This window comes from Cucurbita pepo, chromosome LG03 (assembly GCF_002806865.2).
Source record: "Cucurbita pepo subsp. pepo cultivar mu-cu-16 chromosome LG03, ASM280686v2, whole genome shotgun sequence".
Classification (NCBI taxonomy): Eukaryota; Viridiplantae; Streptophyta; class Magnoliopsida; order Cucurbitales; family Cucurbitaceae; genus Cucurbita; species Cucurbita pepo.
The window spans coordinates 1,898,125-1,966,500 of NC_036640.1; the positions used below are offsets into that span (position 1 = coordinate 1,898,125).

The 68,376-nt window shown below is 35.8% G+C and overlaps 11 protein-coding genes across 15 annotated transcripts in view; 3 read left to right on the forward strand and 8 right to left on the reverse strand.

Annotated features, from left to right (window-relative positions):
• Positions 1-4,960: 4,960 nt before the first annotated feature.
• On the reverse strand, positions 4,961-14,350 carry LOC111790855. Of its 3 annotated transcripts, none has more exons than XM_023671959.1 (15): positions 14,114-14,350; positions 13,801-13,870; positions 12,049-12,150; positions 11,545-11,686; positions 11,195-11,456; positions 10,840-11,099; positions 9,399-9,552; positions 9,043-9,152; positions 8,842-8,929; positions 8,245-8,571; positions 8,079-8,144; positions 6,593-7,164; positions 6,136-6,244; positions 5,850-6,029; positions 4,961-5,642 (listed from the first exon to the last, which is right to left on the reverse strand). In XM_023671959.1, the coding sequence occupies exons 5-15, from the start codon at positions 11,360-11,362 to the stop codon at positions 5,466-5,468; spliced, it is 2,211 nt and encodes a 736-aa protein (XP_023527727.1). In that variant the 5' UTR covers positions 11,363-11,456; positions 11,545-11,686; positions 12,049-12,150; positions 13,801-13,870; positions 14,114-14,350; the 3' UTR covers positions 4,961-5,465. The 3 variants fall into 3 exon arrangements, with proteins under 3 accessions (XP_023527727.1, XP_023527726.1, XP_023527725.1); XM_023671958.1 differs by having other exon boundaries at positions 8,070-8,144; positions 11,548-11,686; positions 14,114-14,349; XM_023671957.1 differs by having other exon boundaries at positions 8,070-8,144; positions 14,114-14,349.
• Positions 14,351-16,722: 2,372 nt separating this feature from the next.
• LOC111790857 (calcium load-activated calcium channel) lies at positions 16,723-17,703 on the reverse strand. Its single transcript, XM_023671960.1, has one exon. It carries the CDS (start codon positions 17,543-17,545, stop codon positions 16,964-16,966), a length of 582 nt encoding a protein of 193 aa, XP_023527728.1. The 5' UTR covers positions 17,546-17,703; the 3' UTR covers positions 16,723-16,963.
• A 514-nt stretch (positions 17,704-18,217) lies between these two features.
• LOC111790858 (probable protein kinase At2g41970) lies at positions 18,218-21,744 on the reverse strand. 2 transcript variants are annotated; one of them, XM_023671961.1, is made up of 8 exons: positions 21,594-21,742; positions 21,249-21,369; positions 20,767-21,023; positions 20,557-20,683; positions 20,220-20,493; positions 19,826-19,958; positions 19,661-19,747; positions 18,218-18,685 (listed from the first exon to the last, which is right to left on the reverse strand). In XM_023671961.1, the coding sequence occupies exons 2-8, from the start codon at positions 21,334-21,336 to the stop codon at positions 18,551-18,553; spliced, it is 1,101 nt and encodes a 366-aa protein (XP_023527729.1). In that variant the 5' UTR covers positions 21,337-21,369; positions 21,594-21,742; the 3' UTR covers positions 18,218-18,550. The 2 variants fall into 2 exon arrangements, with proteins under 2 accessions (XP_023527729.1, XP_023527730.1); XM_023671962.1 differs by lacking the exon at positions 18,218-18,685 and adding an exon at positions 18,707-18,905 and having other exon boundaries at positions 21,594-21,744.
• Positions 21,745-22,707: 963 nt separating this feature from the next.
• On the reverse strand, positions 22,708-26,090 carry LOC111790859 (DNA-3-methyladenine glycosylase). Its single transcript, XM_023671964.1, has 6 exons — positions 25,672-26,090; positions 25,319-25,390; positions 25,095-25,218; positions 23,923-23,993; positions 23,071-23,128; positions 22,708-22,991 (listed from the first exon to the last, which is right to left on the reverse strand). Exons 1-6 carry the CDS (start codon positions 26,068-26,070, stop codon positions 22,828-22,830), a joined length of 888 nt encoding a protein of 295 aa, XP_023527732.1. The 5' UTR covers positions 26,071-26,090; the 3' UTR covers positions 22,708-22,827.
• A 191-nt stretch (positions 26,091-26,281) lies between these two features.
• Positions 26,282-28,262, forward strand: LOC111790860 (activator of 90 kDa heat shock protein ATPase homolog 1). Its single transcript, XM_023671965.1, has 3 exons — positions 26,282-27,359; positions 27,756-27,835; positions 27,943-28,262. Exons 1-3 carry the CDS (start codon positions 26,478-26,480, stop codon positions 28,034-28,036), a joined length of 1,056 nt encoding a protein of 351 aa, XP_023527733.1. The 5' UTR covers positions 26,282-26,477; the 3' UTR covers positions 28,037-28,262.
• A 740-nt stretch (positions 28,263-29,002) lies between these two features.
• LOC111790861 (probable L-type lectin-domain containing receptor kinase S.5) lies at positions 29,003-31,423 on the reverse strand. Its single transcript, XM_023671966.1, has one exon. It carries the CDS (start codon positions 31,237-31,239, stop codon positions 29,200-29,202), a length of 2,040 nt encoding a protein of 679 aa, XP_023527734.1. The 5' UTR covers positions 31,240-31,423; the 3' UTR covers positions 29,003-29,199.
• Positions 31,424-35,029: 3,606 nt separating this feature from the next.
• LOC111790862 (protein trichome birefringence) lies at positions 35,030-37,890 on the forward strand. Its single transcript, XM_023671967.1, has 5 exons — positions 35,030-36,132; positions 36,450-36,642; positions 36,737-36,930; positions 37,005-37,163; positions 37,244-37,890. The coding sequence occupies exons 1-5, from the start codon at positions 35,234-35,236 to the stop codon at positions 37,578-37,580; spliced, it is 1,782 nt and encodes a 593-aa protein (XP_023527735.1). The 5' UTR covers positions 35,030-35,233; the 3' UTR covers positions 37,581-37,890.
• Positions 37,891-41,181: 3,291 nt separating this feature from the next.
• On the reverse strand, positions 41,182-43,116 carry LOC111791220 (homeobox-leucine zipper protein HOX11-like). Its single transcript, XM_023672481.1, has 4 exons — positions 42,780-43,116; positions 42,415-42,689; positions 42,259-42,338; positions 41,182-41,735 (listed from the first exon to the last, which is right to left on the reverse strand). The coding sequence occupies exons 1-4, from the start codon at positions 43,096-43,098 to the stop codon at positions 41,411-41,413; spliced, it is 999 nt and encodes a 332-aa protein (XP_023528249.1). The 5' UTR covers positions 43,099-43,116; the 3' UTR covers positions 41,182-41,410.
• Positions 43,117-54,424: 11,308 nt separating this feature from the next.
• Positions 54,425-56,902, reverse strand: LOC111790817. Its single transcript, XM_023671885.1, has 2 exons — positions 56,789-56,902; positions 54,425-56,613 (listed from the first exon to the last, which is right to left on the reverse strand). Exon 2 carries the CDS (start codon positions 56,031-56,033, stop codon positions 54,753-54,755), a length of 1,281 nt encoding a protein of 426 aa, XP_023527653.1. The 5' UTR covers positions 56,034-56,613; positions 56,789-56,902; the 3' UTR covers positions 54,425-54,752.
• Positions 56,903-58,905: 2,003 nt separating this feature from the next.
• LOC111789724 lies at positions 58,906-60,891 on the forward strand. Its single transcript, XM_023670396.1, has 4 exons — positions 58,906-59,321; positions 59,458-59,492; positions 59,812-59,879; positions 60,173-60,891. Exons 1-4 carry the CDS (start codon positions 59,139-59,141, stop codon positions 60,787-60,789), a joined length of 903 nt encoding a protein of 300 aa, XP_023526164.1. The 5' UTR covers positions 58,906-59,138; the 3' UTR covers positions 60,790-60,891.
• A 2,451-nt stretch (positions 60,892-63,342) lies between these two features.
• Positions 63,343-68,376, reverse strand: part of LOC111789712 (metal tolerance protein C2) — a 5,165-nt gene continuing 131 nt past the window's right edge. The window contains exons 1-10 of one of the 2 annotated variants that reach the window (XM_023670380.1): positions 67,799-68,376; positions 67,583-67,691; positions 67,034-67,073; positions 66,433-66,509; positions 65,552-65,640; positions 64,795-64,864; positions 64,607-64,645; positions 64,366-64,516; positions 64,091-64,180; positions 63,343-63,697 (exon numbers count right to left, since the gene is read on the reverse strand). The exon at positions 67,799-68,376 is cut by the window's right edge and continues 131 nt beyond it. In XM_023670380.1, coding sequence (XP_023526148.1) covers positions 63,596-63,697; positions 64,091-64,180; positions 64,366-64,516; positions 64,607-64,645; positions 64,795-64,864; positions 65,552-65,640; positions 66,433-66,509; positions 67,034-67,073; positions 67,583-67,691; positions 67,799-68,207 — 1,176 coding nt within the window. In that variant the 5' untranslated portion in view covers positions 68,208-68,376 and the 3' untranslated portion in view covers positions 63,343-63,595. The remainder of the gene's footprint in view (positions 63,698-64,090; positions 64,181-64,365; positions 64,517-64,606; positions 64,646-64,794; positions 64,865-65,551; positions 65,641-66,432; positions 66,510-67,033; positions 67,074-67,582; positions 67,692-67,798) is intronic. The other variant, XM_023670381.1, reaches the window with a different exon arrangement.

Genomic DNA, 68,376 nt, shown 5'->3' on the forward strand with positions numbered 1-68,376 from the left:
TTGATTGATGGAATGAAACAATTATTTTGTCCATCCAAAACAATATCACAATCAATGGTTGGAATGATTTGCCATTGTCATTTTCAAATCTTATACAAGAATCAATATGAACAGCGACGAATCAAACACTTGTATATGGTCGATAATTACGAAATGAACGTTAAACTATCGAGTTTTGGAATGGTAATTGTTGTCGATTTTGAGTTTAAAAAAAAGGGTGGTAAAATAATTGAAGAAGAAGAAGAAGGGTGTAAATGTGTGTGGTTGTTTTCATGACATAAAATAATAATGAAAGGTTGAAAAAGGTAAGAAAGAAGAGAGAATCATTCACACAAATCCATGTCCTTTATGTTTTGACAGTAAAGTGAGAGCTGAAACGAACAGCCAATATCGTATCTGAATTTGGTAGTTGTTATGTTTACAAGCTTCACATGAATAATGTTCCCTCCATTTACTTCATTTCCTGCAATCTTTGGTCCACATCTTTAATTCAAGATGTTGACTTCACATCTCTTTTTTCAAATTTCAAATCTCTCCGTTTCTCTTCGAATGAGAACGATCCCGAGGATATAACAATTACAAAAAAGGCAATTCTGGGTGAGATCCCACGTTGGTTGGAGAGGAGAATCGTGAGATTGACGGTGATACATAACGGGTCAAAACAGACAATATCTACCAGCGGTGGGTTTGGACTGTTATAAATGGTATCAAAGCCAAATACTGGGAAGTGTGCAAGCAAGGACACTGGTCCCGAGAGAGAGTGGATTCTGAGTATGGGAGAGGAATGAAGCATTCCTTACAAGGGTGTGAAAACTTCCACTAATAGACGCGTTTTAAAAACTACAAAAAAAAAATACAAATAAAAATAATAATAATAATAATTTTGGGTGAGATCCCACATTGGTTGGAGAGGGGAATCGTAAGATTGACGGTGATACATAACGGGTCAAAATAAACAATATCTACTAACATTGGTTGGATAGGAGAATCGTGAGATTGACGGTGATACATAACGGGTCAAAGTAGACAACATCTACTAGCGGTGGGTTTGGACTGTTACAAATGGTATCAAAGCCAAATACTGGGAACTGTGCAAGCAAGGACACTGGTCCCGAGAGAGAGTGAATTTTGAGTATGGGAGAGGAATGAAGCATTCCTTACAAGGGTGTGAAAATCTCTCCCTAATAGACGCGTTTTAAAAACTACAAAAAAAAGCAATTTTGGGTGAGATCCCACATTCGTTGGAGAGGGGAATCGTGAGATTGATGGTGATACATAACGGGAGTGGATTGTGAGTGGGAGAGAGGAATGAAACATTGCTTATAAAGGTGTGAAAACCTCAACATTGCTTATAAAGGTGTGAAAACCTCTCCCTAGTAGACACGTTTTAAAAACTATGAGACTAACAACGATATGTACTAAAACAGACAATATCTACTATTGGTGGGCTTGAATTATTACGTGATCTCTTGTATGGACCTGTGTTGATTCTTGGAGATAAACATTCGAAATGTAAGAACTATCATGGGTCGAATTTAGATATCAAATCCTGAGCATAATTCGTTACAGTAAGAAACCCAACAAATGAAAACAACATTACAAGGGTTCGAACACAAAACATCCTACTCTTATATCATATCATATCATCTCATACACGTTTAAGTTAACGAGTTACGGTAAAAACCACCCGACCCCAACACAGCTTTAACCATGCCTGCTACACTCTGTGAGGCAGTCATTAGATAGTGCAGTCAACTTGTAAGCATCTGAGAGGAAGCAAAAGAAGAAGAAGAAGAAGAAGAAGAAGATAGTTCTCAAAGTTCGGTATTTACTTTCCTTTGAATCCTTTGACAGACAAAAACATGAACTTTTTTGACATTTTGTTGCAACTTGCCTGAGTTCCTGTGGTACTTCACGCAGAAACCCTAAAGAAAGAGAGAGAGAGAGAGATAAAAATAAAAAATAAAAAAAGTTGGGTTTTTTTTGTGTTAATTGATGAAGTTGTAAGCCTCACCTCAGCAATTCCCAGCGTTCTAAAAGTGGTCCTAAACTAATACTCAATAGTACTTTTCTATCTTTTTAACACTGCTTCACACCCCAAAATTTGTACTTTGGAGGGACCTTACCTTTTAATCTTTCTTTCTTTTCTTTTCCTTTCATGCTTCCACAGTGTGCAGTGTAGGGCCCATGAAAGGGCTTTCAAGGGCCTTTCAAAACCCACTAAAACATGAACACAAACACCCATAAACCAAAGTACAATGCCTTAATTAGTAATGTTGTTGAAAACCCAGCTCAAAATTATGAGGCTTTTGTTCATAAAAAGTGCCTAAATTTTGGTTACATGTCTCTAGCCTTAGCTTAGCTTTGTTTATGCCTTCAAAAAGGTTGGAATGATTGCTTTAGTATTGGTGGATATTGTAGGAGTTGTAATTTAGCTTTAGTAAAAGGGAAAAAGAATCCTTATTTGAGCTGAAAAGGGTTTCCACTCATTTGTTGTTTTTAGCTTTTTCTATAATTGAATGAAGGGTCCTCTCAGCTACATAACCTAAGACAACTCTCCCTCTTTGTTATACACAACCCTATTACTACACAAAATATTAAAATATCATGTGGGTCTTACGTGGATTGAAGATTTGAATCTCTGATCTTTTGATCGAACATATAAACCTATAGCAATTGAACTAAGTTTAGATTGGGTTGTATACTTGAATTTTTTAACGTTTAGTTTGTATGATTTTATTTGAGTCATTTATACATGTGAGATCCCATGTGGGCTAGAGAGGAGAAGGAAGCGTTTCTTATAAGAGGTGGAAATCTCTCTCTAATAGATGTGTTTTAAAATCGTGAGGCTGATGACGATACGTAACAGGCTAAAGTAGACAATATCTGCTAGCAGTGAGCTTAGGCTATTATAAATGGTATCAGAGCCAGACATCGAGCAGTGTGCTAACGAGAATGTTGGCTCGTAAGGGGGATAGATTGTGAGATCCCACGTCGGTTCGAGAGGAGAATGAAGCATTAAAACAGTGAAGTTGACGGTGATACATAATAGGCCAAAACGGACAATATCTGTTAGCGGTGGGCTTGAGCTGTTACAGTTACAAATGGTATCAGAGTCAGACAACAAGGACGCTAGGCCTCCAAGAAAGGTGGATTGTGAGATGGCACACATCGATTGGAGAGAGGAACAAAATATTTCTTATAGGGGGAAACCTCTCTCTAACAGACTGACAACATTACGTAACGGGCTAAAGTGGACAATGTCTGCTAGTGGTGGGCTTGGGCAGTTACAAATGGGATCAAAGTCAGACACCGAGCGACAGCATTACGTAACGGGCTAAAGTGGACAATGTCTACTAGCAGTGGGCTTGGGCTGTTACAAATGGGATCAGAGCCAGACACCGAGCGGTGTGCTAGCGAGGACGCTAGCCCCAAAAGGGGTGGATTGTGAGATCCTACATCGGTTGAAGAGGAGAACGAAGCATTCCTTATAAATATATGAAAACCCCTCCCTAACAAACGCGTTTTAAAATCATGAGGCTAACGACGATACATAACGGGCTAAAGCTGAAAATATCTGCTAGGAATGAGCTTGAGAAAACCGAAAGAGAAAGGTTCCGAACAGGGAAAGTCGAACCAATTTCATCCATACAGCCCCACAACAGTAATAAGCTGCAACCCTGTGATGTGTACTGCCTATCAAATTTAGGTAAAAACTAAAAAAAGGTGGGGAAAATGTATTTATGAGAAGAAGTTGAAAGTGGAATTGGCAGAGCTTCACAGCTGGAGATGTAAACCAGTTATGGGTATAAGATTTATTGTGAAGTTAAAGCAATCTGAAGCTCTATGGATTCTTCAATAATTGAATCTGTTTCCTTTTACATTTTGTGAGCCAATCATTTATTGATCAAACCCTTTGATTCTTCAACTCTTTTCTTCCTTTATTTCTTTTCGAAAATGACATCTTTCTCCTGCCTTCTCTATTATTTTTACAACGCGTCGGTTCGTTTTCCTCTCTAATCGATGTGGGATCTCATAATCTACCCTCTTAGTGGCCTAGCGTCCTTGCTGACACACACACGGTGTCTAACTCAACAGCTCAAACCCACTACTAACAGATATTGTCCACTTTGACTTGTTACGTATCGTCTATAGCCTCACAATTTTAAAATAAGGAAACATAGACAAGCTATGGAGGCCCAAAGGAGTAGGTTTAGCTTATAAACATTAGAACAGTTAAAGCATTTAGTTGATGTTTGTGAGTAGATGTTTTTTTGTTTTTGTAGTGTGGTCCGAGCTGATGATGAAAAATAATATAACAAGATTTCATTAAAGTGAATGTTGTGGGGTTTGTTTTTTGGTTGGCCCTCACACTTCAAATCTAAAAAAAAAAAATCTCATTTCAAAGATCTTCCCTTCTTGGAAGCTGATTATTGATGAACTATTTGTATTCATGATGATAAATGTTTGAAACCCGCTCTGAATAGGACAGGTCTATTTAGACAAATAGAGAACAATGAGAGATTTATTCCGGTTAGATTGGAGACGGGAGACCGAAATTATACTTCCCATCCCGACCTGATCTGCTTCAGTTTATATAGAGGTTACTTTTAAAATATATATAAAAAAAATGTTAGATTGTTCGATCAAAGGTCATCTAAATTCACACTGCACCTAAAGTTTTACTTTAAAAAAAGTTTTCAAATGAATAAAAAATAATATATTTTCAAAATAATGAGTATTATATATATATATGCATATAACTTAGACCATTTTAGAATGGTCATTTTGAATTGATAGATCAAGTTAACTTTATACATAAATGATGTTCACTTTACACTTCAGGAGTCATCGACTCATTTAGTGGTCCATATCTACACCCACTTGAAATTACTCCCTATTTTATTTTTTAAGTTTTGACTTTGATGTTTATGGGTCATAAATACCCGACACAAGCAAGAAGACGTTGAATTTATCAGTTCATCTATTATACCAATAAAAAAAAATTACAATATGAACCATAAACACGTAAAGTTTGATGAGTGTGATTCAATATGAAAAGGTCATCAGACTCACCCTTAACTTGAAAAAGAAGGAAAGAGGGGAAAGATAGCATATCACCAGAACGAGGCAAGGTTTGAAATCCTACGGGAAGGGATACCTTGCGAGCCAGGCGAGATGAAGGTGACGAAGGCAACCTACTTTAAATCATAGTCGACTTAATTATTTTCGTCCCTTTCTTGTGGGGGAGGGGGTGCCCATTATCTATCTCAATACTCCTATCTATACTCTCCCTTTTCCACCATCTTCACTACTTCACCTATTTTCTTCCTTGGTTTCTAGGGAGGGTGTGGCCATCTATCTCAGGTTGTTGATACCAACATCAGACATTTCCATCTCAAAAAGGCCTACAGCTTCCTCGACATTCGCTGCTCGATCCCTATGACGACTAGTTCTCGAAAATCTCAAGCAGAAGCACCAGAGCTCATTTCAGTGAGAATGTGATGGTACCTACTGTAATCTGAGGTGTTTTTGAAACCAGGAGTTAAATCTGACAGGAATCTCAAAACTGCTGCCAAATGTTGCGTGTCATTGGTCGCAAAAGCGGCTTGAAGAAACAATGAAGGCCGGACAGTGTCAACCTGCATCACATTTTCGGAAAGTCATTCCAAAACCAATATATAGACTAAATCGCCAACATGAACATAACTCTACGGTAGTTGACATATACTTCTTTTCTTAAGACGGAAGGTTCAAATCTCTATAGACACTCTACATTTAAATGGACCAAATCCCACTGCACAAGCATAACGAAGGCTCGGCATTTTTTGAGATATCGAAGAAATTACCTTAAACTTACGAGCATAACGCAATGCTTCAAGGTAATATCCATCCTGCACGAGCAGAGACACATAATCATGATGTAGAGAAAGCTGCCTGAGCATATCTAGACCCAGTTTCCTTGTCTGAAGATTATGGCGACCAGACTCCAGCAATTGCAAAGCAACCTCTTTAGAAGGTTCTAGAATCTGTTAAAAGAAAAAAATACCTCTAACTAATAGATTCATTTGTGGCACTCTCACTTCTAGGGCCACAATTTCATTAAGGAAGACCATGTAAGAAAAGATTCAATACCTTTTGCTGCACAAATAATCCAATTTCTGTGTATCGTTCATTGCGAGCCAAAATTTGGATAGTCAAAACATAGATGTTTGGGTTTACTTTGATCTTTTCCATATTAATCCTACAAATGGGAGAAAGAGTGAAACCAAATGAACATAGCTTATGGTTGACGCAAGAATATAAAGCAGTGATCAAGGCTATATTTCTTGAAACCTATAATTAGAACTTCTCCATGCATAGGCTATATTTCTCTATCACAGCAAGTATCAACAAAGAGTTAAACGAAGAAATGATCAAGCTGCTAGCACTACTTTAAAAAGAATGCAGAATGAAGATAAACTTTTGAACGCACAATCATATCATATTGAACGCGTGTGAGAAACTGGCATGCTGCAATCAGAATGCAGCCCATTTAGCTGATTCTACTAGCGAGTTCAAATCACTTTTAAATTGAAAGAATATAGCATACCGGCGGAGGAACTCGATAATTATGGCCAGCAAGTAAGAAGGATCTCCGACTATCTCTTCCTCAATGGGAGCGAACACAAAGCTGTACATCTCATCAGGTGAGATAGCTGGTGACAAAACCAGAGACCCTTCATCAGATACATCGTCATTCAACCGGTTACATCCTGGTCCAAGATGTTGGTATTGTGAAGATGATGCCTGAATGTCCGTAGAACTTATTGTGCCTCTCCATCTTTCCTGGTCAACTATAGAATGATGGTTTCCTGTATATAGTTGATCAACATCAGCATTCCCCTCGGAATCTGAAGACGGAAATATTGAAGTTCTGTGAGGAGCTTCACTTTCCATTCCAGCAGTTGAATCACGGGTATTACCACCAGGTACAGGGCCAGAACCACTAACTTGAGGCACAACTGACTGCGACCTGTCAGTTTTTGATTCTTTGACGCTGGGATCTACTTTGCTTGAGAGGGTATATGATGAGACTAGAACATCTATAGCCTTAGCAACAGTGGCCACCGGCCTGTGCTCCAGAATCATAGTTCTTGTCAAGGTCAAGCACAGCTGTTTAGCCTGAAGATCAGCAGGAATTATTTAATCGATCAAGCAAAGAAATACTAGTTACATGCACCAAAAAAACTTGAGAGCCACAGCATACTAATAGCCAGCACACCATATGAAACCTACGTTAGGAGAAAAAAACAGTAAAGGGAAGGCAGTGTCTGCTCAGGGTATGGGTAGATGAAAGAGAGAAATGGTTTGTGTTAAGTCTTATTCTTAAGAGGGAGTTGCTCAGTTGTGAATATAAGTACTTAACAACCAAATAAATGAGAAGGAAATCATCTTGAAATTATTTGGGGTTTTGGGAGAGCTTTCAGACCTCTTGAATGTCTGAAGTGAGATGTGATACCTTTTTATATTATCAATAAAGGTTACTATTGGTGTTTGTGATATTTACATTATTACCATTTATCAACCAAGAGCATAATTTTTTTATGAGAGATTTTATTCAGTCTGGTGGTTCCTATAAGCCTGTAAATAATCTAGTGAATTGGGACTGATCCTCTCTTCCCACTCAGCTTGGAGGTTTGAGGGAGAAGAACTCGACCCGTTTTTGATAAAGTGGCTATGGAGATACGCTTGAGAGGAAGACCATCTATGAAGGAAAACCATAGAAGCTACCTAACTGTGGTCTAAGGGAGTCCAGCTTGTTACCAAAGGCAACTAATGAATCGGCCAAAGGAAGGCCTCGGGTGGATATTGCTAAAAAGCCCTAAACCCTAAACCCTAAACCCATAAATACCGACTAGAGAGCTGTTTTGATGCTAAAAAGCCCGTTAGGCTGTTCTCTCTTCTATTTGTTTATAGAAGTTTTGAAGTTTCTTATGGGGGAAAAAAGGGAAACAATTCAGAACAAAAAGGAACTCTTGTATTTGAAGCACAAATCCGCAGACCCAATCATGAAATTAAAGCTCTACCTTGCTAACCTCCAATTTCCGTCGCTGCAAGAATTCTAGAAGTGATGACACTTCTGAGCTACTGGAAGCGATTGCCTGCCACAAAAAAAGAACTTCAGTGCCTAAAATTTTTTAGAAAAGGGGAGAAAAAATAATAAATAATAAATAATAAATAATAAAATAAATTCAACCCAACCTCTAAGTCAATATGTATCTTCCACACTAATTTGTTGACGTGATCACAAATCAGGTCAGGGACAAGAAATTTCCAACCATCCCCATAGACAATTGCTTCATCAGGTTGATCAGCTTCTAAACTGGCATTATCTTGCTTACTACTTTGGACATCAATATTGGGTCGAGGAAAACCCCTTAGCAACAAAGGAAGTGGGGCAGATATGGGCGCCCTCGAATCAGCAAAAATGTCATAAAGAATTACTACTTTTGCATCTACTTGATGGACAAGCAACACATTGTCAACCACGCTCACAGCAATCCAGCTCGAGTAGATTGGTAAAGAACCCTGCAGAAAACAGTGACTACAAAGTATAACAAATCCTCGGTCGAAAATTGATGCCAAAGTGGTAACTTAGAAATCTAGAGTAGATATGAAGCCTGATTATTGTACAGCAGAGCTTGATCCCGTTTGAACCACAACACCTATAGAGAACTAGAACTTGAATTGAAACCTGACAGACATCATAATAAGACTTCTGACAGACTACTGCATGGTAAAGCCTATTCACGGATAAAAAAAAATCAATCTACATGCATAATTTTTTTAAACATATACCTGTTGCACAACAGCATCACGATAGAACCGGTAGGTATGAAGTAGCATTGAAATTCTATCCACTTGCAAGCAATATATTCTTCCATAGCTGACAAAGGTTAAGAAAATATGCATATATGAGTTTTAAATTTGATTAGAAATAAAATAAATTTCTCAAAAAATGTAAAAAGATAAAAGGAGCAAATTGACAGAGTCCCCTACACAGTGATAATAAAGATGTCCTCTACAGCTAGGACAGGCTTGCTGTTAGCATCAGATTTTGCCATCGCCATCTCAAACTTAGGCAAGCGAACAATCCCTGCTGCTGAAAGCTAAACAAGAAAAGGGCATCCAAGTCAGACAATGAGCATATATTCAAGTTTGGTAATTGAAAATCTAGCATAATTTACATAAAATAGCAACAAGATAAACACAGAATATAACAAAAATTAGAACATGTATATATCAATTATTACATTTAATTTAATCAATATGTAGGCTGTAAGAGAACAGTGATTATAGTAATTACAAACTTGAACACTCTTTGGGGAGTTTATCCTCGTATTCAAAATTTGCACCTGAAATCCATGGAAAGTTTTGCACTGCATCCCAGAAGCCATAAGCACCAATCGACTTTCATGCGTGTAGGCATACCAGCTCACATTCAATTTCTTTGACTCCACCAAGTGGAGGGACTTTGAATCAGACTTATAAGCAAACAAATCCAGTCCGCTGCAAGAAAACTTCATCTTAGCCAAAAAAAAAATATCTACATGCAAAAATTACTGACAGCACCCTCTAAATCCTCGATAATAAAAAAAAGAAAGCAGCAAAATAACAAGTGGATCAAATGATACTGCATTTTGAAAGCTATGTCAAACTCCAATCATAATACAAAAATGAATAAAGGGCACTGACATGCCCAAGTTTTTTTTTGTTTGCTAAGCGTAGGGGTAAAGGGGCAAGTAGCGTTGTAACAACCCAAGCCCACCACCTAGCAGATATTGTCCTCTTTGAGCTTTTCCTTCAAGGACTTCCCCCTCAAGGTTTTTAAAACGCATCTGCTAGGGAGAGGTTTCCACACCTTTATAAGAAATGCTTCATTCCCCTCTCCAACCATTGTGGGATCTCACAATCCACCCCCCTTGGGGGCCAGCGTCCTCGCTAGCACACTGTCCAGTGTCTAGCTCGATACCATTTGTGACAGCACAAGCCCACCACTAGTAGATATTATCTTCTTTAGGTTTTTCCTTCAAAGGGTCCCCTCAAGATTTTTAAAATGTGTTTGTTAGGGAGAGGTTTCCACATTCTTATAAATAATGTTTCGTTCCCCTCTCCAATCGACATGGGATCTCACAAGCGTCCAATGCTACAAAAAAAGACTCCTTGTGTCTAAGACTCCAATGCTTATCTTCAAAAAACCGTTTTGTTTCGTTCTCTCCGAAGTTTCCAAATCAACACATGAGCATAACCCAAGTTAAAAATAACCATCAACCTCATCCTTAGTAGGATAATTCTCTTAGATTGACAATTCAACCAAGGTATCCTTGAAGTTTTATAATTTTCTACTTTAGCTTTTCAAACCATGAAGGAAAAGTTTTGTTTCTTCGATTAAAAAAATAAAAAAAGAACAAAGGTATCCTAGAGAAACTAGATGTGGCAAGATCAAGAGACTAGGGAAGAACTAGTTTTTATTTATAATGTTTTTGGAGCCAAAAAAACTATGGACGTCCAACCATTAACCTCCAAAATCAGATCATACAAATTCCTTCATGCCCATTTTGTATGCCCTTTTTAGTTTAACAACCATGGTCTATTTATTAGAAACCTTTAGATACCTCACCTATCCCATTGCCTATTCCTCCAAAAATTGTTCGCTTTCTAACCTTTCCAAAATCTCCCACACAATCACAAAGATAAAGTTTGTCTAATGATATTAGGTTTCCCCTGCAAATTATGTCTTGAAGTGATTCCAATTTTCACTCATAAACTTGAAACGGCCTTAAAATCTGCTCTTACCTGGTTTTCACAAATACTATATTGCACAAGGGACAATCAGTCCAAAAAAATCCCAGAATGCTCTCTGACTCTGGTCTACAACTCTGACTAAAAGTTTCGCCTGTTTCTCTGACTAAAAACTGTATCTCGTGACTTGATCTTTGTATTGCAATAATCTTTAAGTCCAAGGAATACCGAATAGATAAAATCGGCCCTTCCATAACAGCATCAGCAGTATAAGTGACAGCAGGATTAAACGGAACAGTTTTCCATGAGAAGATCTATATGAAAAACAAAAGAAACATTGTCAAAACAGGTTTATAAGCGCCAGATGTACTTTCAGAACAAGTGCATAAAGCAGCTCAAGATCTATTACCTGATCCACGGTTGGGCAGATCAGTAACTTATTTCCATCATCAAAAAACAATCCCCCTGGTCCAGGAACGCTACATCTTAAGGGCGGATATTGTATATAAGCATGTGAAAGAGCACTGGATTTGCTTAGACCAGCATTGGGTTGTAATCTCGACGGTCTTCCAGACATTTTATCAAGTCACCTCTTAACCTTGAAGAAAGCTTTTGAAAGTGGAACCAAGCAACTTATGCAACCCAAATTAAGCTTATTCACTCAAACCTCACTAAAAAAGGAAAAAAAAAATTAATGACATTAGGAAAGCAGAAAACATGTGCAAATGTTCCAGTAGATCTTTATAAGAAGGTTAATACCACATTTGCTTCAATGTCGTGAATGTAGAAAATTTCTCCGATTGCTATACTCCCAAGGTAAAGCCAAGGACAAAGGAAAATTTCTCCCATCATTTTAATATTTTCTTCAATGAAGCAATGATGCTTATGATTTCCCCCGAAGCTGAATCCAACAACCATTTGATTAGAAATTATGCTTATAGAAACGATGCACAACTATGTTCTTTTATTTATTTATTTTCACTTGTATATAAAACACTCTTGTGATCTTGGCCAAATTATTTCTAGTTTTTAAATTTGACTACGGTTTCAAAAACAATTTTGAAATTAGATTAGAAAACAAATAAAAATATGGTAAATAGCACAATTTTAAAAAACAGAAAACCAAAACCAAAACTCTTACCAATCGGGCGTTACAGTTATTTGATTCCTCATACATATTCCTTTTTTCTTTTTCTTCTTTTTTTTATAAGAAACTTTGTTTCCTCATATTTGTTAAAAAAGGAATTGAATATTGATAAATACCGTATTTTGCATGCAAGATTTTAGTGCAATAAATTCTTTCAAACACATATCACGTTCAACTTTTGGAACCTTCGCAGCAACACAACCCCCATATTGTTTTGCCTACACAAACAAAAAAATAAATAAATAAATCAATTTTAATTTTAATTTTTTTAATAATAAATAAATAAATAATAAAGCATACATGGGACCTCAATAATAAATGGCCCCTGGTCCATGTTCTCTTACTTTCCTAAATCATCTAAATCACAATTCGAAAAATAAAAATTGTTTTTTTTTTTGAAGTTTTTAACAGTTCCATAAACACAAAGCCACCAAATAGTATCAACCATATGTTGCAGATATTGGAACTTAAAACTTTCAAGAAGCAAACTACCATGGGTTGGCCAAAGCGATCAGAAGAGTAAAAACTATAAACCCAAGTCCTTTAGAGCTTATGAGCTTGTGGGTTTAAATAGTGATGACCACTATTTAAGAGATTGTCTCACGAGTCGGTGAAGCTATACATAGTCTAACCTGAACATGAGAAAATAACAAACAAAACAAGACTTTCTAGAAGCAGCAAGCATGCAGGTTGAAAACAATCAGATTGCAGTACAACATGTTAGCTACTAATCAACACTTCAAATTCATGAAATGTATTTCCTTAATATAAGAAACAAAGATATTAAATAGGGGAAAAAACACCTTGCCTAACAAGGGGATTAAACAAAAATGCCCCTAACAAAGGGATTGTGTGTCCATCATTCATAAGTCCTTCTGTTCCTGCCCTTTCGAGATAAGGGGCAGTTATTGTGGAGGGGTACTTTCTTTAAAATCCTTTAGGGCGTTTGATTGAACAGAATAACAGGACCTCTAGGAGGTAGAGATATCGAGTGAGGAGGTTTGATCCTACTGAGGCTTGAAATGTCTTTTTGGGCTCCCGTAGTCAAAGAGGTTCGTAACAATGTGCTAGGTTTTATTCTTTTGGATTGGAATCCTTTTTCGTATAGCTAGTCATTGAGCCACCCTTTCTCAGGCTGTTTTTTTTTTTTTTTTTTTTTTTTTTTTTTTTTTTTTTTTTTTTTTTTNTCCTCTTGTTTTCTTTCATATTTCGCAAAGAATGTGGAATTCCTTATTAAAAAAATGGTGTAACTACAAAAGTGTGTGCCTAAAGAACTTCAACTAGTGGTTTTACAAAGCATGTCAACTAGGGAAAAGGCATAACCTGGAATTCCATCTTTGAACCCTGTTATGAGTTGCAGTTTTGGTCTCAAATGGAAATCATACATGCCTATACAAATTTCCCAACTTCAATTTCCCTTTTTCTTTTGGGAGGGAGTAAATAAGTGAATCTACCAAGCCCAAAGGCAAAGAGATTATATATATATATATATATATATATATATATATATATATATATAAACACACATGGCTATACCAATGTATGTATATATGCATATATAAGCTGTTCAATTAGTGCACACACAATAAAAATTGAAAATAAATAAATAAATAAATGAACCTCCCCAACGAATTTTTGGCAATTGTAGATAAAATAACCAATAGTCAAGACCCCAAATTTTTGCTATTAAACATAGATTCATACTTCTTTCTTATATGAACCAAATGCATCGTCAAAAATAGGTATACCTAGGCTAAGGGGCAAGAAGCCGATCCTCAACCAAGGTTATGATTCTAACAAAAAAAAATGGCACTCCAACGACCATATCTCATTGAATTTATAGAATTGCCTATAAAAGAATCACATACCTGAGACGCACAAGTAACTAGAACACGCTTGAGCAAGGAAGCCGTTGCTTTGTCCTTGCGGTCCATAGCACTGTGAAAATTCGTGTACAAATATTATATTCAAGCACATATGATCCATAAAGCTTCGTAGTGTAATCTAACAAAGCATGATTTCTTTAAGCGATAACAACCCACAATTCAAATTGTGCCCTAGAATCTCACTCCTCAGAAATTCAGACGTCTTGGGGATACATTTTAGAAGAAATTGGTGGGAAATTGACACAATAAAACTTCAAAACAAATTAGGAAAAAGGAAAAAAGACAGGAGATTTACCGAATCGGGCAACACCCATACGAAAGAAATCGCAACGAAGCTGGGGATTCTGTGAGGAGAGATTGATAGATAGATAGATAGATAGATAAATAGAGACCGCGGGTGTGAAATTGTAGTTGAGAGACTGGGAAAGATCAAATTTTCTTCTGGAATTCCTTCAGGCGGCAGCGTTGTTCCGAGTTTTGAGACGGATAGCGGGTTTACCAGTATCTGCTATTTAACACAAAAGTTACAGTCAAGGGGTTTGCTTCCTACCGTTTACCTCGCAAATTTTTATAAATTAATAAATACTCCCTCGACTTCGCATTAATTTTGTTTTTTACCTAAATTATTTAATTTTTACACTTTTAGCCCATCATATATTTCTACTTTGTCCTTCAATTTTTAAAATTAACAATTTTGACCCAATCTTTAAAAAATAATTACTCAACGTCCTCCACGTGAATTGACTGATTGGAAATATGATTTAAATTAGTTAAATTAATAAAAAAAAATACTTTATTTCAAAAATACATTTAAACTTTTAAATTTTCAATAATATTTTTAAAAGTAAAAAAAAAAAGTTTAAACTTTCAAAATAAAACAATTTCATCAAATTGCAATTTGAATTCCAATTTTTATTGTTCAAAGAAAAATGAGTTTTTGAAAAGAAAAAAAAAAAGAATTTTGTTTTTTTTTAATATTTTTAATTACTTATAATTTAAAAAACGACAAGATGACTATCAAATGAGAGGCCTTTGTATATAATTTTTGTTTTTCACTCTCAAAGTGTCAGAATTAGGGGTGCAAGTCGAACTCAAAAACAAAATAATTTAAATTTTTTCACGTTGAACAACACGTCTTGAATTTGAATTCACAATACATAAAATTAAAATTTCGATTTTGAACTTTTATGTTCGCATCTAATAAGACCTTGAACTTTAAAAAAATATTAAATAAATCTCCGAGCGTTTAAACTTGTGCTTAATAGGTTCATGAATTTTAAAATGTCAAATAAGTCAATGTCCTATTAGATCCAGAATTGAAAGTTTAAAAATCTATTAAAAACGTTTTAAAGTTCATATACCTATTCCACATAAACCTGAAAGAGATCGAACTTGGTAATTTAACCGAATATCAACCGTTATATTGGTTTAGTTTGCTCGACCAGTTATAAATACAGAATTGAACCCATAAATTATCAGAAATGATCACTTCAACAATGAATATGCTAGCAGTAATGACATTAGAAACAACACAGAAAAGAAGCTGTAGATGCAGCAGATAGAAAACTTCTACACAATATTGTAGAACAGTTGCAAGTTTCCCTTTGAATGTCAATCATTTCCCTCACACCCATCACCCTAAAACCTTTCTAGAGACGCTAAAATCTTTCTAAAGACGTTTTGGATTGGATTGTGTAACAGTCCAAGCTCGCCACTAGCAGATATTGTCATCTTTAGGTTTTCTCTGCCGGACTTACCCTCCAGGTTTTAAAATGTGTCTGCTACGGAGAGGTTTCTACGTTCTTAGAAGAAATATTTCGTTCTTCTCTCCAACCGAGGTGGGATCTCATAAATTGGTTGTGCTTATTACTCGTAGATCTCCCTTTCGAGCAACACAGAAAGGTTCGTTCTACAATTTGGTCCATTTGAAGTGAAAGGAACCCAAGAATCTTTGAACAAGGATGGATCTTTGTTTCTTGGCTATCTATTGGTGTAAACAATTATAACTCTCTTATATCAGCTGGAGAAGTTCCTTTGTAATCTCTATTTGATGGATTCTCCCCTTTGAACATTTCATGTAATCGACCAAATTGTTTCCTTTCAAAAAAAAAAAATAACTCTCTAACCTCTTGGTCGATCTAGATGAACTATGCTAAAGTTGGCCTACTATACCCAAGACCGTTAGCTAATCAAAGTCGGCAATGAACTATACTAAAGTTGGCCTATTATACTCAAAACCGTTAGCTAATCAAAGTCGGCCATGAACTATGCTAAAGTTGGTCTACTATGCTCAAAACCATTAACTAATCAAGGTCAACTATGCTAAAGTTAGCCTACTATACTCAAAACCGTTAGCTAATCAAAGTCGGTGATGAACTATGCTAAAGTTAGCTAATCAAAGTCGGCAGTACCATCCACAAGTTCCACCCAAAAAACAATATTTTGATTTAACCTCTTCAACTCAATCAATTGTCCTTAAAGCTATTACATAGTCACGATTCTTAGTTCTACAACACGTGGAGTGATTCAAATCTCTGACTTCTTGGTCGAAGGCATATGACTCATCTATCATTAAACGGTAGCTGGTTATACCAGCGTTATAGAAGACACTAAAGCTTTGAAACTCTTACATTTCTTATGAGAATGATGGATGGTGCAAGGATAATGTTCTATGGGTGCAGAAGAGGAGGAATTACATGCTAAATGAAGAAACCTTAAGGCCATCTAGTTTATGAAATGGAAAAATGTTTGGTATAGTAAGAAGCTCAAACAGAAAAGTAATGCAATAGATCATTGAACGAAATCAAAGCTTTCAAAAATGGTAGCGTAGCTAAGAACATTTTGATGAACAGCCAGCAAAACACACAGTTCAATCTCACTGTCATGACCAAGGCAATAGAATCATTGAACAAAATTTAAAAGATCAGAAGCTTATATTGATCCAAAAGAAGATAGTATTATTTCCAAATCTAATCAAGAATGCAAGTGGAGATTAGAATCAAAGCTATACTAAGTCCGGAACTCACTAATTAACAGATAGAACCCTAGTAAAAGTAAGCCTAACCAGATCAAATCAAGTTTTTATCAGAATTCATAATCGAAATGGGGGAAAAGGTGAAATAATTTGATCCAAGCCTGACCTAAATCAGTTCGTCTTAGGATCTGGCATCGGGAACAAGCCGGCGGCGGCACCGGCGCCTCTCGGTGGCGAGAATCCCAAGAACTTCTGGAGATTGGTCCGAATGCTAATCGAACAGAGGAAGTACAAGAACGCCATGGCGCAATCGGTAGGATCGTCACCGAGTAACCCTCGGTGACTCATTTTCATCACAAGCCCAAAAGGCTTGAACGGCAATTTGGCAACAACCTTGCCCTCGAAGAGCGAATTGAGCAATCCAAAGACGACGAACAGAACAAGAGCAACAACGGCGCCGGATTTAAACTTGAAAAGCGAGAGGTCGCGGCTCGATTCCTTAAGACTGGTCTCGACGCGATCGATCTTCTTGGTCTTCGATTTCTTGACGTTGATTTTGGAGGTGTCGGTCTTCATGGTCTCGAGCTTTTTGGCGGCCTTGTCGATGGAGGATCGAAGGGTTTTGTAGGAGTTGGTGCGGTAGATGAGAATCCATGAGATGGCCTCGCAGATGACGGCAGTGCAGACAGAGATTCCGACCACCGTGAGGCTGTCGGAATATCGGAAGGAGGAAAAGAGGGGGATTGTGGCCATCGCCGGAGTTGGAAGAGAAAATGAGGGAATCCGAGGGAAAGTGCGATGAATTTGTGTGGAGAACTGGATTTGGATCCAAAGTAGTAACTGGGCTGAATCTGAATGATGTTCCTCCGAATAAAAATATCAAATTTGACTGATTTATTATCAAATTTGTTCGTCTTCTTGTTGAAATTGAAATTGAGATTGTACTTTTAGTTTCTTAAGTATAATCTATACTTAAGATTATACTTAAGAGTATCTCAAGCTGTTACAAATGATATCAGAGTCAGACACCAAGTGTGCAATAGACATTGGACTCCAAAGAAGTGGATTGTGAGATCCAACATCGGAACACCAAGTGTGCAATAGACATTGGACTCCAAAGAAGTGGATTGTGAGATCCAACATCGGAACAGGTGTGGAAACCTCTGTTACAAATGGTATCAGAGTCAGACACCAGGCGGTGTGCAATGGGACGTTGGACCCCAAGAAAGTGGATTGTGAGATCCAACATCGATTGGAGAAGGGAAACAAAGCATTCCATATAAACCTCTCCTTAGTAGACGTGTTTGAAAACTGTGAGACTAACGACAATCCATAACGGGCAAAGTGATACAAATTCCACCTGCAACTGCAAGATTAAGCCTTGATATATACATATATTTCATGTCTAATTTGTGCAGCAAAATGTTTGGAAATTGGATAAACAAAATTTGGTTGTTTTATCATTGATCATCACAAGAATATTATGGGAAGGTGATGCAAATGATAAAGTTGATAATCTCTGATCCATGTTGGTTGCTTAAACTTGCATCCAACAAGATTGATACAAATACATTACTATTTAATCTTAATCAGATCAAATTCCTAAGTTGTTTGGGTGAAAAAAGGATGATAACTAGATGAGCAAGATTTGGGCATCTTGACAACTTCCTTTCAACGGTGCTTTTAAGATTACAAATTACAGGAGAGATTACTGCGCCTGCGCCTGCGCCTGCATGTTAACCAAACGTGTATATAAGCTCATGGACGTGGTTGAGACTCGGGTCCTGGTGGTTTTGTAGAATTCATGAGTGGTTGTAGAGCCTTAACCACAATTGTCATATTTGGCCTGAAGTCCGCTTCGTACTGAACACACAGTGCTGCTACTGCTGCCAACTGACAGAGATTCACACCAAACAATACTGGAATAAGAATCCATTCTCAAACATATATAAACATGAAATCCACTCAAGAAAATGTATGGGGTGCACTGCTACTGCTGCCAACTGACAGAGATTCACACCAAACAATACTGGAATAAGAATCCATTCTCAAACATATATAAACATGAAATCCACTCAAGAAAATGTATGGGGTGCACTGCTACTGCTGCCAACTGACAGAGATTCACACCAAACAATACTGGAATAAGAATCCATTCTCAAACATATATAAACATGAAATCCACTCAAGAAAATGTATGGGGCTGCTTTTCACCTTCCTACCCAAGAGAAACTATCATGTTTCAGAGTAATAGATGATTATCATGGCTTCTTAGACCCATTTACTAGTGTTCTAGCACGAAATCTGTAATAGCTCAAGCTCACCGTTAACAATTATTGTTTATTTTGGCCCGTTGCGTATCACCGTCAGCCTCAAAGTTTTAGAATGCATCTAGTAGGGAGAGATCTCCACATCCTTAAAAAAATGTTTCGTTCCCCTCTCTAACCAATATAGGATCTCACAATCTACACCCCTCTAATACCATTTGTTACCGCCAAAGCCCACTGTCCACAGATATTGACTGCTTTGGCCTTGTTACGTATCGTCACTCACGATTTTAAACATATCTACCGGGGAGAGATTTCCACATCCTTATAAGGAATGAGGATTCATTTCTCACCGACCAATGTCGGATATCAGAAAATGACGGGAGTGTTTTATAAGCAAACACTTTAGCTCAAGCATTAATGCACTTATATGAGCATAGAACAAAACAACACAAATGGATTGCTACTAAGCAATAATCAAAGTTCTTGCTAAGGTACTTATATTGAAAGCATATCAAAAAACATCTTTTTACGTACAAAGTTGAATGATCGCAATCCAACTTTGAAAATTGCACTTATGTGATTACACAGTAGAAGATACCTTTGCTATCGCTTTCGGTGGGTAATCGTTGTTTAGCTTGGGATCTACACACTGTTTCACCTTGTCCTCACTTAATCTCGGTGTTGCCTGCAGAATAATATGAATGGCTAATTAGGACCGAGTACACTGCAGGCTCTAAGAAGAATGTAGTAAGGGAAACCTTACCCAAGTAACAAGACTTTGTTGTCCCTTAGGCATCGTGTGATCTACTGGCTTTCGTCCTGTCAAAAGTTCGAGAAGAACTACACCGAAACTATAAACGTCACTCTTCTGAGTTATCTGTCCTGTCATAGCATACCTAAAAAAAGCAAGACATAAGATGGTAAGTTTTAAGTTGAATCGTGTAACGGTCCAAACCCACCGCTAGTAGATATTGTCCTCTTTGGGTTTTCCCTTTCGGGCTCCTCTCGTTTGCTAGGGAGAGGTTTCCACACCCTTATAAAGAATGTTTTTTCTCCCCTCAACCGATGCAGGATCTCACAATCCACCCCGTTAAATCTAAACATTTGGACACCAAAATGGAATTTAAAATACACAAGTAGACACACAAAGGGCTTACTCTGGAGCATGGTATCCAAATGTTCCTAAGACCCTAGTTGAATGAAGTCGTGCCGCTGTGTCAGAAGACTGATTCGTCAAGTTGAAATCAGCAATCTTTGCAAGGAAGTCGTCGAAGAGAAGAACGTTACTCGACCGGATATCACGATGAACTATGGAAGGCTGAACCTTCTCATGTAAATATTCAAGGCCTTTTGCTGCACCATAGGCAATTTTGACTCTCTGATTCCAAGTAAGAACAGGACCAGGCTCAGCCCCTTGTACTCCTTTTCTTCCTGCACAAGAAAAATGATCAGAACAACAAAAACAAGAAACTCTCTTAACTTAAATCGACATACCATGTAATATATCGTGCAGAGAACCCATTTTTGCAAACTGATATATCAATATTCGATTATTTGCCTCCAAACAATACCCAATTAACTCCATAAAGTTCTCTTGCTGAAGTCTAGAAACAATGGATAGCTGCAACACCATGACAACACATAAATACAATAGCATTACAATGAAGATACTAACATCTCATTCATACTTGTTCAATATCAAACCTGAGCGGCAAAATCAGTATCAGGCTCTGGTGAAGAACTAGTATCTAGTTTCTTTATTGCAGCAGCCTGACCGCTCTTTAACGTCGCATAATAAACCCGGCCGTAGGAACCTTCACCAATAAACGATTTCGTACCGAAGTTACCCGTCAACCTATTTAGCTCATCCAATGGAATGACTGGTGTTTCAATAGGCAACACTTGCTGGGGAGGTCCACCTCTGACGGCATTGGAACTCCTGGGCTCTCCTCTCTCGCTGCCTACAAACCATAAATCAACATACATAATCCCGATCTCAACAAACCACATCACATCATCCATAGCCACAAAAAGGCAAATCCCACATTTGAATCCACAGAGCCAACCAATATGCCTAAGAATAAAGACTAAAAAACAACAAAATTCAACAGAATTCTGCGCTTCCCAACAAACAAATTGCGTGCAAGAACAGAACAAGGAAAGAATCATCAGGAAGGACCATTTACCACCATATGTGTTTCCCCTCGGTGGGGCTGTGTATTGACTCGAAGGCGCGCCAAAATTGTCCTCCTCCACACCTCCGCAGCAGAACATCGCTTCTCGTCAATTCGTGGTAACCTAAAAAACCTACAGACACGGGAAAATTCATCAAATGCATATAAAACAAGACGATCGAAATCAGAAAAGGGCATCTTCAAAATCGAAGATATAAACAAAGACTTAAATTAAAAACCCATCGGAATTTCGTCGAGGAAATGGAGACCCATTTGCGGATCGCGATGATGGAGGAAAGAAAAGAAAATGAAGCGATCATTGTAATGAAAGATGAAGAAAAAGGAAGGAAAATTGACCTGGGATGCGATTAAAAATGGAAGCGAGGGACAGAAGAAAGAGATTGAAAGCGAAAGGAGAAAGGAGGGGAGGGGGAGGAGGAGGAGGAGGAGACTGCCAGCAATGGGTTCCTGAAATGGCGATGGGAGGAAGGTGCACTTTGTTCTATTTAGCGGGAAACTCGGTTGCGACTTGTATAACCGCTAAAACCAAACCCCTCAGACGTGCCTTCCACGTTGCACGTTCATTCTACCTTTGCCTCTCTTTTCAATATTTTTATTTCTTAAATTAATTTTTTTTTCATTCTTATTTATTATACACGTCAATAATTTTACAACAAAATACATTTGTGTGAGCTCTAAAAAAATCTATTATTATTTTAAAATCTTCGGGTGGGGTGGGTGTTAAGGATATTTAGTAATAAATTATAGTTTATCATATATATTATATTTGATATTTTATTATAAGACAAATATCTAATATTTGTCTTATTACCATAAAAAAATAAATTACAAGTATGAAAATAGTAATAAATGAAAATAACAATAAATGGAAAGATACCCATGCCAATAAGGCAAATATCTAAAATTTACCTTGTAATAAAATATTAAATATAATATATATGGTAAACTATAATTTATTACTAAATATCCTTAACAATACCATTTAAGTTATTTAATGGTTTAGATATATTTATTTATTTTTCGGGGTCGTAAAGTCTCATCCTCTCACCATGTCATATTATTTTGCATTTGTCACGTTATATATTCAAAATTTATAAAAAAAAAAAAATAAAATAATGAAAAGACATTAACTTAAAAACAACGTTAATAATAAAACTTTTGAGAGAGAGAGACGTTTGAGTTGTTACAAAAGATATCAAAGCCAGATAGAAGATGTGTCATCGAGGACGATGGCACGGTAAGGGGTGGATTGTAAGATCCTGCATTTGGAGAGGGGAATGAAGCATTTCTAGGAGTGTGAAGTGACAGACGTGTAATAGGGAAACCTAAAAGAAAAACTCAAAAACATTGAAGGGAAGCCTAAAAATGATAGTATTTGGATGAGTACCGATTCTGTTGCGTAACACTGAAAAACGCGTTTTAAAATCGTAAGGCTGACGACGATACGTAGTGAGCTAGAGTGGACAATATCTACTATTAAAAGTCGTATACAACGTTAAGAACATTGCCAAATCCAATTTCAGTGATACAAAATAATTCTAAACACAACAGATTGCTCCATCTACTGCTATCAGGATGGCCTGAGAGTGTTCTTAGGAGCACTTATCCATGGAGTTCCTGCAATGGCAAATCTCCACAAAGCATTCACGTGCTCTGGCAACGCATACTCGATACCAACACGAGGACCTACCAGGATGTTCTCTGGCTCGGGAGCGTCGAGGAGTTCTAAGCCACCTAAAACACATTCATACATACATCATATGACTGAGTTCTTCGAGGGGCATACAGGTAGAAGCATTATAATGACAGTTACCGGGAGCGTAAAACGGGTGGTTAGACCATTCTGTCGATAACCCGAGCGCTTGGCCAACCTTTGAGAAAAGTAAGACATAAATTTGGTAAGTAGTGATATCAGATGTAAAATAACTTATTAACAGAGCAATCTCAACCATTTTCAACTCTGATGGTTTTTTCTTTTACAATATTTCACTGCCAAAAGAAGAGAAACAAACAAATCTTCTATGAGTTCTACAATGCACATGTTCATCAATACATGTTATGTAACCGCCTAAGCCCACTCCTAATAGATATGGTCTGTTTTGACCCATATTGATTGGAGAGGGGAATGAAGTATTTCTTATAAGGGTGTGAAAACCTCAGCCTAGTAGACGTATTTTAAAACCGTGAGGCTGACGGCGATACGTAACGGGTCAAAGCGGACAATATTTGCTAGTGGTGAGCTTGGGTTGTTACAAATGATATCAGAGTCAAACATTGAGTAGTGTGCCGGCGAGGACGCTGGACCCTCAAGGGAAGTGGATTGTGAGATCCACACCGTTGGAGAGGGGAACGAAGCATTCCTTATAACGGTGTGATGTGTTTTAAAATCTTGAGGCTGATAGCGATACGCAATGGGTCAAAACAGACAATATCTACAAGTAGTGGGTCTGGGCTGTTATATTATGCTAACTGCTTCAAATTCACCCAAATCCCTAAGGAAATGCACGGAGTTTACGGGTTCATCTGTGAGATGAAGTCATCTTTTGGTGGTCACTTCTGACCAGGGAAAGTTCATTAGTTTCATCTTTAAGACGAAATAAGCTGTTTCTATAAATAAAAGGCATGGAGAAGGATTTAGGAGGGGGCGTCGAACATAATTCCTTACCTTCCCGGGCCCAGTAAGAAGAACAGGCTTGTCTGTGATCTGACCTCTCCGTTTCTGAATCGTCTCCAAGCCTGTATATTGGTTACATTAATCTAACAATGCAATTAAGAAAGCCTAAAGTGAAAAGTTACATCCTTCATAGAGTTGCAATGAATATGACACATTCCAGTTGAATTTCAATCAAGAACGATGGATGCTCTGATACCACTTGTAACAACCCAAGTCTACCACTAGCAGATATTGTCCGCTTTGGTTTATTACGCATCGCCGTCAACCTCACGGTTTTAATACGCGTCTGCTAGGGAGAGGTTTCCACACCCTTATAAGGGATGTTTTGTTCCCTTCTCCAACCGAGGCGGGGTCTCACAATTTACTGAAAACTATTGTAAAGAAAGGATAAGAAAACAAGCATAATTTTCAAACGGGTCTTAACAATTCACATATTCTCTCACTATGACATACCGAAAAACAATACATTTATTCTAGATGAACATCGTTTACAGGCGGCTCCAAGAAGCAGAAATGGACCTTACGAAACAATTCTAACCAACAATAGAAAACAATTTCATTGGGTGCCGACTAAACAATGGGCTCCGGACTACGAGGGAAAGCATCTAGAGGTGGTTGTGTAACAGCTCAAGCCCACCACAAAGGATGTTTCGTTCCAAGCTTTCCTTTCCAGGTATTGTCCACCACAAAGGGAAAGCATCTAGAGCAGATATTGTCCTCTTTGGACTTTCCTTTTCAAGCTTCTCCTCAAAGTTTTAAAACGAGTCCGCTAAAGAGAGGTTTCCACACCCTTATAAAGGATGTTTCGTTCTCCTCTCCAACTGATGTAGGATCTCACAGGTTGGCTCATGGGTTAGGTTTGTGTAAGCTTGAATTAAGAACTTTACCTCTATTTGATAGCTCGGTTAACTCATTCCGAGCTACCGGATCTTTAATCTCACAGGTTGGCCATGTGAAAGGAAGTCATGTTTTAAACTTACTTTTGTACAATATACTAACTTCAACAAATGATAAAACCACAAACTAAAGATAAATCACATGAGCTCAGGTTTGTATAACCTACTCTTAAACAATACAAACACACATTATACGAATCCAGGCTTCGAAAAACTGTGTCAAACATTCGATCAAAGAACTTAGGTACAAGCAGGCTAGAAAGTTACCACTGACAGGAGCACAAGATCTGACTAACACAGCAGCACCAATTCCGACCTCATCGGCAACAACATTCAGCATCATATGGAGACCGTAGCAAAGATAAACATACGCATGCCCGCCCGGTCCAAACTACAAATCCATACAACTTGGTTATGAAAACATCTACAAGAAGTACACATCCCATTCTTCATTTTCCCATCAGCAATCAGTTCAGCTAAAAAGTACTTACTACTGGAGCCGTTCTAGCTGTGACACCAAACCGACCATGACAAGCAGAATCATTTGGTCTGTAAGCTTCTACCTATCAGAATCATTTCAATGGTCGGGTCTCAATAAGCCAATACAACTTTTTCACAAAGCCAAGATATCATCACAATATCAACATGAAAATTCCAACTCCCATTAGTAGAAAAACAGATTTCAGTAACTTGGGATTTAAACAGACAAACAATCAAACAGGTTGTGTGCATTTATCTCATTGGACAGATTCCCGTTCATTATAATCCAAATCAAATCGCAATAAACAAAAAAAATGGATACGCGCAGGCTTTACAAATACAAGAAAGAACGCGGAGCGGATACCTCAGTAATCCGAAGAACAACGTCGTCTCTCCTGAGGAGTTTTCCGAGCAAGCGTGGGGCGAGGTCCAAAGCGTCAACGAGGAAGAACTCTTTGGGGAGGATCGTGAATCCCTCGGAAGAGGAAGAGGGTGAGGATTCAGCGATTTGGGTTTGTGGGTCGGTCGCGGGCTTCGATTTGGCACGAATAGTCACCGATTTGGTGCGATGCCCTGATTTTCTCTTCTTCCTCGTTTGAAGTTCACGGCGGAGCTCGGTTGAAGAAATGGGGGTTTTGGGGTCGGCGACTTTCTTGAATCGATGAGGTTTGATCATTTTGCAGGAGAAGGAGAAAGCGAAAAACTGAAATGGGGATTGAGGAATCAAGAGAGAGCATGGGGGCCTGGTCAGAGCTGTAGACATTCGGCGGAAGTCTGACCTTTTTCGCGGGTTTTGACTTTCTCGAACTGTCAACGGCTTCTTAATATATACAAATTTAATTTAAAATAAAATAATTAGAAAATAAAATTTAAATTTTTTGTCCAATATTTTTAAATATTAAAATTATGCCCCAATTATGGTAAAAATTAATAACGTGACCGAAATTAAATATTATTTCCATGAATAGGAACCCTATTTTTTTTGATCCGAACGACGATGTGCCGCCATAGTTCTAGAGACTTCTACGCCGAGAACCTTCCGAACTCTACGGGTTCCCTTTATTGCTTCCTCCATCCTTACTTCTCGTTCGCTTAGATCTCTCTGAACCCGCTTGAAATTCTCTCTTTCTCAGCTCTCCGACGTAATTTTCCCTCTCCCAAGCTCCGGTAATGGCCAAGTTCGGCGAGGGCGACAAGCGGTGGATCGTCGAAGAACGTCAGGACGGCACCAATGTCCATAACTGGCACTGGGCTGAGACGGATTGTCTCGAATGGTCCCGCAATTTCATGTCTAAGCTTTTCTCTAACCTCCCCCTTCTCGACGGCGAGGGCGGCCTTTTCATCAAAACCAAGAAGGTCGACAAGGTCGATGGAGAAGCATATGTCAATATTCGGAAGGGGAAGATCATTCCTGGTTATGAACTTAGTGTCACTCTCTCTTGGGTAGGCGAGGCCAAGGATTCCGCCGGTAAATCTGTGCAGAAGGTCGATGGGCTTGTGGAGATTCCGTACATTTCTGATGAGAACGCCGATGAGGATCCTGAAGTTAGGGTTTCTGTCCAGGACGAAGGGCCGATTGGGAAGAGAATGAAGGATGCTATGTTGGCTAAGGGGAAGCCGATTGTGTTGGAGAAGGTGAGATTGTATGTTCAGAGTATGGCTAAGGGTGGGCCTGCGAAGGATGATTTGGAGGCCAAAAAGGTGGCGCCGAAGAGTAATCAATCTGCGGCGGCGGCAGCTGTCCCTGCAACCCCTGTGGCGCCAAAGCCGGCAGTGGCGGCAGAGAAGAAGAAGAAAGCTAAGGAAGGGTTTAAGACAATAACTCTGACCGAGAAGTTTAGTTGTAGGGCAAACATTCTGTTTGAAATTCTCATGGACGACAATAGATGGAAAGGATTCACTCAGAGCAATGCTAAAATAAGCAAGGAAGTCGGTGGAGAGATCAGTATATTTGATGGGTCTGTCACCGGGAAGAACTTGGAGTTGGAAGAGGGGAAGTTGATTGTGCAACAATGGAGATTCGGAAGCTGGCCTGACGGCATTCATTCCACGGTGAGCTTTCAATTTTGTTCCACTCTTCTTTACCCATCTCCTTCTCAATGCTCTGTTTTCTGGTATACCTTAGGGAACATTTACTGGTAAAATTTGACGATCTTTTGTTTGAAAGGGCTGATAATTTGGATGGTTGAATATGCGGATACAACTCATAATCATTTCATTTCTACAACTTTCAATTTTACTTTGCCCTTTGTTAACACTATAGTTTGTCATATGTTGATCAAATTTATGAAATTGTTGTAGCTAAAGCCAATCACTTATGGCATTATATCAGTAGAGAAATGCCTACAATTCAAGGGTGTTTCTTGCTAGTATGGATTCGTTTAATGGGTTCTGGTGATTAATCCAACATATCATCAAAGCTAAATTGGTTCTGAAAATGGTATGCAGGTGAAGTTGACATTCGATGAGCCCGAGCCGGGGGTTACCATTGTGAAGTTGGTACATTCCGACGTGCCTGAGGAGGACAGGTTGGTTTTTCTGATCAAATGGTTGACATCTTTTTTACTTTTACAAGTTTCAATCTCAGTTTCTGTGGTTCTGTTAGCTAATTTGTTCATCTCTTGGTTTGAAATAGATATGGGAACGCAACTGTAGTGGAGAACACAGAGAGGGGCTGGCGGGATCTTATTTTCCATAAGATTAGAGCAGTTTTTGGATTTGGAATGTGATGGGGTACTGTCTTACAATAGAGTCCAGTCCTTTGACTTATGAAGAAGCTTATCATTTGCATATCTTCATGAATTAAAATTACTTGAAATGCTTCATTTTTCAATTGTCAGATGATGGTGTTGTGCTCATAGTATGTGCTGTCTTCCATCCATATTTGAGAATGAAAATTCATTGTTGGATTCTGAGTTTTGACATAAATGAGATACAATTGTCATCTCTTCATCACATTCTGTCTTGTTCTCTGTAACTCTCATAATCTGTCTTGTTAATCTCATCCATGTTTTTGTGGCCAAAGGAATGCATTCTTTTCCCTTTAATAGCTTTAGTTGAATTAATGCTGCAAGCATGTGGTTTTTCATTAAATGACTGTGAGACTTTCAGAAGCTTCCAATAGAGGCCCAAGTCTACTAAGAAGAGGTGTTAGGATCACATGATAGGTTTATATGGTTGGAAAGATTGCAGCGTTGAATTTATATTTGGGTTGTGAATTTATTACTTACATTCTTGTGTAAGAGCTCAAGCCGGCTACCGCCGGTAGATATTAAGAAGTTTTCATGTTTTTCATGTCTTTAATAAAGAATGCTTCCTTCTCCCTTTTCTAATTAATGTGGTATCTCTCAATCCACCCCATTTAGAGTTTCAGGGTAGTTCTGATGTCATTTATGGTTCTGATATCATTTATGACAGTTTAAGCCTATCAATAGTAGATGTTGTACTCTTTGGATTTACTCTTTTAGGTTTTCTCTCAAAGTTTTAAAACTCGTTTATTAGTAATGATCAAAAGTGCCAAACCCTTTTCGTAAGTACTCATTTGGTCTTATTGGAGGCCCTTTTTGTAAGTACTCATTTGGTCGTTACCTCATGTTCCATAGGTGGCCATCTTTGGCTCTTTGGCTGTTTAGGTTCTGATTTGAAGGTTGAGTATGTCATTAAATAGAACAGAATCATGAATGAAAGAGTGTGTGTTAGTTTCCTTTCTAAGGCTTGTTCGAACATTGATTGAAACATACCCAAATTCAGAAATATTTGAACACAACAAACAAGAGATCTATACCTCAAAATTATACATAATCTCTCTGTCCATAAACTCCCACACCAAGTGTATGAAAGAAGTTTAGGAACAAGAAGGCTACGAAGAAGGGGGGATTCTTCCATGTTTAAATCATCTCCCAACAAGCTCTGTCAATTGATCGGCGAATTGGGTTTCTCTCACAGAGCTGTCTGTATCATCTCTGGACGACGGCGCCATTGCCGGCCACATGAACGTAGGCTTTTCATGAGGCAGTGTCGGTGGATTCATTTCCCCTGTAAGCACTTGCAGAACGTTTTTCATCGTCGGCCGTTGATGCGGATTCGGATGGCAACAACCCAATCCCAAAACCAAAATCCTCTCCATTTCTTCCTTCTCATATTGCCCTGCCATCCTTTCATCCGCAGCTTTGACTATTTCCCCTCTCTCTTGAAACTCCCACACCCAATGCGTAATATCGCCGTCGTAGTTCCCGCCTATCTCCGACGGGTTCGCTGCCTTTCTCCCGCATGCCACTTCCAGAACTAGAACTCCAAATGCATACACGTCTGTCTCCACCGTCGCCCTGCTCGTCAGGAAAATCTCCGGCGCCATGTACCCTCGTGTCCCGGCTATCTCTCTCGTCGAATGATGCGTCTGTTCTGTTCGACGAATTGTCCGAGCCAACCCGAAATCTCCCAGTTTTGGTTCGAATTTCGAATCCAACATTATGTTTGAAGACTTCACGTCTCTGTGTAGGACTGTCTTCTCGCACCCATTGTGAAGATAATCCAGAGCTTCAGCCACCCCATAAATTATGCTCAGTCTAATTTCCCAATTGGGTCCGGTGGAGAACCTGTTATCGACGTAGCCACTGTCGCCGCCGCCGCCGCCGAAAATCAACTTGTCCAAGCTGCCGTTTGGCATGTATTCATATACAAGTAAAAAATCCCTCTTCTCGTAGCACCACCCAATTAGCTTTACGAGGTTCTTGTGATGGAGGCCACCGATTGTTGCCACTTCTGTTATGAATTCTTGCTTCCCTTGACGAGAATCCTCCGAGATTCTCTTCACGGCGACCTCTCTGTTCGTCAAATTCCCTTTGTAAACCGTTCCAAATCCGCCTCTCCCGAGCCTGTTCTTGGGGTCGAAATTATCCGTTGCCTTCTTCAATTCTCTAAATCTGAACTTTTGAACTCGTGGGGCTATGGAGAAATCTTGAAGCTGATCTTCAATTCCGTCATTGGCTTCTTCCAAATCCCTTCTTCGTTTCTTCATGATCCAAAACCAGAGAAATCCAACCCCAAGTAATAGAACAACTCCACTGACACCAACGCCGACGCCGATACTGACCCATCGACGATGGTTGTTGGATTCCACGTCGCCGACATCATCGCCGGAGAATTGCCATGATTTTATCCAATTTAGCTGTGAACTGTAATCGAATTTTGAAGCAGAGAAGCCAACATAAACCTCATCAGGAAGAAACGAGAGATTCAGGGGATGAAAAATCACTCTGCTTTTCAATTGATCTTCCAATCTAGACGAATAAGACACAAACACCGATATATTTTCGCCATCAAAATCAACTCTGACGAAAACATCCGCCGTACCCGAAAGATTAACTCCAATCCCCGACAGTGGCACCTGCAAAACAGATTCAACGCCGTTCAAATCCAACCCCACGTGGTTCCCATCAACATCCCCTGGAAAATTCTTCTTTGTATCAAATTCAATCGCAAATATTCTAGCTTCCGCCATCCCATTCGTCTTCGAGTTAGCAATCCCCAGCCACTGTCCCTCGCTTCCGGCCGGAGGAGCAAGCTCCGGCGTGAGAATAAAGGCGACCCCTTCATTTCCAGCCGGTGAAGAATTCGCCTCCGATCCCAAATTAAGCACAAAATTAGCTATAAACGTAGCCGCTTTATCTCTGTTTCTGAGCAGAAACGTCTCATTGTAAACAACTCGAACAGAGGCATTCGGGATGGACTGAACTTCCGATGGGAGTGGGGGCCGCACGTTCTGGCCATGGAAGACGCTGGTATCGTAGGTCCAGATGAGAGTGGCGAGCTGATCGTAATTAGTGGCAAGGGGGAAGTCGATGAAGAAGGTGAAAACTTGAGTTATGAGAGTTGCAGAAATGGCAGAAAAAAGAAGAAGAAGAAGAAGAGTAGGGGGATTGTTGGACGCCATGGCGAAGTGAAAGCTTCAAAACCCACTAAAAATTTCCCATATTTAGGCTTTGATGATGGAGAATTATGAGACGATACAGGTCTTAGATTTGGTGTGAACGTTGTACATATTCCATTGACCATAGGATCATGTGGTCATGGTGCTCGTGGTCGTGTTCTTGCTTTCAATCTTTTCTTTTCCATTGAAAAACATAAGAAAATTCGTAATTAATCCATTTTTATATCCGACATTCGAGCTCGAATTAGATTTTTTATTTCACCCATTGAACTAAAGCATATGTGATCAGATGTTTACATCTTCTGTTCCTATTGATCTCTAAATTTTATAATATTCAAAAAAGTTATTTTATGAAATTATTTGTAAAACTATGATAGCTTCTGCGCACGTGAGAAGAATTAGTTTAAATATAAAAACTTACCTTGCACTTAAAAATATATGGCGGCCATTGTTTATAGAATAAAAAATATACAAGTGGTAATAAATAAATAAATAATTATAAAAATATTAAAAAAAAAAAAAAAAAAAAAAAAAAAAAAAAAAAAAAAAAAAANTGGGAGTTAGCCGGGGCCGCTTTGATTGACCTCATCGTTGCAGCCGTCTGCCCACTGAAAATTCTTTTGGAGACCAATTTTCAAATTCTAAAAATAAATAAATAAATAAATTCCAAATCCCTATTTATTAAATAACACATATTAAAAATTAGTTAAATTAGGTTTCTCTTTACTATTTTTTACCGTTTAAATTGGTAAGTAATTTCTTAATCTTGATTAACCGCTTTAGCATAAATTTAATTTTTTTTTTTTTTATCAAATGTTTTTTAATGATTAATATATTCACTAGTACTAGCCGCTTTAATTTATCAACATTTTCTTAAAATATTTTTATATAATTACCGATTCAACTTGCACAACAAACACTATATAATTGACTATACACAAGTTGCATACTTTTGTGTGAATTTCAAACATCTTATCATTGTCTTTGTCGACAATTTACTTTTATATTGAAAAGAAATGTAAAATTTTATATATATATATGTGTGTATCTATCTATATGTGATGTCCCATATTGGTCGGGGAGGAGAACAAACTACCCTTCTCCTAGTAGATGCGTTTTAAAGCCTCAAGCCCGAAAATGAAAGCCTAAAAAGGACAATATCTGCTAGCAGGGGATCTGGGTCGTTACAAATGGTATCAGAGCCAGACACTGGACGATGTGCCAGCCTTCTTGCTGTTCTCTGAAGGGAGTAGACACGAGGTGGTGCCAGTAAAGACGATGGGCCCCAAAGGGGGGTGGATTTGAGGGCGGTCCCACATCGATTAGAAGAAGGAAAGAGTGCCAACGAGGATGCTGGCCCCGAATGGGGGTGAATTGTGATGTCCCACATTGGTTGGGAAGGAGAACAAACCACCATTTATAAGGGTGTGGAAACGACAATATCTGCTAGAGATTAAAGAAAAGCCTAAAGAATACAATATCTACTAGCGGTGGATCTAGATTGTTACATTATAAATACATATATAATACATATATGTATATACACCCATGATACATTATTATAACTTTTTTTTTCATAAAATATTATCTTTCTTGCATGGTTGGCAAATATATGTCATGATTGGCATTCTATTATGGTACCATAATATAAAATATATCAAACAAGTCATTCGACCAATCATACCAGGTACGACAACAAGTTCAATTCCCATAATAGTTGTAAATCATCATTAACTCTTTCCTAAAACTATTTGGAGCTCAATGTAATACTCTATTACTCATAATTCCTACTAAGATATGCTTAAAGAACCCTCGACTTTTAAACTTCATATAAATGTTCGAAACTGTTTAAAATTGAAGGGAAACAAACCTGAACCGATAAGAAAAGTGTAAAAATAATTGAAACTTGAGTTGAACTAGTCATATTTTGAGTTGAACTGGTTGGATTAGGACTAAACCCATTGAAAATTATGTTGAATCGATCCAGAAGCAACAAACTGGATTGAGTTAGCCCTAAATTGTTGGCATCAAGACTAAACCAGCCATGCATGTCGAATAAGTCGTCTCTATCGTTGTGAACTAGTTGCATGGTGTTCTTTCTTCTCTGACAGCCTCTTGCATGCGACGGTTGCGAGGCCAAACATGAGTGTTTGACGAAAATCGAACAAACGACGAAAAACGATAGATCGATCAAGGAGCCAAGAGCTCCAAACCCGAATTCGATTGTGAGAGTATTTATAAGGTTTGGAATGAATTTATAAGTATTATTAAAATCTTATTAGGATTTAATAATTCATAAATTGAACACCGACAAACAAAATCGTAACAACATTAAATGCAACGAATCCAACAATATTGTATTAGCGACCAACGCGTAAACCGCTTTTCCCAAAAATTTCCATTTTCACCGTACGGATGCTCTTGGTGGTCCCCACCTATTTTTCTTTTAATTAATTATCTCATTCAATTTTAATAATAAAGCAATTATATTTCCAAAAATAAATAAAATTAATTCAACTAATATTAATTCACTCCCTAAAATTAGGAATAAAAAAAAAATAGACTTCATCTAATTTAATCAAGAAAAAAAAAAGAATTTTAGTAAAATTATCTTTGTTTTTTTTTGCAAAATTATTGTTATTTTTTTATAAATGTTTCAAAAGTTAAAAATAATATTATATAAAAAATTTTAAAGTTGTAATTCTTTTATAATTTAGCCAATTATTTAATACAAGGACACCTGTACTGTTGTGAGATTCCCAATACGAAGCACAAAAATAGACTCTTGGTTAATCTAGCTGTACCCTACTGTCACGCAACAACATGTGACCGTCCAACACGTCGACATAGATGGACGGCGCTTCAAATCAATCTCCACCGTTCATTTCGAAAAAATAAAAATAAACAACAGTTCGATCTACTTCGTACGCGTGGCACAATATGTACGGAATAAAAAAACCGCGAGTTTAATTAATTATTGATTTTAAAAGGCAGTTATTTTGCAAGTGGTAAGTAAGTAAAAAATATGGAAGGTGAATTTTATTCAATGTTACAAACGGTAAATTCAAAGGGATAAGTCAATAATTTTTTTTAATTAAAATGTTTTATTTCAAAATTATAATTACAATATTGTAATTTTCTCGTGAAAGTTTCTTCTCGTCTCATTTATCACTTAATTCAAATATAATAATTAGACATTTGATTGTATGATTTTAAAATTTAAATATAATTAATTTTAAAATTTTAAATATATTTGATAATTTATTAATCTCAATGGTCCACGTCATTAATTAAAGTTATTAATGATATGGATCATTGATCTGTCATCATTACATTATAGGCTTATTTATAGCGAAAGCCAACAATAATTTCACACATTAATAACACGCCATATATACATTTGTAGTATACTTTTAAAAAATATTTATTTTATTTTGTTTAAATACATTTATGATTTATTATTAAAAAAATTAAAATTGAATCAAAATTATTTAAAAATCATAACCGAGATTCCCGGGAGGGAAAATTTGGAATTATTCGATAATTTTGGGGTTTATTTTAGTTTTAGATTTCAATTTTTTTAAATATAAAATCTTTATTATCCAAAAATATAAGGAAACGACACGTGTCCTTCCGTGTACGAGCAGGATCACTTTACAAACATGACTCAACGGTGTAACGAATTTGAGGGAGTGGCAATACAGTAATTAAACGCCAGATTATGGACAGTTATAAATGATATTAATTTAAGCATTTTGGGAAAATAATTTAGAAAAATTTAATTGGATTTAGATTTGGTGAATTTGACGAGTTTCCTCTTTCAAATCCGTTTGAAACAATCGTCTTCCTCCCAATTGATCGACTCGAGGACTGTGATTTTCAGTCACGGATTTAACTTCTCTCTCTAAAACACCCACTCTACTGTTTCTCTCTCTAAAAAACTTGTTCGTCGGAGTTGCAGAAAAACTGGGTGGTTCTGTTTCTTCGATCTGCCGCCATGGCTGAAGTGACGAAGTACCAGCTCATCAATGGCGGAAATCTGGTATCAGACGTGAAGAGTCTCTTCTCCATTCTTAAAACCAGGAGAACTATGGCTTTTGTTTATGGATTCATGTTGGCCTTCGTTGTTTTCACGGCCTTTTTGGCTTTTAACTCTTCTTCTACTTCTTCCTATTTGCCTTCCTTCTCTAATATTTTCAGTGGGAGGAACTTTGTGGGGTCTAATTCCTCTAATGGAGGTTCTGGATTTCTTTCTTACCTTTTTCCTAACGGTTCGGTCCAGCAGAGTAATCCGGCGATCCCTCCTGTGGCGCCGGAGGGTGATTTGCCTAGATCTAGTAATGTGACGGCTCCGCCTCGGCCGTCGACTGTTGAGAAAGAGCCGCCGCGTGTGAAGAACCGTACGGAAGAATCCGTACCGGTAAACAGTCCACCGCCTAGGAATCAGACGCTGGATTCTGCAGTTTCGCCTCCGCCTCGAACTCAACAGCCGAGGGGAACAGTGAAGAATGACACTCAATCTACACCGGTTCCTGATGTTACGAACTCGAATCGAACTGAATCGCCAAAATCCCCTCCGGTGGTGGATGATCAGGTTAATGGTTCGGTGCTGAAATCGAATCCATTGAAGAACGGAAGTTCTAGTGCGGTGGAGAAGAATGTACCGACGAATTCGGATTCAGATTCTGGGGAATCGGTGAACCAGAATGATTGGTTTGAGTCTTTGAAGAATTGTGATTTTTTCGATGGAGAATGGGTGCCAGATGATTCTTATCCACTTTATAAACCTGGTTCTTGTTTGCTGATTGATGAACAATTCAATTGCTATTTGAATGGCAGGCCTGATAAGAATTATCAGAAACTTAGATGGAAGCCCAAGAAGTGCGATCTCCCAAGGTATGATCATGAATTTTTTCAAGTTCTTTCGATGAATTTGAAGCAATCAACAGGATTATAGGCTCTTGGGTTTTGATCTTCTAGCCATTCGTTCATTGTTTATGTTCATTTGAAATTGCTGGATCTAGTTTAACCAATCAGAATTGTGTCAAAAGATTGTTTGCAGCTCTATGTTTAGTGGCCAAGAATCCTCTAATGAACTCTCTGTTCTCTATTAGGTTCTTTAAACGTCGTGAACATTAATGAAGATCGCACTTTCAATTCCACTCATTCTTAACGCATCATTAACTTTCTAATTACGCAATAATGTAATGTAGGTTGGATGGAGGTAGAATGTTGGATATGTTGAAAGGGAAGAGATTAGTTTTCGTGGGCGATTCGCTGAATCGAAACATGTGGGAATCGCTTGTTTGTATATTAAGAAACTCTGTTAAAGATCAAACTAAGGTGTTTGAAGCTAATGGGAGACAGGTTTTCAGAGGGGAAGCAGCCTACTCTTTCATATTTAAGGTTGGTTTTGTGTTCTACTTGTTCTTCCAAGCACTTGTTTTTGGTGAATACTCATTCATTTGATGGGTTTGTTTCTTTGTCTTTGGCTCGATAGGATTATAACTTCACTGTAGAGTTCTTTGTGTCTCCCTTCTTAGTCCGAGAATGGGAGACACCGGACAAGAACGGTAAAAAGAAGGAAACGTTGCGTCTCGATTTGGTCGGGAAGTCGTCCGATCAGTACAAAGAAGCTGATATAATTGTCTTCAACACTGGTCACTGGTGGACTCATGACAAAACTGCAAAAGGGTAAGTGCCAATTGTGTTATTCAAGTGAAATCCGTTCGAGTTTTGACGAGTTGAGCTATGTCGAATGAATGCAGGAAGGATTATTACCAAGAAGGGAGCCATGTTTATGAAGATTTGAATGTTCTTGAGGCATTTCGAAAGGCTATGACTACGTGGGCGAGATGGGTTGATAAGAACATAAATCCAATGAAGTCCATTGTGTTCTTCAGGGGCTACTCAGCAACCCATTTCAGGTAAAACAACAAACAAATAGAAACAATCAAACATGAGACCCTTGCTGAATGATGAATGATGAATCATTTGTGTTCAACAGCGGAGGCCAGTGGAACTCCGGTGGACAATGCAACAGCGCAATTGAGCCGATCAAGAACGAGACATATCTGCGACGGTATCCGAAGAAGATGGTTGTTCTGGAGAAGGTATTGAGAGGGATGAAAACTCATGTCACATATCTAAACATTACGAAGATGACAGATTTTCGGAAGGACGGGCACCCGTCGATCTACCGGAAGCAAAAGCTAACGGAAGAAGAGAGGAGATCGCCATTGAGATTCCAGGACTGCAGCCATTGGTGTCTTCCTGGTGTTCCTGATACATGGAATGAGATTCTATATGCAGAACTGTTATTGAAACAGCAAAGAAGAACATAAAGAGGCACAAAGAAAAGACAGTAAGTACATATGTTTATTGGGTTAAGTTCATATCATATCAAAGATTTAAAAGATTAGTGTTTCTTTTTTTTCTGAATTTTTTTTGGAATCATATAGAAAAGGATCAAACAACAAAGAGTTGATATGAATTCTTTTGGTTCTACAATAATCAATGAGAGTAGGATGATATAGAAAACGAAGTTTGTGTTCTTGAGGATCAGCTGAAATCTTCTTCTATGGTTATTGGTGGCTACCAATTGTAAATTTTTAAGTTATGTATGAGTATGCTCGAACGAAACATTTCTTATAAGAGTGTGAAAATCTCTTCCTAGTAAATGCGTTTTAAAACTGAAATTGACGACGATACGTAATGAGTCAAAGTGAATAATATCTGTTAGTAGTGAGTTTGAGTTGTTACAAATGATATTAGAGCTAGACACCAGCGATGTGCCAGCGAGGACGTTGGCCCCTGAGAGGAGTGGATTGTAGCGAGGACGTTGGCCCCTGAGAGGAGTGGATTGTAGCGAGGACGTTGGCCCCTGAGAGGAGTGGATTGTGAGATCTTACATTGGTTGGAGAGGGGAACGAAACATTCCTTACAATAGTGTGTAACCTCTTGCTTGCTAGCAGATGCATTTTAAAACTGTGGGACTGACGGCGATATGTAACGGACCAAAGCGACAATATATGCTAGCGGTGAGCTTGAACTGTTACAACTTTAGTCTACTTTACTATCGACCAAGTTTTTGTCTTGTATTATAAAATTTAAGGCGATGAAATTTAGAATAAATAAAAAGTAGATCTAAGGGAGTAATAAATAAATGTTTAGCGACGAAATTTAGATTAAAGTAGAATTTATGCACTGAAAAGATATTTAAAATATTTGAATCTCTAAGTCTTATTCTAATTTTCTAACAGTCTTTACTCCTAAGTGTGACATTGTCAGTATGACAATGACTTAGAACTATATATAATTAATTAATCAAATAATTAATTACCTTTTTGCCCTTTTCTCACATGGGGCTAAGCCTTCTTTTAAGACAAAATAAAAAAATAAAATAAATAAAATAAAAATCCATAATTTCTTCATCTTATTTTAAAGATAATAATTCTTTTTCATCTTTGAAGATTAAAACCCATAAAATGGATAAAATAATCATAAAACTCTTTATTTTTAACTTTTTTAAAATTAATTAATTAATTACCTTTTTGCCCTTTTCTCACATGGGGCTAAGCCTTCTTTTAAGACAAAATAATAATAATAATAATAATAATAAAATCCATAATTTCTTATTTTAAAGATAATAATTATTTTTCATCTTTGGAAATTAAAACCCAAAAAATAGATAAAATATTCATAAAACTCTTTATTTTAAACTTTTTCAAAATCTAAAAATTGAAAATCTTATTAATTTAAAGATATTAATATTTTAAGAAAAAAAGTAACTTTAATTCACTCAATAAAAGATTTGGACCAATCATAATCAATTACAACATTATTATTATTATTATTATTATTATTATTATTATTATTATTATTATTATTATTATTATTGTAGTGTGTTGTAAATTGCGTAAGAAACTGGACGCGGCTGTCGGCGTCCGCTTTATTTTTGGACACCACATTTCTAGGCCTCACACTCCCACATGTCTTTCTTATTTTTGTCGGCCAATGCCCCTTTAATTATTCCACCACATATTTTTTATTTATTTATTCCAATTCACCTTTCCCCCTTTTTTTTTTTTTAATAATTAATATTTATCTTTTAATCTGCACGGGAGCAAGTGGAAAGAGATTTCTTCCATTAGATAAACAGGGTCGGGATAAAGATTATCTTCCTCATCCCTACCCACGATCCCGTCAAAATCCCTATTCCGTTCAATTTTTATACTAATCTACTCTTACACAAAAATCGTAAATAATTATCTCACTCTTACGTATATAAATAAACGTCATAGATCTAGTTTAGGAGAGGAGCGGGAGAAACCCTAAATACATGTAATTACATAAATGCCCTTATAGGTATTTGGATAATTGTCTAATGATATGAGGGTGGTTGGAATTAATGAAGGATGGGATACTTGGATTATGGATTGGGCCTATGGAATAAAAGTAGCATTGAAATTGGGCCTTCGATTAAATTTATGGGCTTCTCAACAACTACGGCCCATTCAATACATTGTCGGAGTATTTTCGATTTTTACTAGAATAAATAATTTTTAATTCTACTCAAAATTAATTGATACAAGAGAAGTAACCCATGTGTCGAATGTGAGGTCTTTTCATCTTTCCGACCGAGGGAATGGTCGGTTTAAATTCTTAGAATAGGTCCCAATTTTAAAACGAATATACGTGAACATGAAATTCTATTCTAAAATTAGTTGACCACGAGAGGAGTAATTCGTATATTTTTATAAAGAATGTGAGGTTTCTTCATTTTTGTGATGCGGGATTCTCGAGAACGAAGGCTCCCGTCGCATATAAAGAAAAAAAGATAATTTTTTTAAAAGAATTAAAAAAAAATACTCTAGTGGAAAGTCAAAGGAAGGTCAAACTCTTTGATCATGAAAATGGAACAATGGTTGACTTTTTTCCCTAATGGATTGAAGCCAATTGAGACCTTTTTATAAAGTGGTAAGGACATGAGTTGACATGATTATTATTGTAAATATGGGTTGAGAACTCGAACTCAAATCAAAATTGGCTACTAAAAAAGTTGTCTTTATCCACTAATTTCATCGGAATGCTCGAATACTAATCTAAAAAAAATGTTAGATAAACGACCCGTTCTATTTAAATTACGTGTCAAATGTCTATCCATTCAACTTATTATTAGAGATTCATTTTTTCCATCATAAATCAGTGTTAATACAACTTGTTCGATAAAAGAATAGTTGAAAAAACTACATTTTACGGAAAAATTATGTCAAAAGAGAAAAATCCTATGAATAAAGAAGAAAATGAATCGAAGGAAGGCTCCGAATTAATCATGTCAAAATTTTGACTTTCGAATCGTGGATTAGTGATATATATTTGATATATGATATTATGAGATTTATACCTTTTCATTATAGTATGTAATCCAATTTTGATTTCGTTTAATAATTTTCAAATTGAAATGATTATAGGAAAAAAAAAGTCAACTTTAAAAGTCAACTATCGACCCTAAAAGTCACACGAGATTTGACCAATGTCACTAGGAACTCTTTGTTCCTTAATCTTAATTACAATTTAGTTCTTTAAAATAAAATATCGTACCGTAAAACTCATCTATCACATCTACGATTATTGCTTCATCTTCAAGTTTTTGTCTCCTAAAGATTTAAATCATGAGCTCGTTATCATACTCGTTGCAGGCCATCAATGGAAGAGCCTCGAGATTGGCTTTGATATTCATTTTTAGGGTTTTATTATGTCCATTGTCAGCCATGGTTGTAGCCTCTTGCTTGCCTTCCAAGTTCTCCTTTCTTCTCAATCTATTCTTAATTATGATTATCATTATCATTATTATTCTAAATCTTCTCAGGGTTGTGCTATTCGATTAAAATTATTTTAATCCAATTTAAACATAGCTCAACTCACTAAAAAAAATTTCTTTGATTTGATATTGGTTTGGAATAAAAAATAACAATACATCATAAAATATAATCTCTCCCAAAGCTCAATACTTTGTGTAACCCAAAAAAGAACCTGCAACCATGCATGCAAGAACAAGAACTGATGAAGAACAGGGAGAGATCCATATTTAAAAGCTGGAGACGACAAAAACAGATCCAAAACAAATTAAAATATGTACAAAAATCCAACTTTTTGTAATTAATATTTGGGTTTATGAGGCAGCTTGATGCAAATGAGGAAATGGCAAGATCCTCGCCTTGTTTGCAAGGCATAGAGCGGCCGGGTTGGGGGCGGTGGTGGCGACGGTGACGGTGGTTTTGGTGGCAACGGAGGCAGCGGGAGTGGCGGTGGCGACGCGCTCGCAAGACGGACACATGGTGAGAGTGGTGGCCGGAAGCTGCATGTAAAAGGGCTGAGATGTTTTTAAAGCTCTTAATTCTTGAAGCTCCTTTTGTAATCTTCTGTTCTCTTCTGTCAATGTCTCACAACATCTCCTTAAATACTCACAATCTACTTCTGTCTGCTTCAACTTTGTCCTACAACATCAAATAAAAACATCAATTTTTTTTGGTGTTTTTAATGAAACCCAATTGTCATATGGTCACTTTGACCATAAATTCTAAATTCTCGTAGCAATATAAATGTATTTCTTAATATTGTCCTTTCTTAATATTGTCCTCGGGTGACTCTTTCCCAAAAGACCTCATATCAATAGAGATATTCCTTAATATAAATCTACGATCATTCCTTAAAATAGCTAGTGTGAACTCTCTTCCAATAATCTTCATCACCCAGAACCCAAAAACAAAAATTTATATCACATCAATAAAGATGTATTCCTTACTTATGAATCTACGATCATTCCCTAAATTAGCCAGTGTGAACTCCCTTCCAATAATCTTCGACACCCAGAACCCAAAAACAAAAATTTGTATCTCATATCAATAGAGTTGTATTCCTTACTTATAAATCTACGATCACTTCCTAAATTAGCTAATGGGAACTCCCTCCCAACAATCCTCGACACCCAGAACCCGAAAACAAAAATTTATAACGTACCTAGCTCTTCTATTTTGGAACCAAACTTCCACTTGTCTTGGTCGGAGGTTGAGCTGCTTGGCTAGTGCTAGCTTCTGCTTCTACAAATTGTAAAGGGAAGCATTAGGGTCTCATAATTTACAAAAAGGGTTTCAAAAATTAAAGGGTTTTGCTTACTGGATTGAGAGTGCTATGTTCTTTGAAGCTTTCTTCAAGAAAAGCCGATTGATCTTTAGAAAGTCGAAGCTTTTTTCTTGCAGACCCATTTTCTTCATCGTCGCTGATTCTTGAGGAAGCTCTGACCCCAAAATCCATCTGAAAAGACGAAACCGTACTGTTCGGAGATGACAACGCCGCCGTAACCGCCGCCCTGTCTTCTGTCTCCTCCGCAGCCGCCACCGCAGGGCGGCGGTTTACATCCAGCGCTACCCTTTCCTCTCCTTCTGGGATTACTGCAAGAAGAATAAAAATAACATAAAGATCATTTTTTTATGATAAAGTTTCGATTTTTAAAGGAAATCCATGAAGGGGAGTGTGTTTACAGTGATCGGAAAGCCATGGAAATCGGAGATGAGAAGAACGAGGAACAGGAGCTGAAGGAAGAAGTTCCAGCTGAACCGGCGGATCCGAACCGGAAAGAACCATTTTCCGATCATGATTATCATCTTCTTCTTCATCGTCGTCGTCATGAACCGAACCAGAAGGTGAACCGGAAGCGGAATCATGAGCCAAACCAACACAAAACCCTAAAGCCATTAGAGAGGAAGAAGAAGAGGAGGAGAGCTTAGAAACTCCATTGGAGAGAAACCCAAATGGCTTATTGGAAATGGGCGCATCGCCGAGGCTCAAAGCCAACTCCATTGCCAAAGGAAGAAGGAAAGAAAGGCAGAGTTAAAAGGAAAGAAGAAGGGGAAGTGGGTTTTTAAATGCGAGATGAATTAATTAAAATTAAAATTTTTTAAAAAAAAAAAACATCTTTTTGTTTGGTTTTTTTTTTTTTTTTTTTTTTTTTTTTTTTTTTTTTTTTTTTTTTTNTTTTGAGATGGAAGAGTGAGATTGACCGACAAAAGAAGATTGAGAAGTGCACGTGAAAATATTAAATTATACAGCGGTTCATACACGAGACTTGAGAGAGAGAGATTAAAAATTAAAAAAAAAAAAAAAAAAAAAAAAAAAGTATTGGGACATTTACATATCTCAAGTGGGGTATTAATCAGAGCTGACAACGTTGAATGTTTATGTTCTGTTCATAGACACTTACAAATGGGTTAATAATAATTTCATCAAATATTTCCCTTTTCTTCTCCGGAGGGAAACCAAACATTTGTTATAGTCTCTAATAGACACGTTTTAAAACATTAAGAGAAACCCTTGAAGGAAAATCCAAGAAAGACAATACTCGGAAATGAAAAACATTCCTTATAGGATATGAAATATCTCATAGCAGAGAGAGAAAGTTTTTGAAAGAAAGCTTAAAAATGACAATATCTGCTCGCGACGAGCTTGAACTGTTACAAATGACATCAAAGCTAGACACACTAGACAGTGCGCCAGCTAGAATTGTAAGATCTCACATGAGTTACAGAGGATAACGAAACATTATTTATAAGTGTGTGGAAACCCCTCCCATTTTAAAATCTTGAAGGGAAAACTTAAAAAGAACAATATCGACTGACAGTAGATTTATGTTGTTATAATTTATCCATACGAGTCCTTATAAAAAAAAAACATGCACATTATTTATGTATATGTAGTAATTATCGATTAAAGTCAAACATACAAATGTTGAGCGTGAAATTTGGAGTATTTAACTTTTTTAGAAAATAAACTACCTAATATTTATATAATTTATTAAATTGGTTTATGAAATATAAAATTTAAAAAAAAAAAAATCTTTTTCTTTTCTAAAATTATTATTTCCTCTTTGTGGTCCAAGAAAATAATTTTCCAAAAGAAATTATTTATAGTTAGCTTGGCTTGGTTCCCAAACTAGTAAATACAAATATATTCTATGTCAATAAATTAATGCGAGAGGATAAAAACATCCAAAACATTAATAACATTATTATTTCCATCATTTATTTCACCCCATTATTCAATTTTAAATTTCAAACCTAAAATTCATCCAATAATTATAATAATAATATTTATTACACGAGTACACCCGTTTAAACTCAACCCAATTGTTCAGTACATAAATTTTTCAATCCAAATTCAATTTGAGTTGCTCGGGTCACGTTTCGGAGAGAACCAGCTAAATCTATATATCTGATATTATTTAAATTATTATTTAATAAGAGAAAAATAAAAAATAAAATATTTAAGTGATTATTAAAAATCATGAGAATGTATTTATGAGAGGACAGGCACAAGGCTTGACAAAAACATAACCATCTTTGACTTTTGACTTCCTTCAATATAAATGATTAAGTAATTAATATTTAATATTTTCGTAATTGAAATTTATTACTTTTTAATCAATTTATTAATTACTAGCTGTTAATATTATTGTTTTTCTCACCAACCCAGCCACCCAAAATCATTACATAAATATTTATTTTATTATCAAATTCATTAATTGCTCCCTTACCAAACCCATCACAAATTCCCTCCTCTCTTAATTTTAATTAATTATTTTTTATTACACATTCTAAAAAAATTTAGAGGTGTCTCTAAATCCATAATATAATTTAAATTTAATTATTTTAACGTTGGAATTCTTTTATTTCATATAGTTATATTATTGAGTTTTTTTTTTTTTTTTTTTTTTTTTTTTTTTTTTTTTTTTTNATTATTTGCTCGGGTCATTATTACATCACGTCAATCTATTTGTATAATTGTGAAGTACATATTTATTTGTCTATTTTATCTACCGATACTAAGTATTTAATTTACGACCCCTTCTCGTTTGAGGTTTGAATAAGTTTGGATAATTATTGAAATATTATTAAAAAAAATTATTGAATAGGTCGGAATAATTTTGAGCTATTTTATTGATAAAAATAAAAAAAAATGAAACGTGAATATTATGTAATTTTGGAGTAAATATATGGTTTATTTAATAATTGGAATAAAATAAATTAATTTTGATAGGGTGGCTTTAAAAGCAGGCTTTCCAAGACATCATCTTCCACATGTTGGGGTTAGAATTGTCAAATTTGGGAGAAAATTTTCAATTTTTTTTTTTTTTTTTTGCTTAAAAAAAAAGTAGAGAGAGAAAGAGAGATTAGCACGAGATTTGACCAAATTATAAGATGTTTGACTTGGGGCAGACAAGGCGACCATGTCTTTACACTGTCCAATGCAAGTGGTCTTTTTTATTTATTTTTTTGGAGGGGAAGAGGAGGAGGGTATAAATGTCTTTTCACGAAAGCAATTGTATCACTTTGAGTGTAGTGTAGGCTTCCCCATCCCACTCCCCAAAACCCTACTACTCCCATTAGGGTATCCAATGGCCGCTCTCCCTCTCCTTTTATGTACATTATTAGTTGAACACGACTCTCTATAATGGTATGATATTATCTACTTTAAGCATAAGCTTCCATGGCTTTACTTTAGGCTTCTCCAAAAGCCTCGTTCCAATGGAGATAGTATTATTTGATTATAAACCCAATAGAGATAGTATCATAACCGACGTGGGACTTTCATCATAATAATAAAACGTAACATAATTTAGGGTAGATCTAAAATTAATAAGGATTAGAGGGGCACATAAGTAAATAGAGAAATTAGGGGGGGGGGTTAGGTGAATAAATAGTGAAGAGATGGGGGGTATAAAAGTAAATGAGAAAGGGCGTTGGGGAGTGGATCCAGGGGATGTGACGAGGTCAGATATGTCATGCTTTTGGGATCATTGCAATAATTGAACTCATGCAGGCTTTAATGATAAGCTTTAGAGAGAGAAATTATTTAATTCTTTTATAATTAAAAAAAAAAAAGTTGTAGGATATAGCGTCCCAATGGAAGAAGGGCAGGCAGCCCTAGGCCGTAGGGTTACCCCTACTACCCCCACAATTTCTCTCTCTTTAAGTACTCATTTTCTTTTCCCACATTCCCTAATCAACGTTTTGACAATGAATCAATCATAGGCTTATGCCTTTCTCCCACTCATTTGGTCGCCCCAACTACTTCCCATGGGCCCTCCCATTATTATTATTTTTTTTAATAACTCAAGCTACTGGAGACAGATATTGTTCATTTTGAATTTTTTAAAACATGTTTGTTAGAAAAAGATTTCCACGATCTAGAACGTTGTATCTTAGCGTCCTTGCTGACACTCATTCCTATTTCTAATCGATGTGGGATTTCACAATCCAGCTCCTTTTGAGTCTAGTGTTCTCACTAGCACACCTCTTAGTGTCCACTCCCTTTGGACTCAATGTCCTCATTGGCACACCATTTGTTGTCCACCCCTTTCATGTCCAGTGTCACAATCGCGGTTTCTAGGCAGCGGATTTGGCGATTGTGCAGCACCCACTTTCAACATTGAGTGAGTCAAGCCTACTTCGAGTTATGTTGCTTGCGGTCGGGCAACGTGAATACAAACCTCAAGTCTCGATTTCAAGAGAAGATTTTAGAAAACAGGGGAGAGAGGTTTTGGAAAAAGCGATTTAAAAGCAAGAGAGAAATTGAAATGGGTGTTATATGAGAACTTAAGTAAAAAGGCAACAACAACAACTTATTGCATATAACTATTGGGCAGGGAGAAGTTGACAACTAGTCGTATTCCCCTATAGTACATTTTGAGGCATTTCATGTCTACTAGGCATAACCATGACATCGCAGAAACGTCATATTCTTAAAGAAAACAATAAAGAAATTACAACATGAATGTGGTAAAAGAAAACAATAAAGTAGTACAAGGTAAAGGTTTCGTGTCACGGGCATGCGGCCATGGGTGACATGTCTTGAACAAGCATGACCGTGAAATCCAGCATCCTAACGATCTCTTGTTAATAATAAAACGGCTATTATTAGAAGTTTTTAAATAAAGGGTAAGAATTATTATTTTTAATTAATTATGGAATTTATGCTTATAATTATTTCTTTTATATATTTTTCGATAATGACAAACAATAGCGATAAAATATTACAAAAAGCAACAATGAACGGTGTCATTGGCGAGTTCAACATTGGTTTATAAAGGAATGATTATCCATAAGTTAAAAAAAAACATCTAATTATCATTATAACGTCAATGATGAATACGTTTATATTTTTTTTTTAATTAAAATATTACACTTGTAATTTCTTCTAAAAAATTACATTTTAATTATTTTTCTATGGTCAATTCAACATAGAAAGGGATTTTTTTTTTTTTTTTTTAATAATCTTTTTAAAAATATACTAAGTCATGTTTGGTGGCTTTTGTTTCCATTTATATAAATATATAAAGCAGCCTACGTATTAAAGTATGCATGAATAATAAATTTAAATAGGGAAAAAATTTGGTTAATCCTACCAATCTTTTAGGATAAGATTAGAAAAATAAAACATTTTTTTGGGAATAATAAGGATGTTTGGTAATAATTAATAATATAATGTAATTGAAATTGTAAAGAGTAGTATTTTTTTTATGATTGAAAATAATTTGAAGAAGGAATAATTGTGGTTGGTAAATAGGGTTAGATGGGGAAAGTTAATGTTGTTTGAAGCATTTAATGGGAGGTTTAGTTTCAGAGGTGAAGTCACGTGAAGAAGCAATGATGATTTGTGTCTTTTTTTTTTTTTTTTTTNATATACAACACGACGACGTAGAAGCTGCATCATATTCATTATTCATCGCCCACTTTTCACTTTTTTCATTATTCATATATATATATATTTAAAAAAAAATCTACTTCTAAATTAATTTGTTGATCGAGTCGAGATCTTACGAGCACCCAACTCATAATTAAACTGAAAAATCTCGTTTAAGAGGTCAAATTAAATAGATAAATGTAAATTATATTTCTCGTCTTTTTATATATATATATATATCTATATAATATCTATAACCTAGTATAAGTAATTCCATAGATATTATATATATATATATATATGATGAAAGAAATAATAATAATATTAAAAAATTTATAATGGGGCAAAAGAGAGTGGGAAATTTTGAATTTATTGAATAAAAAAAGAAAGAGAAAAAGACAATGATGGTCATCATTTTTAGAGCATTATAACAAAGTTGGGAAATTAATTTTGGGGGTAAAAATGGGATTATATTTATTGTTATCAATAATGAGCATAATTAATAACACAGATCATCATGGTTGCTATTATGATAAAAAAAATTACTCAATAATAGATTACAACATTATAATATATTATATATATATATATATATATATATATATATATATATATATATATATATAGCTTCCCTTAGTGGCTCTCCACTTATAATATATGCTTTTTATTTTCTCTCATTACAAGCTCTTCGTCCTGTCACCCCACTTTGGTTTAATGTATATATATAACGGTAATATATGATGTCAACACGACACGATCTTGTAAAGTAATATAATTTTGTCTGTTTCTTAAAATTAAAAGATTTGGTTATAATTTTTTACGTCTTAAAAATGATCTAACTTCTAATTTGTTTAGGAGACGATGGTAAAATTTGAACGTTAAAGAGGTAATAAAGTTGGTTTAGGGTTATTGAGAAAAACAAGGGTTTGACCTAAAGGCATTGGGAAGAACAAGAGAAGACAGTGAATGGGGGTTTTCAAAGATAAAAAAAAGAGTGGTAAAAATATAATAATGTAAGATGATGAGTGGTAATTTTCCCTTACAAAAAAAAAACCCTTTTTGTCAGCCTCTTCAAATTTTAATCCTTTTCATGCTATGGCATTAGCCATTGCCTTGCCACCTACCTCACTTTTCGTGCTTTATATCAACGTTTCAATGTATAGTCCAAGACGTTACGAGTCTAGTAACGTTACCACATTTATAACTCGTCATAAACAAACCCAATATAGCAAACTCATCGACTTGACCATTTTAGCCTCAAACCCTTATCAACCTTAGCTCATGAATGCTATACACTTCATGACAAGGTCAGGAATTTGACCGAGTCGGGTAGAGACCAGAATGAAAAATTGCCTCATTTAGCTCCTCGGATTCTCTCCATTTAGGGTAGGTCTCCGACCCCATTGATTAAATGGACATCTTTAGTATCTCTCAAGTAAGTACAACTGTAATCCAATACCTAATAGAGATACGAACGACACGATACTTAGATCGAATAATTTGATTTCTATCTCAAAACCCTCTTCTCAATCGATTATTAATGATGAACGAGTGATATATATAAAAAACGAGACAAAAGTGAATAGGGGTAGCGTGGGACAATTATGATAAAAGGTAGGTTTAAGCTAATTACATTACAAAAACAGTGCCCTAAACATAGGCTGAAAAACAAAGACCACTTTATGGAAAAAGTGAATGATTGTCTTTGATTACAAATTTTGTGTATTTAGAACCGAAAATAAATAAATAAATAAATAAAAAGACAAGAAAGCATGCAACTGAGGAATTGGAAGGATCTTTGTCTCCTTTTAACCTATCATTATCATGTCTCTTCACTTCTCCATGTTTTCTTATAATATTTATCATTATCATCTTAATAATAATAATAATAATAATAATAATAACAATCATACATTATATTTATTATATGTTATAATTTGTATCCAAACTTTGGGACACTAACCCTTATTTTATTCTACAATATATCCTTTCTTTCCTCTCTTCTTTTTGTAACCAAATCTTTTGTTTTTTCATATGCTACTAATTGCTACATGTGCTTAGATTATGCACCTTGTCTACTATATATTAAAAAAAAAAATACCCTAGTTTTCCTCGGGAATAATACTGGTCGGACGATCGATCGAGTTTTATTTCTCTTTAGGGTTTGTTTCTTTTAGAAACTATGTGTAACAGCCCAAGCTCACTGATAACAAATATTGTCGTTAGCCTCAGTTTTAAAACGTGTCTACTTGAGAGAGGCTTCCACACCCTTATAAGGAATGTTTCGTTCCCCCTCTTTTCAACTGATGTGAGATCTCACAATCTACCCTTTTGGGAGCTTAGCGTCCTCGTTGGCTTTGATATCATTTTGTAACAGTCCAAGCTCACTGTTAGCAAATATTGTCCGTTTTGGCCCATTATGTATTGTTGTCAACCTCATGATTTTAAAATATGTCTACTAGGGAGAAGTTTTTACAGTCTTATAAGGAATGTTTCGTTTCCTCCTCCAACCGATGTGAGAAGCTCATATCAATTAGAAACAAAGAAGATTTCCTTGGGACTCCGACTCCCGGCCAAAAGACCTTTTTTATGAAGAAGTTCGAAAAGTAGAGCCATGTGAACGAGATACCAAAAGGGAGGTTATATTTTTCGGTTGAAAGGGCACTTTTTTTTCTTTTTTTTTCTTTATTCAAAGCCCATGTTTGTAGGTGTCCTTAAGAAGAACATTTGAAAGTTTGTTCCAACGCCATTTTCAAACAACAAAATTGGAAGTTTTCAAAACCCTAAAAAGGGTATAAAAGAAAGAGTATGTAGTTTAGTGGGAAGGGCTTGGCTTGACCATCCAATCCCAAACTTCAACAATTATGGGCGTGCATGCCTTGGCCCTACCCTTACATTATTGCCCTTTTTCTCTCCCTCTCTCAATAATAATATTCATAATTATGATCGCTACTCGTGCTTCGATCGTTTTGAATACTTTTTTGTAATTTAGACGTTCAAAATCTTAGGAGATGTGTTTTAAAAACTATGAAGACTGACGATGGTATGTAACGGACCAAAGTAGACAATATCTGCTAGTGGTGAGTTTGAGTTGTTATATATGGTATCAAAGCTAGGCAGAACGTTGGCCTCCAAAAGTGGTGGATTGTAAGATCTCATATCGATTCGAGAAGGGAACGGAGCATTCCTTATAAGGGTGTGGAAACCTATCCCTAATAGACGCGTTTTGAAAATTGTGAGGTTGACGGCGATACGAACGGGCCAAAACGGACCATTATAATTATTATTATTATTTGAAACTAAATAATGAAAACACATTATTTTTGGTAGCATGTGAGTATGTGAGGGTAGCTTAATGCATACTCACCATATAATGTTTTTTCATTCATCATATGAATAATTGATTCCTTTGTTTTTTTTTTTTTTTTTATTGATTTCCTCAAAAATAATGCTAACATAAACACCCATCATCATGATCTTATTGACTATGATGATTGTCATCCATCCCATGTTCATTTGTCTTCCAATAATTTTGAGATCTTATGTTTTTTTTTTCCTTTAATTGTAATTTATTTGTAACAAGTTATGTTGATGATTGATATCATATAGACAAATGTTCGAGTCGAGAATAGATAGCTTTTGAGGTATGGTCGAATGTGTTCGAGATTAAATCATAATATGAGAGGCATGAAATTGTTTAAGATTTGCTATATTTGATAATTAAATGTGCTTAATGGGTGGAGTTCAAATCTCAAATCAACCTAATTTTCATTTATAAAAAATAAAATAAAAATAAATTTAGAGAGTTGTATCCCACGAATGTTATTGTGCGTTCACCTTCGGTGAAGTAGGCACCACCCAATTGTGCCAATAGCCAACTCCAGTGTGTCAGTTTAGTTATCCTCATCAAGCCACTTACTTAATCTCTAGCTCCCCAACAGGTAGACGGTTCATTTTCCTCCCGATCAATGAAGAAGGGAGAAGCGTATTTTTCCTAATCCCCGAAAGTGAAGCGCTATGTTGGGGTGGGAACAGACATTTTCCTCCAGATCAATGAAGAAGGAAGAAGTGTATTCTTCTTAAATCCCCGAAAGTGAAGCACTATGCCGAGGTGAGGGACAAGAAACGGCTCCGAAGAAAGCTATTTTGGTTCTCAATGTTTCTTTGCACCCAACGAGATGCGTCAACTTTGGGATACTTTACTCCTAACCTCACAAGGTTCCGAGACAGAGCTTAACCCAAGTCTCGGTTAAAAACGACGATGATCTACATTTTCCACAACACACAATTTCATGGATAGTTTCATTCGAGATCGTGATAGAGGACACAGTTTACGATAATTGTCCAACGCTCTACTCAAATGTATTGATTTTAGTGATTTTATAGATAATTTCATTTGATTCCATTTAAAATTGATTCAAAATCATCCGAATGAAATTCTTCTTCTCTCATAATAGCACCAAGATAGAAAGAACATTAGGCTCCCATTAATCTTTACATTTAAATAAGTTTTAATTAGTACAATTATTAGTTTGAAATTTGAGTTAATACGACACAAAATCGGGTATAAATTGATAGAAAAAACCAATAAGAATTTATCTCGAGGAACACTGTAATAGAAAAGAGTTCATAAATTCAAAACCTGAACAGAAAAAAGTATTATTCCAGAAGAACAAGGTCTGTGTAGACAGATGAACAGTTGCAAGTTTATTTTCACTAAAAAGACAAGGAATAACTTTACATCAGCTGATGCAAATTATTAGAAAACATTGCAGAGATGCAAAACACAGCACACAACAGCAGCAGAGCATCTGAAAGAGGAACACCCTTCATTTCATTTGATGCAATGAATGAGACCCCACTTCATTTCTTATCATGATTCATCATGTTTACAGGGGGCAGCAACTCAAGCTACATAGTTAATACTCTAGTGCTAATCATGACACTTGTAGTTGTAGCTTTCAAACAATGAAGATGCTTAAATCTTACTCAATGGGTTGACAAATGGGAATGGGATACAAATTACTGCAGATCAGTTATTATAATCAAAAGAATGGGTATTTTAGTGGAGGATGAATCGATGGAGTGCGTGTTGGATTAGTTTAGATGTGTGTAGGTTGACTTTTTATGGTACTGAAGAAAAAGGGATGGAGCCCAGCAGGATAAGTGGATAGAATCACAGAATCCATGAGAATCAAAGTATATGATCATGATGAGTTCTCCTAAAGTCAACAAGCACCATTGCAGAATCGAACTAAATGTGTGAGATTAGTCAAGGTGTGTGTAGGTTGGCTCGAACGAAAAAAGCATGGAGCCAATATGATAAGTAAACAGAATCATAGAATCCCATGAGAATCAAAGTATATGATCATGATGAGTTGTCCTAAAGTCAATAAGCACAGTAGCAGAATCAAACTAAATGTGTGAGATTAGTTAAGGTGTGTGTAGATTGGCTCGAACATTTTTATGGTACAAAAAAAACATGGAGCCAACAGGATAAGTAAACGGAATCACAGAATCCATGAGAATAAAGTAAATGATTATGATGCGTTCTCCTATAGTCAACAGCACCATAGCAGAATAGAACTAAATGTGCGAGATTAGTTAAGGTGTGTGTAGATTGGCTCCAACGTTTCAGAGCACAAAGAAAAAAACATGGAGCCAACAGGATAGGCAAACAAAATCATAGAATCCATGAGAATCAAAGTAAATGATCATGATGAGCTCTCCTAAAATCAACAAGCACCACAAGCACCACAGCAGAATCGAACTAAATGTGTTTCTTGATGTGAAAAGAGTGAAGAAAGCTGTTCTACTAATGAGAAACTCAATCATTGCATTGTTTGTGTGAGTGATCTAAACATCAACAAGTGAACTTCAGGCTTTTACTCCACAAGATAATGTGATTTTTCATATAGCAGTGAGTAGTGGAAGATGATATCAATGGGGTGAGAGGTATCCATAACCTTCAAGATTTCTAGCTGGTTCTCTTGCATGATAATCGGTACAAAGTCCATTCCTGCTCTGGGATTCTTTGTCTGAGTGGTGAATAATTTAACTAGCTTTTAGATTATGCTAACAGGACCAGCAGATGAGCTAAAAGAATCAAATAAGATAAATGGAGAATAAAGCAAGGCCAAAAGTTGAAAGATCTTCCACCTGATATGTTTGCTTTATCATTACCGTAATGATCAATCTAAATAAGTCAAAACAGAGTAACTTGAACTAACAAGAATTTCTAGCTACTTCAAATTTAACTGATTTGAGGTGAATAGTCAAATCCCATGTTCGTTAATGGGCAATAATCAAAGAGTAGAAAAAGTTCAAACTATGGAAGAACTTATGATTGCACTCTCATTAAGCTAAAACCACCAGAGCTAAGCTAAACAGGAAAATTATAGTCATGAACATTTCTATACTCCCTAAATATGGTCAGTGAAACACCAAGTCAAGAACATAGAAGACATGGATTTGTAAGAAAATGATGAACTCAGGTTTTGATGCATCGAAGGTTACAAATGGAGGAGATAAAGAACAGTACTTTACTTGATTACTAGTTATTTGCTTCTCGAAGTATGCCTACATTTTCAATTCACGAACGATAAACAGTAAAATGAAGAAAGTTGAATATCGACGATGTGTTGTCCATTGTCGAAGCAGGAGTCATTACTTTTTGTTGAGTGAAAAGGTAAATAGATCCAAGTAGCACTTACATAGGTGTTGAAATACTGTAGTCCTGATTCATTTATCAGTCTCAGGACCAGATCGAAAATTTTTCAAGCCAATCTTCTCCGCCTGGGTGCCCGAGAGTTTCCACTGTCGACATCAGAAACCTGTAAGGCATCAGTTCTCCTTCTGGAGGATGAAGTTGAAATGGAGACCATGGAATCAATTTCTACAGCAGTGTCCATTTGACTCTCTGAATTGATAACAGCAGCAATGCTAGAGAATGAATCTCTATCCTCAACAGGTGGAGGAGGCTGCTCTTGAATTCTAGGAATGAGCGGATCGGTATATAGAAGACCATCTGGAAGCCTATCAGCGGAGTTAAATGCAGAAGTAAGAGAAGAAACTCTTGTCCGGTGTAGTAATGATCGAAGCACGGGGAGAGACTGAAGACGGGTTTCCCCAGTCTCAATGCCAGACACATCGGCGTGTGCTAAATCTCCTACTTCATCATGGGGGGGCAGTGACATTTGTTCTCTACGAATTCCCCTGGATGTTAAAAGCCTATTCAACAAGGTTGGAGATCTACCAAAGGTTTCGTGTGAGCTGTCTGGTTCGAGCGGTTGGTCAAGGTCACGATTAAAATCAAATCTGTTTCCCAATCGACGAATCATATCCTCCACTGGGAAACTCAATGCAGTCCTCTGGATGGTTTGCCTCAAACTTTCAACTTTCCGAGCGTGGGGCCTTAGAGGAATCTTAAGTGTAGCATCCTCCTCTGTCACTGGGGTATTACCACCACGCCCATAGATTGGAGTTACGTTTTTTGTAGTGACCTCTCCTTTACATACAGGGCATTCCTTGGCATCTGAATGTAGATGTAACCATCGATAAAGGCACGGCCAACAGTATAGATGACCGCAACAAGTTACAACGGGGTCCCTAGCCAAATCCAGACATATATTACAATCAAAGAAACTCCCATCAGAATCGCTGCCCTTTTCAACATCACTCTTATTCTCTGTCTTTTCATCTTCCAGAGCTTCATTGTTGATTTCACATGTTTTCCCCGCTTCGTTCTTCCTTTCCTCAGCAGTGATACTGCCCTCACCAGCCTGTAATGGCTGCAATGTATTCCCATTGCCTGAATTGACCATGATTTCACTCAATTCCATTGTAATATTCTGAGTCTCAGAAGGAATTTGGACTTGACGCCTTCGCCACCGCTGTCTCGTCCTAAACCTGATAGCTTCCCCAAATCTATGAACAGGATCCTCAGTCAAATCAGCTAAATTCACATCTTCAATTTGAAGAACCGAGTTCGAAAGCGGCTCTGGAATAGGACCCAGATTCAAGTCAAGGTTCATTGCATCAAAGATTTCATCACCCATTACAAATTTATCAGGAAACAAAAAGAAAAGAAAAGAACAACCCCCAAGTTAACCAGAAACTTAGCCGCCCCAGGTTAGAAGAAACCCAATGGCACCATAAAATTCAAATTACCTCAAAGCAAGAGATCAACTCTGTCCCAGATGAACAATCCCCTCACAACACATCCTTAAATTAGTCGAAGGCTCAAAAGCATCGGATAATCCGTACAGAAAACCCTAGTACTCGCAAATCAACCTAACCCAGTCGGAATACAATACTCAAGAATCAATAAGTCCTCGATCAAATTCCATGGAGCTCAGCCTTAACCCCGTCAATCCCAGTTCATCAAACGGTAAAAGAAGATCGAGTTAAAAAAGTTCCCAATAATAGGCTGACAAGGAAAACTAGGGTTTATCGCGACACCACCCAAACAACAAAATTCAAACTCCGATTCAGAAGAAGAACAAGAAAACTGAACACCTGCCTCAGACGACTGCTCTCGATTCCATATCATTCAAAAAACCCCGAAATTGTCTTCCCCTCAGACCCAGCTGCGTTCGAGTTGATTCGCCGTGAAAGGTCCGCCCACCGATCAGCGATCTGGTCCACACAGCAGCAACAAAGAGGGAAAAGAAAAAGAAAAAAAAAAAAAAAAAAAAAGGANAAAAGAAGAAAGAAAGTTACAGAGAGAAAAGAAAAGGGAGCTTAATCATATAGACAAAATTATTATTACGCAACAAAACCATGGGATGATGAATGGAAAATTGGATATTACGGAATCGAGCGGCTGAGATCTGATGAAGAAGCGTGTGTGGCGCCGTGCGATTGGCGGCACCAGCTTAGTTTCTTCTTCAATCAATGAACAGTGAATCAGTGATAATGATAGAGATTAAGAGAGCATTCTTTCCCAAACTTTTACAGAATTCATTCCAATTTCTTGCTTCTAAATTGGAAGAACGCTAATCTTACTGTATTTTCACAAGAACTTTCTAAATTTTGACATTCAAATCTCAATTCAATCATTATTTTTAATTTAAATTCGCCTTCTAATAAAGAATTCCAAATATCAAAACTATAGAAGATTTAGATAAATTTTTTTTAGATTAAATTGAATCTTTTCAAAATAAAAAATTCTGTTCAAAGGTAACCAAATTGAAAATAAGTTACGACCTAACAAAAAAAAAATTGTGAATATTTAATATCTGATGTTAATAATGAGTTTTTATCGGTAAATATTTGATATTTAAATTTTTTTAAAAAAATAGAAAGTTGAGTTGAGCTGCAAATTCTATTTAGATTATCGAGAGTTACTATGATTTAAAATATTTTTGTAACCTAATTCAATCCAATAGTGATACATTTATAATTATCTACAATAATGTATTTCGATTTTAATTTTAGAATAATTTAGATATTTATATTTTCATTTTACTAATAAACAATGCTTATATATTTAAATTTGATTATAATTTAATATTTTTGTCAATAGGTTTAAGAAATAAATATAGAAATACCTATAAAAAATAATTTAATATAAAGATATGATTTCATATATTCTTTATTTTCATATTTTATGTGATTAGTGAAAATATCAATTTGAATTTTGGTCTATAATTATTCATATATTATAATATTTAGTGATAAAATAACATTTTTTTAAAACTAAAAAAACAGATTTAATTATTATTAAAAAAAATCATTGCATAAAATATAATGTAAATAAATTGAAATTTTTGTGTATATTTAATTAGAATTGATAAACTACCGTGATTAAAATTTTATATTAAAATTTATTTTAATTTGTAATTTAATGAAATATTATTATTAACAATAAAACTAAAAAGAAAAGAACTTCAAATTCAACATGGGCCTTTGACTGATCCATCTTCGTTCAAGCTTGGCCCATTAATTAACAAAATATTGATTTTTTTTTATATATTTTTAATAAGAGTAAAATGGCTGTAAAAAAATTATTTATTTATTTTTAAACCTTTAATTAAGAATTTAATTTGAATATATATTTTAGAAAAATTACCATTAAAATATTAAAATATTATTTTTAAGCATAGGAGAATAAGTAATAAAAATGGATTATAAACTAATAAAAATAAAATAAATAATCCGTTTAACCTAATATAATTGGAAACTCGTAAAAGAATCAAACTCATCAAATTTTTATTTACAACCAAATATGTTAGATCGATCGAATCTTCTGAACACTCATATCTAATTGCACCGTAGATTAAGCCACAAATGGTCTAGTCGCCTCGTCTAACTTGAACGGGTTTTTGCTATCGTGGTATTATTTACTCAGTTTTTGAACATGTATATAAGACTCATTCTCAATCCAATACGACTTATCTACTAAACTTTCTAGCGGCCTATAATTTCGCCGGTCAGTAATTTTAATTATTCCTAATCTAGCACACAACACGATTATAAATTCCACGAAGATTAATAGCTTGAAAATACTTGTGTACAGCTCATAGCATAATTAATTCATAAACATAATTTAGTAATTCTTTTAATTTAATCCACGTCACCCTAAAGTTTATTTTAATATTTTTTAAAGTCAAAAAATGCAAAAACTTTTAATTGACGTGACAAACCAAACTTTGAGGCTTAAAAAATCAACCAATTTTTATGGCATAATGTTTTAATCTATAGTTTATAAACAAAAATATTTCAATATAATTATTTATTTAATAAAATTATATTTTGAGTGGATATAAGTTTTAGAGGAGAGGAAATGGAAGAAAAAAAGGGGGTAGTGGGTCCCATCCCATCGAAGGCCAACCCAGCCATGTTAAAAAGTAGAAACGATAAAACTACCCACTCCCATCATTTTGTATTCCATCACCCGCTCTCTCTCTTCCACCCTGGCATCGCTCTCCCTCTCCGTACTCCCAGTCCCCACCTGCCTCTCCGATTCCTACCGGCTACCTGCTCTTCCGGTTGCCCTCCCCACCCCGGTGCAACTCATTAAGGCCTTACCCACACACAAATTACATTACCAAAAAATCAAAGATAAGACCATACACACACACAGACTACACTTTTCCCTTCTTCTTCTTCCTCCTTTTTCTGCACAAATAACCCGACAATTTGGGTTGTCCGCCGGCGACATGAGGATCAGAAAACGGCAGGTCCCATTACCCTTCTCCTCTCTCTCTCCTCTCCCTCTCTCAGATCCCCTCCTCCGCCGCACTCCGCCGGTGCAACTCCATCTCCAACTCCCCTCCTCCGATCCTCCAAATCTACACCCCTACGCCTGCGATTCCGCCGCCTACCACACTAATAATGCCTTGGTCAGTAATCAAATACCCCTCTCCATCTTTTTTCTTCACTCGATTTGGGATTTTTCTGTTTTCTTTTGGGCGGCGCGTTCTATTGAAGAATGGTCCCTGAAATCGCTCATGGGGTTGTCGGATTTTTCGTGTGCAGGGGAAGAAGGATCAGCTAGAACAACACGATTCCAGGTAACGATTCAAAGCCCCCATTTCTGTTCTTCCTCCAAATAAAAAACCCAAAATACCGCTTAATCCATTTACTTTTATGTTTAGCAGAGTGAAAAAGGACAGCGGAAATCACTGTTCTGGTGTTTTTTTTTTCTTTTTAAAATATGATTTCGTTGGCTTTTGCCTGTGGAAACATCTGGGCTCTGCATGTTCTTCGCTGTTCCACAGCTCCTGTCTTCTTCTGAACTTATGGCTTACAGTAATTACACATTTTCTTGTGGGTTTCCTTCTTTTAATGTTACCCATGTGAATTTCTATGTGTATCTCTGAATTATTTTAGGGAAACGACTGTGTTTGGTGCAGAAACAAGCAATGGTGTTCTTCCACTGTCTTCCTCTTCTCCTCAAGGTCTCACCCCTTTTGTTTTTTTCATTATCACTTTCTGGGCTGCTTGGTTTTCCTTTGCTGTACTGTAATGATTTGATTATGTTTGTGTGAATAAATGTGCACCATGATCATGAATTCAATAGTGATTTGATGGGAAGTCAAATCTTCAAATCATATCAAAATTATATGAAATAATTAGTGTTTTATCTACTGAAAATTACGATAAGATACTCGAATTTGTGTAATGTTGTGGTCGGTTTTTGTTTTCGAGTTTCGATTCAGCTTAGATTTTGTTTATTTATGTTTGATTGTAGTGTGTGATGGGCAATGGTGCGAGAGGGATAAGGAATTTCCATTAAAGAAGAGAAGAGGGAGCTTTGAGAGGCAAAGTGACGATGATCAGAACAATGCCGATGATCAAACCACCACCACCGCCGCCGCCATGGAGTCACTGCCAGATCATAAGAAGACAACGAAGAACAAGAAACAACCCAAACTGGGTTTGAATCTCGCCGGAAAAAAGAGGTCGAGAGGCGGCGCGTTAATGGAGGGATCCCGGTGCAGCCGCGTCAATGGAAGAGGATGGCGATGTTGCCAACAAACTCTCGTCGGTTATTCTCTCTGTGAACATCACTTGGGAAAAGGCCGTCTCCGCAGCATGAACAACGTACGCAGCCGCTCTTTGTCCGCCGCCGCCGCCGCCACACTGAAAAACATTGTCACCGTCGATAAAGACGAGAAAAAGCCACCTCCATGCCCACCACCGCCGTCGCCATCATTGACGTTAGCCAGCAAGAAGAGAACGAAACTGGGTCTGGTGAAAGCTCGGTCAATAAGCAGCTTACTCGGCCAACCGGACAGCATGGCCGCAATACCGCCGCCTCCGCCCCCGTCTCAGTCGACATTGCCTAACGACAACATTAACCAGTAGAAAACTATAAGTAATTACAAAGCGACCCCTCATCTTTTGAGTAATTTCAAATTTTCAATTAGGCTGTTTTGTAAAAAAAAAAACAATATTTATTGTCTTATTAATATATTTGAACATTATTAAAATTCATCTATTTCATAAATTAAATTTATTTCACGACTTCAAATAAATATATACTAAAAATAAAATTAAAGACGAATAATTATGAATTATTAAGTATATTTAGAAAGAATCTTTTTTTTAAAAAAATTGATATTATATTATATGATATAAAGTGTGCATTTAATTTAGAAAATGAAAGTATTTCTTAATTAATTTGTTAATAGCAAGATTATGATCACTAATGACAAGTTTTGTTTGTTTGTTGAGAAAATGGGATTCCTTTTTGCAGAGGGATCCCTGAAATATCACAAATTTAAAATGGGTTATTTTTTTATTTATAAAAAATGTAAATACCTAATCGTTGCGTGCGCCACATGCAAATATTTAAAATGGAGGGGATAAAAAGAAAAAACGTGTGAATAATTTTTTTTAATAATATTGTTTTTTATAATTATGTCATTTTCTTAAATTTAATATTAATTATAAATTATATCTTAATTTTAAAAAATATTATGTGTATGTTATGTTTAAATTTCATTATACGTGAAAAATAGTTATAATATTAATTAAATTCAAATATATTTATCTATTAATTTCATCATTTAACAAAGTTGGATATAATAACTAAAATTATTGTTTTGTAATTAAAAAATAAGACTAAAATAGAATATAATATCGAGAAAATTTCACGACAATATTATAAAATTGATTTTTGAGAGAAATATATATTTTTTTTAAATAAAATTAACGAAAATGGTCATAAATACTTGTCGGGGTTATAAGGCTTCGAGTTTTCCCTTTAAAGTTCGAATTATATATATATATATATATATATAGCTACATTTTTTTCTTTTGTTATCTCCAAAATATTTTAAAAAATAATTAAAAATAACACATTTATATGAGAGGAGAGGATGATAATGTCTCAGTAAATCTAATTTAATTAGCCTAACGAAAAAGACAATTGAAACTCACTACTTGAAATAATAGACAAGGTCCTCTAAATATCCAATTAAAAAGGAGAGAGATTTGTCGAGTTTATATTAATTTGCTCAATATCAATTACGTGCACGTCTTTGTTATAGTCAACTATTTTTGTTTGTGACGATGTTCCCTCGACTTCTGACATACAACAACACTATTTATCTCTTTTTTTATTTTATTCACTTCACGAATTCGATGGTAAAAAAGAAATTTTTAAGAAGTTGTAAGTTTGGATTGATTTTTCTAAATTTTATTGGTCTAATTTCCCAATTTATGTATCATGTATATTCTCCAATTAATTTTTTTAATATACTTTTTTACTATATATATATATATTATAAAAGAAAAAGAAATATCTTTTTACTTTATAGGAGAATAAAGAGAAATAAAAAAGACAAGTGGTGGGTATTTGAGTCTTTGTAAACGACAATAAAATGTCATTATCGTGGTGGGACCCACAGATTAAACCCTCGTTTTATATATACTTTAATAAAATAGCTGACTTTAATTAGTAATTAATTTTGTTAATTACCTCTTCGTCCTGCGCAATGTTATAAGTATAATATAGCAAACAAAATGACTTAATTAATTATTTAATGGTTCTTTTAAGAATGTTTTTTTTTAAGACCTTAATTCATAAGCAATATTTTCCATTAATTAAAACTTTATTTTATTCTACCTTAATTGCATCAACTACATTATCTCATCAATGGGTTATAGAAAAAAAAAAATTGAATAAATTAATATAATTCGTTTAAAATAGGGTTTCATTTTTAATTATAATCTTAATCGAATTCGTATAATTAAAACTCTTATTTAGTTGAGATGTTATTTTAATCTTCTCCTAGGTAGAGCGGGATAAAATATTTCACTTTAACTTCATCGGGTTCACTACTCAATGTGTACATTTTAAAATGATACCACGCCCTAAAGATTCATTAATTTATAAAAAAATGATATTTGAAATCATTGTGATATTAATGGGAAGTTGATGGGATGTGTTGAAGTATGATGTGACAACTTATTCTTAACTTTATTATTTTTTTAAAATTTTGATTTCATACAAAAACATGTGCACTAGCTTATTATCTGACAAAAATATTTTGGGTAGACTATTTTTTTTAATAAAAAAATATGGAAATTAAAACTAAGGTAGTTATTGAATGGCCAAATATTTATTTAACTTTTTTTTTTTTCTATTGTTTTGATGTTTCATTAATCACAGGGATGCGTAAGGAGGAGAAACTTCCAATTTAAATAAAATAACAAAACATCTTATCTTGTCTACAAATATGTACAAAAATCTAAATAATCATGTTTATATCTTACATAAGTATTAAAGATTTTATTCTATTCATTCAATAAAAAAAAAAAAAGTTTGAAAATGACTTCATAAATAACATTTATCGATGGTTGAAAAAAGTTCGAACCATTAATTATATATATATATATATGATGGGACAAAAATTGATACCAATCATGCATGTTATTGATAGGCCTAATGTGGAACATGTTGGACGTAATTGGCATATAACATATATAAGAAAGAAAAATTAAGACATTTATGAACTATGAGGAACAGAGGAACATGTTTGGAGATACTTGGTAATATCATAAACCTGATGTGGATGTTAGAAAAATTGATAGTATGGGTAAGCTAAAGGATATCATCACCTTGTTCATATGGGAAGAATGCGGAGAAATATGGAGCAGCAGCAACTCAAGCATCTTCAGTTTGCACTGTCATGTCCTGTATGCCTAATTCATGATACATACCATGCACAAAATCGAGCGTTTGTCGATTGTCCGATCCTTTCTTTGTCTGTAACAACAGTGATTTCACGAATGTCAGAACTGGGACTGGAAAATCAAATATACACAACGAATCTAACAGGTAACAGCACAACATAACAAAAAGAATTATTCACCGTTGCAGATGCATAAACAAGTATGCACAAATGAAACTACCAGTTGATATCACAACATAACAAAAAGGATGATTAACGATTGCAGATGCATAACAATGTTGGAAATGACAGAACACAATTATGCAGAGAGTGAGCCAACAACTTGACCAGATATTAATTCCCAAAATCAAATATACAGAATGAAACTACCAGGTAACATCATAACTAAAAGGATTATTAACGATTGCAGATGCATAATAATGTTAGAAATGACTGAATACAAGTATGCTTAACACTAGTTACTCTACCGTTAGAGTGAGCGAGGCAACAACTTGACCAGGTACTAATTCCCAAAATCGCGCTTGAGTGACTTCTAATATGTCTTCACGGGATGAAATCTGTTAAAATATAAAACTATGAACATTCATGTAACATCATGAACAACAAAAGGTACTCTCGGTTATCTATAAACAGAAGACAAAATAATTGACAAAGAGTTCCTTAATTTTTCACATTTAGAAATGTAAGCAATTTAATTCACAACATCCGTGGTACATGATATAATGCATGCTTATGCACAAACCTGTCTCCAACATTTACTTAATGCTGAAGTTGGAATGCTAGGCGGTGCCATTTGAAGTAAAACACCACTGGTTGCTCTAAAGAGAGGCATGACAATCATAAAGACTGCAACTGAAACCAGTCCTAAGCACAAAACTTCAGCATTTTGAACCCTGCCAAGGAGGAAATGCAAGTTGCAAGTGAGATTAGAGTTGAAGCAGACAACTTGAGAAAAAGGATCGATTTGTGCATTGTTAGTTTACCCAAGAGACAAAAACCAGGATGCCAATATCAGACCTGCACTGAGAACCATTGGCAAAAATGATTCAAAGATAAACATGTCACTAAAAGATTTATATTCAGACAAGGCATGCATATTCACACGCAGTTATTGGAAGAGCAAACATGCATGTAGAAGTGAAAGAAGAAGAGAGAGGAGAATATATTTTACCTGCGGATAGAATCTGCAAGAACATGCAAGCAGATTGAATGGTAGTTCATATCTTCAGCTTTTCTGTACACTAAAAGCAAAGATCTAGGGATGAGACAATCAACAAAATCATGGACCTGACGGCTTGAATGATAAGCCAATAAATATGAAGATTGTCTTGGCAGACACAGATGAACTCATACAACATAATCTACTATCTTGATGTCAATTCAACCAATTTTTATAGTGGACATGCCATAATGAAATTCCCATTGATAGATCCATAATTCAAAATTTTAAAAAGTAATTAATTTTTAATAAAAAAGAAAAAGAAAAATTAGGACTACATAGACAAAAAGTGGAACGAAAAATTATAATTTTACCATGATTTTATATTCTTCACAATTAGTTTTTAAATTTGCCCTTGAAAATGAGGTAATATGTCAGTTTAGAGCTTTATTACAAGTATGAGAACATTATTGTTCAGAAAAATACAATCATATAACCACACTTAAATAAATATCTTTTTACGAACACTAAATAAATACTATAGATATTATACAAATTATGGGAAGCTGGGAGAGAGTATATGTCTGTATCATGTACTTCAAAAGCAATGAACGAAATGACCTAATAGTATGTAGTTACTGGATATTTACAATGTCCTACGCCTAGTCTTGTGAAAAATATTAAATCTAATACTACTATCTTAAATCTAACACATACGCCTAGTCTTGTCAATGATGCCAGATGATGTAACCTAAAAAAGGGGACTCACCAAGATTAAGGCGAGCATAGCTCCTGAAGAACCAAACACCGATAAGATTGACCATTAAATTTGTTACGGCTGAGAAAATTAAATAGTGCCTGCAAGGTGAAAATAATTATCAGGTATACTAAAATCATGGTAAATCACTATAAAATATAACACAAGAACTCATTCAAATGAATAAACATACAAAATTAGATCAAGGTCATTATTACAAAGAAGCCTAGATACACTAAGAGTATCGAAATATATAGACATACTATGAATATCTAAATATTTGGACGTACTAAGAGTATCTAAATATATAGACATACTAGGAGAATCTGAATGAAAGAGTCTAGGACACCTAAACATCCCAATACACTGTCACACAATCGTATTAAGCAACAAAAATGCATGACATTTTTATGGTAAGCGTAACAGCAATGTATCTTATATATGCAAACACACACACACACACACATACATATAAGTTGATAGTTTTATAAAATATATGCTTCCCCAAAGGTGTTTGTTTATATTGTAAGAATATTTCCTAGTAGAATCAATCACCATGTCTGTGTCAAGTCCACAGACATGTCCTGTGGACATGAATTCTGCCAGCTAAAAATTACAATATGATTTTTTTTAAAAAAAAATATATATTAAAATAATTAAAAAAATTGCATAACAGGAACATCTACAAACCAAGGCATCTAAGGTACACAAAGGGAAATTAGAAACCTAAACCATTAAATATACGACAAGTTTAAGTGGCAAGAGCCTGAAAACAGCAAAATAGACTACCACCGAGGAATTGACAGGGGAAAAGCTTCTAGATTGTATTCTAATAAAGAATCACAGTTATATTACATCTCGTCTCCAAATTATTGTTTATGGAAACTACTTACTTGTGTTCAGATTCATCTTGTATAAATGCATGGAGTGCTTCCACAGCTAATGAGAAAGACAGGAACAAAAGAAATAGCTGTCTACACATGTAACGGAGTAGTAAATGTCCAGGTAGCAAAAAAGTATTAAACAGAAATTTATTTTTGGAGTTAAGTGAATTAAAATTTTCTTACACGTGATCATTCAGAAATGTATAGATAAATCAAATCACTTCAAGAGGTTAGGAGATCAGAAAAAGCAGAAGACCAGCAAGAACCAACTATGACCGCAAATGAAAATTAGCGTCTAAAATTGAAGAGCAAAGTGAAACACCACTCTGCTCTTTGGAGGTGTTATCCATTCAAAAATCAGGGTTTTGCTTCTATTCCACTAAAATATCCGGTTATGAATATTGAAAAGGAAAGAAATAATTCTTATAAAAGAAAACAAAGAAATAACTATAAGGTAATTAACTCATAGGACTTAAAGAGTTGATACAAATACATATCTAGATCAAAAGAACATGAACCAACCAGCCATCAATAAAAAAAGGATAGCATACAACAGAAGAGTTCCAGGGACACTAAATATGCATAAACATGTAAAATTTTGAATACTTACAGCATTAGTAAAGGCAGCCAAGACCTCTAGTCTTTTGTACCTGGTAAGACAAACCACTACAATTAACCGTCTCTAGTAATCAAATAAAGTTCGGAAAACCGTGAAAAGGTATGTGAGTATCCAAAACAAAACAAACTTGCAAGTTCATTGATATGTGCTCAAATTGTGACGCCTTATTTATGTTCCAATTCATATATGATTTTGTTCTCAATATACTTATAATTTTTCAATCACACCAATATATGAAAGTGATGATGCAAAATTTAAAATTAATATTTTCTAATTAGATGGCCAGTTAATAGTATACTTTCATTTTTCATGGGTTCATCTTTCACAACTCATAACAAGTTAGACAAGGGAATGATGAAATTGAAATTTACAAAAAATTAGGGAGAGAAATTGAAAACCATCCCTAAAATTTAGGCACAGAACTCAAAGATGCCAAGAAACTACTTTCAACAGAGTAAAAACTGATCGAAATAGTAACAATTAACTAAAAACTTAGTATACTTAAGTTGGCTTCAGAGGCATGAGAAAATAAAACCTTACCCGTAGGTGAAAACATGATCAGGCTTACTCCGAGAGGCAGCAATGGCAAACAATGAAAATGTTAAAAGACCACAGCCAAAAGTCAAATGAAATGCATCAGAAACCAGACCTGAATTCATAAGAAAAATATGAAGATAAATTACTGACACACGAAGAATAAATTTCGACATAAAGGATGGTGAATTAAAAGAGGAAAAATGATAGTGACGTCCATACCAATACGGCCAGTAAGGAGACCAACAGCTAACTCGGCAGTTGTATATAGGACATTAAGCGAAATCATCAGAAACAGCCTCTTCATATACCGATTCCCAGATCTCACATTCTCAAAAATTGTAAAGGCGAGCGACAAAACCGATAATTTATCGCTTGATTTATCCTTTACACTATAGAATTTATTACTTTCGGAAGCGAAGTAGCTTCCAGGCGGAATGTTTATGCTCGACATATTCCGCGAAAGCAAAGGCTTCGCCGAATCGTCGGAGTTGATAGGAATCGGCGTGTGGGGTGGCTCTTGCCATTGCTTAGACGAAGTTCGACGAGAAAAAGCGAACCTCCTATCATTGGCGCCAAATCCGGTATCTCTATTCCAAGAATCCTGGGAATCATTTGATGCAGTATCCATATTTTACAACGGGAGTTTGATTCTCCCAACATAAAACTTCGAAGCTACACGAGCAAAGCCCCGAAAACCATCCAACCTTCGAATTCGACACCAGAAATCTTGGGATTTTACGGCGGGAGATCTGGAAGAGAACAGAGAAGATCTCCGAGTTTCAAACTTGGATTGGCTC

Bases quoted from the DNA above. Each gene is read 5' to 3' on its own strand.
- LOC111790855 (XM_023671958.1), bottom strand. From the start codon at position 11,362: ATGTCTGGAAGACCGTCGAGATTACAACCCAATGCTGGTCTAAGCAAA. The intron at 6,245-6,592 runs GTATGCTATATT...TCCCATTTGTAG, and splicing joins ATTATCGAGTTCCTCCGCCG to GATTAATATGGAAAAGATCA. The intron at 5,643-5,849 runs GTAATTTCTTCG...AATGTGATGCAG, and splicing joins GTTATGCTCGTAAGTTTAAG to GTTGACACTGTCCGGCCTTC.
- LOC111790857 (XM_023671960.1), bottom strand. From the start codon at position 17,545: ATGGCCACAATCCCCCTCTTTTCCTCCTTCCGATATTCCGACAGCCTC.
- LOC111790858 (XM_023671961.1), bottom strand. From the start codon at position 21,336: ATGTTCTGCTGCGGAGGTGTGGAGGAGGACAATTTTGGCGCGCCTTCG. The intron at 19,959-20,219 runs GTAAGCCCTTTG...TGCTTTTTTTAG, and splicing joins TTTGGATACCATGCTCCAGA to GTATGCTATGACAGGACAGA. The intron at 18,686-19,660 runs GTATCTTCTACT...AATCTCTGTCAG, and splicing joins CACCGAAAGCGATAGCAAAG to TTGGCAGCAGTAGCAGCACT.
- LOC111790859 (XM_023671964.1), bottom strand. From the start codon at position 26,070: ATGTCTACAGCTCTGACCAGGCCCCCATGCTCTCTCTTGATTCCTCAA. The intron at 25,391-25,671 runs GTATCCGCTCCG...TGATTCTGATAG, and splicing joins TTGTTCTTCGGATTACTGAG to GTAGAAGCTTACAGACCAAA. The intron at 23,129-23,922 runs GTAAGGAATTAT...CTTTTCTCAAAG, and splicing joins TTCTTACTGGGCCCGGGAAG to GTTGGCCAAGCGCTCGGGTT.
- LOC111790860 (XM_023671965.1), top strand. From the start codon at position 26,478: ATGGCCAAGTTCGGCGAGGGCGACAAGCGGTGGATCGTCGAAGAACGT. The intron at 27,360-27,755 runs GTGAGCTTTCAA...AATGGTATGCAG, and splicing joins CTGACGGCATTCATTCCACG to GTGAAGTTGACATTCGATGA. The intron at 27,836-27,942 runs GTTGGTTTTTCT...GGTTTGAAATAG, and splicing joins GACGTGCCTGAGGAGGACAG to ATATGGGAACGCAACTGTAG.
- LOC111790861 (XM_023671966.1), bottom strand. From the start codon at position 31,239: ATGGCGTCCAACAATCCCCCTACTCTTCTTCTTCTTCTTCTTTTTTCT.
- LOC111790862 (XM_023671967.1), top strand. From the start codon at position 35,234: ATGGCTGAAGTGACGAAGTACCAGCTCATCAATGGCGGAAATCTGGTA. The intron at 36,133-36,449 runs GTATGATCATGA...AATGTAATGTAG, and splicing joins AAGAAGTGCGATCTCCCAAG to GTTGGATGGAGGTAGAATGT. The intron at 37,164-37,243 runs GTAAAACAACAA...TGTGTTCAACAG, and splicing joins TACTCAGCAACCCATTTCAG to CGGAGGCCAGTGGAACTCCG.
- LOC111791220 (XM_023672481.1), bottom strand. From the start codon at position 43,098: ATGGAGTTGGCTTTGAGCCTCGGCGATGCGCCCATTTCCAATAAGCCA. The intron at 42,690-42,779 runs GTAAACACACTC...TTCTTCTTGCAG, and splicing joins TCCATGGCTTTCCGATCACT to TAATCCCAGAAGGAGAGGAA. The intron at 41,736-42,258 runs GTACGTTATAAA...TTGATGTTGTAG, and splicing joins TTCCAAAATAGAAGAGCTAG to GACAAAGTTGAAGCAGACAG.
- LOC111790817 (XM_023671885.1), bottom strand. From the start codon at position 56,033: ATGGGTGATGAAATCTTTGATGCAATGAACCTTGACTTGAATCTGGGT.
- LOC111789724 (XM_023670396.1), top strand. From the start codon at position 59,139: ATGAGGATCAGAAAACGGCAGGTCCCATTACCCTTCTCCTCTCTCTCT. The intron at 59,322-59,457 runs GTCAGTAATCAA...TTTCGTGTGCAG, and splicing joins ACCACACTAATAATGCCTTG to GGGAAGAAGGATCAGCTAGA. The intron at 59,880-60,172 runs GTCTCACCCCTT...GTTTGATTGTAG, and splicing joins GTCTTCCTCTTCTCCTCAAG to TGTGTGATGGGCAATGGTGC.